General features: G+C 33.3%; 1 pseudogene; it reads right to left on the reverse strand.

Annotated features, from left to right (window-relative positions):
• Positions 1-27,856: 27,856 nt before the first annotated feature.
• On the reverse strand, positions 27,857-52,092 carry LOC149560932 (sugar transporter ERD6-like 6; annotated as a pseudogene).
• Positions 52,093-72,089: the final 19,997 nt, after the last annotated feature.

Here is a 72,089-nt window from a genome sequence, read left to right on the forward strand (position 1 = left end):
ATTGATTAATTGGGTATTGTCTTTGATATTACACAAAATGTCATATCATTGCCAATCATTGAATGCTAAGCTCTCTCGGGCATTAAAGATAATTTCCTGTGTATGTTGAGCATTTCAAAGTTTTCCTAGTTTAGGAGAAAATTGTTGGAAATATAAGAGGAGTAACTGAGAGGGGAGGGGTGAATCAATTACCACTAAAATAAATCCTAGATCACTTAGATGTCAACTATAAAATTCAAAATGATAAAGTTAAATACTATTGATACTCGATAAACACACATAAATTGTTGTAACTCGGTAAATGCAGATTGTGAATTATTTTAGCAAATCTTAAGATATTATCAATAATTACTTGCAAGCATGAAAGAAATAACATGAACACATGAGACACTAGGATTTAACATGGAAACCCAATTTGGAAAAAACCACCAATGTAACTAGTTACTATTTTTCACTCTTCTGAAGTGAGCCTTGATAGGAGCCAACCCTATTAAAGGTTACAAAACACACTATTAGGTGTGACCCTATTAAAGAATTTAATAACCCTATTAGGAGTGGCCTTGGGAAAGGTCTTAAAACAATTCAATGGAATTGTCACCTTGTTAGAGAATTTACAAATGGTTGTTAAACCAACTCTGTTAAGAGAGTTTAGTTCACTGCTATAATGGTTAGAGAGTAACAATGAAATGACCTAATTTGTGATGCAACTAAATTGCTAATTATAAATCTCTTCTTTGATTCATACTTGATCCTTCCTAATCAAATAATACTTTTTTTCTCCATAAGGATATTTGCTTCTTCTTCAAGTTCACTTTCTCTTCTCATCTCTTTCAACTTATTCAACTTGCATCTAACACTTGAAATCACAACTTGGCCTTTTACTTATACCTTCTAGATTGTCAAGTCAGCTCAAATGCAAATTAGAATAACCAATATTCATTACCTCAGTTGGATAAAATCAATAGGTAAAATAATTAAGCTTTACATGCCAAAAAAAGAAAATCCTTTGGAAATTGACTCAGCTCAGTAAAAATTGATTCTGAAGTGATTTCTTGTGTTAACCAATAGAAGCTTGGTTAACACTACAAACTTACAAAATTCCTTTGGTAACTGAGTGAACTTAGTTAATGCTAACTCTATTCAACTTTTCCTTTGTTAACTGAGTAAACTTGGTTAACACTCTTTTTTGCTTAACTTCCTTTGTCGCTTGAGTGAGCTCAGTAGAAACTACCTTCTACACTGAGTAAACTCAGGAATGCTTGGTACACTAGGAAAATTGTCTTCATTGACCAAGTAAGCTTGACATGCACTGACTATCGACTAATATAACATTTGTTTAGCATCAAAGACAACACACAATTAATCAGTTGTATCCAAAAATCTCCCTCTTCGGCATTGATGGCAACACAACATGTCATAGCACAATGAAATTTTGAGAACAAGACTCCCTCTATTAGAGATTTTCTGAACATCTTTGATTTTATGCATAAAACTTCACTTTTAGTTTTCTCCCTCCATGAAGAAACTTCTTAACTTCTCCCTCTGCAAAATTTCATAAAGATGTGATAGTAAACTTCTCCCTCTTTGACAACACATGCCAAAGATAATTCTGATTAGTGCTAACATACCTTGAGTATAGATTCATCTACAATATGTCCTTGTTAATATTGCATCAATAGTCTGATCTTCAATTTGGTTCTTGTTAATGCATCACTAACTTTGTTTAGTGAGCTTTAGGTAGGGGAATGACCCCTAGATTACCTCTTAGATACAAAAATGCATCCTTAGGTAATGGCTTGGTGAATATATCTACAATTTTTTCTTTTGTATGCACATATTCCAATCTAATTTCTTTTTTCTGTATTAATTCTCTTACAAAAAGATATTTTATAGAAATGTGCTTTGTTTTGGAACGCATCACTAGATTCTTTGATATATTGATTGCACTCGTGTTATCACAATACATCACTATTGGCTCTTTTATTTCAACCTTCATTCCTTCCAAAAACTATTTAAACCAAACAATGTTAGAATAATTCACTGTTGCTACTAAATATTTTGTTTCTGTTGTGGATTGAAATATGCAATTTTTCTTCTTTCTTGTCCAAGGTACCAACCTTTTACCAAGAAAGAATGCTCCACCATTGGTGCTCTTCCTATGATCGAGATTTATTGCCCAATCAACATCAGTAAAAAATTTTAAGTCAAGGTTGCCTCCAATTTTGTACCATAAGCCATAGTCTTTAGTACCTTTTAGATATCTCAAGATTCCTTTTATTATCATCATGTGGTTTTCTCTAAGTTTAGCCAAGAATCTTGCCACTATCCCAATTGCTAAGGCAATATCAGGCCTTGTATGTACCACATACTATAATTTTCCAATCATCAATCTATGTAAGGTATGACCTACTTCTTTAGAGTCATCATCTTTTGTAAGCTTATTTCCAATACACATAGGGGTTCCAATTGGTTCTGAATTTTCAATTCCAAATTTCTTGAGTATATCTTTGATGTACTTAGATTGAGTGATATATATACCATTCCTATTCTATTGTATTTGCAATCCAACAAAGAATTTTATTTCACCAAACATTGACATTTCAAATTCTTTATTCTTTTTCTTTAAAAATGCTTTGCATAAGTTATCATTTCCTGTAAATAAAGTATCATCCACAAATATTTCTACCAATACAATCTTCATATCTAGTCGTTCCTTAATATATAGGTTGTTGTTATCATTTGTTCTTTGAAAACCAATCTGTATCAAATAGTTATGTAGTCTTTCATACTAGGCTCTAAGAGCTTGTTTGAGACCACATAGGGCGTTTTGTAATTCACAGACCATGTCCCTTTTTTTTGGATCAACAAAACCTTTTGATTGTTCAATGTGGAATTCTTCATCAAGAATTCCATTTAGGAATGCCGATTTAACATCCATCTGATATACTTTGAATCCTATGTGAGATGCATAAGCAAGTCCTAACACCTTCTAATCTTGCAATAGGGGAAAAAATTTCACTGTAATCAATACCTTCTTCTTAAGAATAGCCGTTACATACCAATCTTTCTTTTTTTCTTGACACTTTTTCATCTTCATTTAGCTCATTTCTGAATAACCATTTTGTACCAATAACATTTTTGTCTTTGGGCCTAGGTAAAAGAGTCCATGTTTTATTCTTTTCTATCTGTTCTATTTCTTCATTCATAGCCTCAATCCAACTTTCATTTTCTAGTGCATCTTTAACACTTCTAGGTTCAAATTTAGCAAGTAAACATGTACCTTTTAGTTTTCTTCTTGTCATTGTTCCATTAGATTTGTCTCCAATAATCTAATCAAGTGCATGATGTCTTCTAACATATTTAGCCAATACATGTTCTTTGACTTTTGAATGAACTGCACTATCTTCGTTTTGAATTTCAACTTCTAGCTCGAGTTTTTTAGACTCGGTATGCACTAACTTAATAGCCTCTAAATGTGACTCAAGTCCTTGTGACTCAGTTTAGTAGCTGATGGAGATTTGGAGAGCTCAGGAGATAAAGTCTCCTTTTTTTCAAGTGTGTTTGGAAATGTATCAGGTTCATAGTAGACAAATCTTTTGTAATCTTCTAATTCCTTTTTGCTTTCTTCTTTAGTCTTTTCTACAAATTCATCAATTCTCACATGTGCACTTTCTATGATTTTATGAGTAGACAAATTTAGACATTTGTATGCTTTAATTCTATAGGAATATCTTAGAAATATACCTTCATCACCTTTTACAATAAATTTTCCTTTTCTAGATTCTTTCAAGATATAACATTTTCTGCCAAATACTTTCAAGTAACTTACATTGGGTTTGTAGCCATACCATAGTTCATAGGGAGTTTTGTTTGAGTCCTTCTTCAACTAAACTTGGTTCAAAGTATGAACTATAGTGCTTATAGCTTCCTTCTAGTATTTGATAGCAACATTCTTTTAATCATTAGTGTCCTTGCACAGTCCATGATGGATCTGTTTCTTCTTTCAACTATTCCATTCTACTCAGGAGTACTAGGGGTTGATACTTGCCTTTTGATTCCTCTTTCAATGCAAAAATTATTGAACTCATTTCAGATGAACTCACCACCTCTATCTGATCTTGAGCATTTCAATATTTTTCTAGTTTCCTTTTCTACTCTAGCTAGATACCATTTGAATTTCTCAAAAGCTTTTGATTTTTCTTGAAGATACATGACAGTCATCATTCCAGAATAATCATCAAGAAAAAGAATGAAAACTTTTCTCCACTATAAGTTTCTATTCTAAGGGGTCCACATAAATTAGTATGTACAATTTCCAAGACATCTTTTGACTGATAGTTTTTGCTCTTAAAACTAGTCTTTCCCATTTTACCAATTTGGCAATTTTTGCATAATCCAACATTAGGTTTCTTCAAACTAGGAAGACCTCTTACTCTTCTGAGTTTTCTAATCTTGACCATATTATCAAATTTTACATGACATAGTCTTCTATACCATAACCAACTTCTTCTACTTAAGCAATAAAACATGAACAATCACCAAGATCAAGATAAAATAGATTACCTTTTGTTTGCCTACCTGATCCAATCAGATTTCCTTGGTTATCTAGTAGTCTTGCTTTTCCATTGATGAATTCCACCTTGAATTCAATATTTTTTAGCTATGCCTTACTTAGTAAATTATGTTTTAGTCCTTCAACCCAATAGGCATTATCATATACAAGTTTATTGATTTATGAGATTTGACATTTCCCTTTTAAGCAACAAGGTTCATTGTTTCCAAACCTTACACTAACTCCATCATAGTGTTCAAAATGTTCAAACTTAGTTTTGTCTCTAGTCATATGGTGAGAACATCCACTATCTATGATCTGTGTCATTTTTGCTAACATAAGAGACAAGTGTCATCTTATATCCTTCATGATCAGTTTCACCTTTTATAGCAATATATACTATTTCATCTTCATTGTTATTAGAATTTTTAGCCATAAAACAAGTTTTCTTACCTTTGTCTTTGTAGGATTTGTGACCTTTGAATTCCTTCTTGCCTTTGTACTTGTGACTTTTCTTCTCTTCCTTGCCTTCTTTGTTTGGACACCCAGCAACAATATGAGCAATTTCTTCACAAGGAAAATGGATTAGAGAGATTTTACCTTTGTACTTTCCTCTACTTCTAGATTATTTCTTTACTAGTAGAGCTTCAACAATTTAAAGATCACTATCTGAACTTTCTTCAGTTTCTTCCTTACTTTCTAATTGATTATCTTTTATTTTCTTTCTTTTTCTTTGATTGAGAGTTTAACTTCAAATGCAAACTCAATATTTTTGGAAGTAGGAACATATTTTTCAAAGTTGTCTAGTTCAAAAGCTATCAATCTTCCTACTAGGGCATCCAAGCCTATCTTGTTATTTGGATCACATCTCTTTTTTTCATTAGCAGATACTCTAATTGCATAGATGGGAAGCAAAGTTTTGAGAACTAAAATAAATCCCATATTAACACTTAGTTAACACTAACTTTATTCAACATTTCCTTTTTTAACCAAACGAACTTTATTAACACTCTTTTTTTCTTAACTTCCTTCAGCACCTAAGTGAGATGGTAGAAACTACCTTCTATACAAAGTAAACTCAGGAACACTTGGTAGACTAGGAAAACTATATTCATTGACCAAGTAAGCTTGATATGCACTGACTATCAACTAATATGACATTTTTGTAACATCAAAGACAACACACAATTAATCAGTGTATGCCAAGCTCACTTAGGCATTGAAGACAATTTCCTATGTCTATTGAGCATTCCAAAGTTTTCCTAGTTCAGAAGACAATGTCTATTAAGTTCACTTAGGTGACAAAGGAAAGTTTGTAGAGGTTGAGTGTTAACTAAGCTCACTTGGTTAATGAAGGAAATGTTGGATGGAACCAATATTAGCCAAGCTCACTCATTTACCAAAGGAGTGTTGTGAATATGTTGTGTTAACCGAGTTCACTTAATTAACATAGGAAAATTGCTTTGAGTTAGTATCTACCAAGCAGGGTCATCTAACAAAGGATTGTCCTAATTTGACATATTGAGTTCATTTGACTTTTTTGTTGGTTAACTAACTAAGAAGATGAATATTAATTATTATAAGTTGTATTCAATCCAACTTGACAAATATGTAAGATATCAATATAAGGTTAAGTTGGGTATTGAATGTGTGGAACATAATTGAAGATTTGAAGATGCTTAGAAAAAGAAAAATAGAAAGATAATCATAATATCCTTATTGAGCTATAAAGATACATTTGATTAGGAAGGATCAAGTATACAAACTATACTTGAGATCTGTAATTAGCAATTTTGTTACATCAAAAATAAGGTCATCTCATTGTTACCTTCTAACCATTGTAGTAGTGATCTAAATCTCTTAATAGAGTTGGCTTAACAACTATTCATAAATCCTCTAACAAGGTGACATTTATATTAAAGTTTCTAAAGACCTCTAATTAGGCCACTCCTAAATGAGTGATTAAATCCTCTTAATAGGGCTCACTTCAGAAGAGTGAAAATCAATAACTAGTTGCAATTGGTGGTTTTTCCCAAATTGTGTTTCCACATTAAATTTTGGTGTCAACTGTATTCATGTTATTTCTTTTATGTGTATTAAACTAAGTTAAATTAAGATTAACCACAGATAATATCTTAATATTTTCATGTTAATAATTTACCAAGTTATTTCAGTGTTTATTGAGTTACAACATTTGTTAGTGTAAATGAAATGTACTTCCTTTCTCTATCTCTATCCTACCAATCAAATTTCTACTCCTTCAAATCTTGTAACTAGATCACAGAATTCACATCCAATAATCCCTTGGATTTCTTACTCGCATTTAATAAGCACTCTATTCCTTTTCCCACTTTGCACTTCTACTTGATACAACATGGATACTTCATACAATACAAACAAGGAATATAACTTTCCTTTATACCATTTCTTCATAATAATTCCTTGAGTCAGCCTTGAGGTGTTCCCAATTAATTTTAATATGATAATTAATTAATTACAATTACAATAGCACTATTAGCTCACAGTCTATACAAAAATTTACACATGTAATACTAGCTCTTGCACACTCACTGACATCATCATACGACTAGCCTCTATCATTGTGTGACTACACACTTCTTCATTTCATTTCATATGTAAGATAGCACTCAAAAATTAGATGTTGTTCTCCAATACTTTGTTTTTGTACTACTCTCAATAAATTAGGTACAACTATCATACACCATCGAATTATACTTTGCACACTTAACGATGTCATCAAGACATTGTTTAGAACATGTCCTTCACTGTACATCACCATAACATCAATCCATTGTCTATACTAGTAAGATCTTTGACTATTGTTCTCCCAGTCTTTGTAGAAACAATTCTATGTTGACATCAACGAAAAACATTGTCATGAATGAAACATGTCAATACTCTCCAATGCTTAGGATACTCCCCCAATGTAGTATCATCAACATTCATGCTAAAATTCTATCTTGTCTTTTTCTTCTTGGATGAGTAATTTTTGTACTCCTTAATGTGAAGATCCTTCACATAGTTGTGTGTGGGCATTACTTTTCATTAATGAACAACCTATTGGTATCTTCTTAGTTTATGCCTCTATTAATTCTAGAGAGCATTGTGAACTTTGGGATTGGATGGCCAAGGAATTTTTTGATGTTGATTGGGTTATAAGATGGGACTTTAGTATGGTGGAATTCTTGATTGATTATTACTAGATTATCCATGTTAAGTTGAGTAATGAGGAGTTTGACAATTGGTTACATTATCATAATTCTATTGGGGTTGTTGACCCTATCCATAATAAATCTTCTAGTCATATCTAAAACTACTATACATGGCCTAATTGTAGATCTAGTATTGAGATGAAGCTGAGTAGATTAGATATATTTTATATTTGAAACAACTTATATTTGAACCAAAACCTCAATGGGATCCTAGTTAAGGTGGATTATTCTACCATTCTCTCAAACCATTTTTCTATTATTTTTCTGTTTTAAATACTAATCAAAGAAGGAATCTCAGTTACCTTATAAGCTTAATGTTTAATGTTTCCCATCTTAAACACCCCTCTTGCATGGATTCTCTAGTGGGAATTTGCAATTCATTTCCTAAACTCAAAGATAAACTGGAACAAACCAAAAAAATTCTTAATTCCAATCCAATTAATCACAATTATCAATCCTCTATTGTGATGATTGAGAATCAACTTCACAAGCTTGACACTTATAGATACCAAAGGGATAAAATTTGGGCTAGATTACATTGGTGCAAAGATGTTAATAGGGGATCCAAATACATTTTTAACTATCTAATTTATAAGAATAAAATAGAATAATAGGGGTCATTTAGGATTATTCTAGATAGATGCACAAAAATCCAAATGAGATTAGGAGTATTTTTCATATGAGAAATTATTTACATAAGACTCTCATTGGCAGGATGTTCAATTAATATTAGAAGATATTATTAAACCATATATTCTTAAAAAAGAGAAAAATTGATAGTATTTGCTTCTTAGATTGTCATTCTATCCATTCCAGAGTTGGAACGTGTTGTGTTCTCTATGGACCCTCCCAAAATCCCTAGAATTTTGTTCTCTCAACTAATTTTTATCAACCCATGTAGACTTATATTAAAGAGGAGTTTTATCTATTATATCTAGAGGTCTTTCAGCAAGGTTTTTTAAGACCTAATATTAACAAAGGATTGGTTAAGCTTCTTACCAAATGTGAAAATGAAGATACTATTGCAAGATGTAGACTTATTAGCCTACTCAACACTTCCTATAAAATTATAGATAAATATTTTTCTACAAGGATAAGACCAATAGTAAAATAAATTCTCAGACCTACGAAAACATGCTTTCTTAGTGGAAGATTCATTCTATATAACTATATGTTGGCTTGGGAAGCTAGTGAGTAGGCCCAAAAAACTAGCCAAGATGCAGTACTTTCCAAACTTGATTTTGAAAAAGATAACAATAGAATGTTGCGGAGGTTTATTCTTATTATGATGTAGTGGCTGGGTTTCGGTCCTAAATTGTGTAAGAATGTTTACATATTGTTTCAAGATTGTAATATTAAATTGGTATTAAATACCTCTCTTATAGAATCTTTCCCTCTCCAATGGTCAATTAGATAGGGTTATCCTTTAGCCCCATTTATCGACATCTTTTTTGTAGATTCTTTGGTTTCTATGTTTCATACTTTCATTAAATAAACCCAATTGTTGGTATTTCCATTCCCAATAGTTTAGTTTTTAGGAATTCCCATTTCATTGATGATAATTTTTCTTTCTTGAAAACTATGAAGTAGAGATAAACAATAAGATGGAAGTGTTAAATTCACATTGCTCAATTTACAATTCAAAGATTGTGCATCATAAGGCAATTTTTTTTTTATAACGTTTGATCCTGCCCATTTTTGGATTCCAAACGAATGGAATTGTATTAAACATGATCAAATTACTCATTATTTCAGCATTCTCCTCAGTCTGGGAGGCCAATTTCTAATATGTGGAATTTTTTTCTTTCTAAGATATGAAATAAATTATGGAATTGGGAAAATATTTTTTGTCATTAGCTAGCAAAGTTCAGGTTGTCAACCGTATATTTCTAGATTGACATGTCTACGTCTCTTCTTGTTGGATGGCTTCCAAGAAGGGATATGAGGATTTAATTACAATCGCCTAATATTTTTTGAGGTCAAATCGGGGTAGAAAAATAGTTTTCAAGTATTAATCTAGGCTTCATTTTATTCACCCTAGCTTCATTTTATTCAATCCAAAGCCAAAGGTGGTTTGGGCATAATTGATGCCAAGACACAAGGCATTTGTCTTTCTAATAAATAGATGGTAAAGGTTGTTGTTGGAGATGAACCTTGGAAATATTTGGTTTGACATCACATTAGCAATGCTACTATAAAAAAAAAATGGTATTCTATTAGTTGGATTGATAAAATACTTCTTACTTAGTATTTTAATTAGTTTGAGGTCTTCTTTCCCTCTACAATCTATATGGAAATCTTGGCAAAGAATATCTAATTTTAAGATGGAAAGATAATTTAATGCAATATGGGTTTACCTTTTATTCCTCATTCATTTAGTGGAATAGACTAAGTCAATATAATGACCAACCAGTTATTACATTCCCTAGATAGGCTCAATATTTGTTAAAAAATGGAATCAAATTTTTTGGTAAAATTTGGTATTTTAAATCTTTGGATTGGATTTTGTAGGAGTAGTTGAAGACTATTTTTTCAGTTTTACACCAAGTCCAAGAGGTTTTTGATTTTTCTAATTTCTCTAGTGCTAGTAGATTTAGTTATCAAGTTGTGTACCCCTTTACAATGTAATTTCTACAAGCATTGGGCATGGCCTTCAAATATATCATTTCTGTCATTTTCTCCTTGCGAATATTATTTATGGATTCTTCCTAGCATGAATTTGAATCCAAGGCTTCGTAAAAAATAGAAATTTAGTGTATCAAAAAAGATGGAGGAGGTTGAGTGAGAAAATTTGGAGATCTTGTATTGATGCCAATGCACAAATATTTGCTTAGAAGATCCTTCATTTCAAACTTCCTATAGAGGATAGGTTGAAATGTTTGGTTATTCAACCTCACACTTGACCATTTTGTTGTGATATTGAGAACATAAAGCATATATTTTAGGAGTGTTCACTTGTAAAAATAAAATTATAACAACTATAAATCTGATAACATGGTTTACTAATTTCCCAATGTACTTTTTAAAGTTTTGAATTGAGTGCGAACAAGTATAATTTTTTTCAAAACAAAGAAAAATAAATAAAATTACATATTCTCATATAAAAAAATTTCCAAAACATAAAATTGAATTATTAAACTACATATATGGTGTCAGAGCAACTGAGTTCAACACTGGACCTGGGCACACCACAAAACTATTAGAAAACTAACACAAATATTATGGATGTTTTCCAAGATTCTCATCATTACCCATACCAAATGAGAGATGCTACATGACCCAAGCCAAGTAAGGAGAGAAAATGACCTTAGTAAATACTTTGACCATTCTCAAGTAGAGTCCTTTTCATATCACAAAACCATGATGAGTTCCCTCGAGAGGATTAAGCATCTGAGATGCAAGTAGAACCCTCAAGTGAGAGAAGAAGTCAATAATGAGCTACTTTCCAAATTTAAATTAGTTTAGGTACCAAAATTTCAATCATAAACAAGTAGATACCCAATCTAACACTTACCAAGGAAATGAAACATGATGGTTCAACTCAAGATTCCATGGTATCAATTACTCATGTTACCCCACGGCCTAGATTTTGTCTAATGCCATCAGATTATTCAAACCAAGAAGAGCCCATCATAGATAGCGAGGAAGGGGAATAATGCATGGGTAGTACTTAGTAGGGAACCCAAAGAAGAGAAATACTCCAATAAGGAGTATGTAAATAAAATTTTGTTGTGACCCTTTTGGGATGACATAAATGAAAATTTATAAATGAGATGAATAAAAGAGAAACCAATTTTTTTGTGCATGATTTTTTATCATATGCTTCCATCTATTGTTTAAATAGAAAAAATATTCATAAATGAAAAGAAAAAATTGATAATAACTTTTTTTACTACAAGTTGAAATCAAAGAAAATTAACACAGGTTTGCTAATTCGTCATCTCGAAAGCTAGATCAAATACTATCCATGATGATGGAAACTCAAGATAAATTGAACTCCATTGAGGAAAAATTCAAGACCATTGAAGGGTTGGGAAATAAGGGATCAAAATTTAGGTCTTGAATTATAGCAAGGTAAAGCACAAAATTTTGTCACCTTTTATTAAAAAAAAGGATCTCGTAATGCAACTGTTCAACTTTAATGACATAAAAAATGGTATTTCTGTTTAGAATTTGAAGATAATGTAAACTAATGAAATGTGTAGAATTGGATGAATTTTATGCCTATAATTTTTATAATTTTTTGAGTAAGAACTTATTCGTTGTTTTAAATTTTGAAATTCTTTTTTTATCTTTAAAAAATATAGGGTGTAGTTCTCATCAAAAAAGTATATTCAAATCATCTTTTTTTTGTATAGATTTGAAAATATCTTATAGATGACATGTATACCTAGTGAAAAAAAAATGAAATAATTATATTTGATGCATGTTTTTTTTTTTTATATAAGGACTCGAGGTTGACCTTATCATAATCCAGTAGTTTTTCTTCCTGTCAAAACTTCCCTATTGAATCTACACCTTTTTGAAAAAAATAAATTACATATTCCTAAGAGGACTCTCTCCTCTAGAGATAAATATAATCTACTATGTTTTGAGGGAGCATCTTCTAAAATATTAAAATATTAACTTATAATATTTTGAAATTATAACATATAATAACTAATCAAAATACTCCGAAGCTTATACAATGGTGCTATCGAGTCTAATATCTATAAAAGGGTATTTTTAGTTTTTGAAAAAGAAAAGAGTTTTGATAGAGAAATGAGATTCTAATAAAAATAGGTTTTGGTATACTAAAAGGTGACATAGATCTGTGCTTTTACCCAATAATTAATACTCACTACAACTCCCACAAGGAAGAATAAAGAATGAAACACACTCACCACATTGATCCCCATAGGGAAGAGCAATATGAGCATGAACTGCATAGTGCAAAAGGTAATCTAGGCTTAAATTTAATGAGATATTATATGAAGAAAGTCAAACCATTCTAATTAGATGGATCTCTATCAAGAGATGCAACAAATGCCTAGTTAATGGGCATGGAAAAATATTTTGAGATATGAGATTACACAAAGGTTTAGAAATTGATTTTGTGTTTGTACCAATTGACAGGAGAAGTTGTTGGTTGGTGGGAAAGTAAGAAGGTGGAAATGAGTCTAACTAGGACATGAATCAAATGGAAAAGGTTTTTCCATCCTTTCTAGAAAAGGTTTTTCTATCTTTTCTAAAAAAGGTGGCTACCATAGCTATTTTATGAACATAAGTTGTCTGAGTTTCAAGAGCTTAGATAAGGAGATAAATTGATACATGAATACACTGAGAAGTTTAGCAAGTTGTTGAAGTATATTCCCTAGCTATGGTAAAATGAAGCATATAGAGTAAGAAAGTACATTATGGGTCTAATCAACCAAATTGGGGGGCCGTTAGGTGCACTATGTGTAACTACAATAATGGAAGCATTCAAAAAAGTAGTCCAATAGGAACTAAAATAAAAGAGAGAAAACTCCATTTGAGATAACAATCAAGGAAAAGATAAATGGGGTCAAAATAATTAATTCAATAAAATAAAAAATAGGGAAGGAATTAAATGAACCTCAAACTGACAAAATGGTGAAGGGTAACAATTATGAAAACTTGATTAACAAGAAGGAATAGGTTGAGAATCAGGAGACCATCAAGCCAACATCCAAGGCAAGGGAGAAGAAAGGGCCTCCTAAAAAAATATTTACATGTGGAGGTGAGAATCTCTCTAACTAATGTCCCACCAAGACCCAAAATGTACCATAGTCAAAAAATACACTACCTAGCTAGCAAAATGCTTTCCAGAAGAGAATTCATGTAGTAGTGAATGATCAACAAGAGAACTTTTAGGTGGCATGTATGCTTTATACGAACTCAATATCCATTCTCATTAACATAGGGGCTATAGAAATTTTTATTAACACTATAATTCTTAGTTATTTTCTAGACAGGACTAGGTTCATGGAAAACCCATGGACCGTAGAATATACAAACTGATCCAAAACTTAGGTAGAGAAATGCCTTTAAAGCCATGTTAGAACTTCCAAGGTTCACTATAGAATTGAAATTTTACATTTCACTTGTAGGGTCATATGATATTATTATAGGAATAAAATGGTTGTGGAAACATAAAGCTTGTGTGGACTATTTTTCTAAAAGATTTGAATATCTAGATGACTTGGGTAACCTTGTAACTATCTAATGAGTTAAACAATATATGAAACTCTAACAAATCTTAGCATCTCTATTTAGGAAAAGTGAGAAGAAAGGATGTCAATTGTACATGGTTAAGATGGAGGAGATTACATAACCCATTAAAGGTATCAATTCAGATGATTACCCAAATTTTGATATGGGAAACTCAACATATTAGGAGCTAAAAAATTCATTTGAGGATAAATACCCTTATCCAAAGGATTTCAAGGATGCCTTTCTTGAGATTTTCCTAGACTTCCCCCAAAGAGAGTATTTAATTTCTTTATTGATCTAGTTCTTAGTGCTAAAGCAATTTGAAAAGCACCATACAAAATGATTATAGTGTAATCGATGGACTTAAGGCTCAAATACAAGAGTTGTTAGACAAAGGTTTGATTAGGCCCAACATTTTTCCATTGGAAGCACCAATGATATTTTTTAATAAAAAGGATGGAACCTTAAAAATTTGCATAGACTATAGAATGATAAATAAGGTAATATAAGAAATAAGTATCCCTTAATATGCATCGATGAGATTTTTGATCAAATGTGTGGAGCTACAGTCTTCTCTAAGATTGATTTTATGATCTGGACATCATCAATTGAGATTGAAAGATGAAAATATTTAGAAAAGAACCTTCAAAACTTGTTACAAATATTTTATAGTCCTCCCCTTTGGATTAACTAATACGTATTCGTCTGTTATGAATTTGATGAACAATATTTTTCATGAATATTTTTTGAATAAATCGGTCATGGTTTTTTCTCGACAACATACTTATCTAGTCAAAGGGAAAAGAAGAGCACTTGTAACACTCACACTTTTTCCTATAGCATATTTGAGAACATAAGTTGTATGGGAATTTATCAAAATGTGCCTTCTGCTAGAAAGAAATCCAATATCTAGGTCTTAGAATTTCTAGAGATGGAATAGCTATTGATCCTTCAAAAATTAAAGTGATAGCAGAATGGTAGACACCTAGAAATAAGTCCAAGAAGTTAGAATTTTTATTGGCTTAGTAGGTTATTATGGGAAATTTGTCCTCAATTTTTCACAAATCTCTTCTCCTATTCCCTCCCTATAGTGCAAGGTTGAGAGATCCAAATGGAGAAGTAGGTGCCAACAAGATTTTCAGTTACTCAAAGAAAAATTACCCATTGCACTAATCTTGAAAGTAACTAATCCTGAAAGAAAGTTCCTTATGGTAACAAATACATCTATAGAGGGACTCAAAATAGTGCTTATGCAAGATGGACATGTTTTAGCATGTGAGTCACAAAAAATCAAGAATTATAGGGTACATTATGCACCTCATGATTTAGAACTAGCCACTAGCGCATGCAATACAAAAGTGGAGGCATTCTTTGTTGGGAAAATATTCAAATTGAGATTTGGTCACCAATTTTTCAAGTATATATTTACTCAACCTAATTTGGACACACAAAAAATGAAGTGGATATAAATTATTTTTTACTATGATTTTGAAGTCAATTATATTAAAGGAAAATAAAATAAGGTAGTTAATGCCTTGAACTTAAGAAGGAATATCTCCATTATAATACCCATTCAAACAAACTTCAAACAACTGGTTCTATCTGGCTATGAAATGATAAATACTATAATTAGGTTAGGAAGGTACTAAAAGTAAACCCTAAGGACCAACAATATGATAGGTTCCATTTTGATCCAAATGGATTACTCACATTTCAAGGACGAATATATATTCTAGACTCCCAAGAACAAAGAAATTTAGTCTTCAAGGAGATATATTTACTACCATACTTGGACCATTCTAAAGTCACAAAAATATTAGTATATATAAGAGCCTTAAACTTTTGGAAGGGCATGAAGAGGTGTGCAACCAAGTTTCTACTTAGCTACCTTGAACGTTAGCAGTTTAAAGTTGAACACCACCAGTCAGTCGAATTACTCCAACCACATGTTATTCCAAAAAGAAAGTGGAATATTATTAGTATGGATTTCATTCAAGGACTACACAAGTCATGTAATAAGTACAACATAATATTGGTAGTCTTGGAAAAACTTACCAAGGTAACCCATTTTATCTTAGGTAACCCGACATATGGAGCTCACTAATTGTGTGTAAGTTTGTGCAAGAAATATTTTAACTCTATGTAGTTCCCAAGAAGATAATTTATGATAGAGATTCTTGTATGACTTGCAAGTATTTTTAGAGTCTGTTCTCACCATTGAGAATATAACTAAACAAGTTTGACTTATCATCCTTAGAGGGATAGACAAACAGAAAGAGTGAACCATATCTTGTAAAATTTATGTAGAATGTATTGTATGGATCAATAATACAATTGGGAATATTATCTTTCATTGGTCGAGTTTGCAAATAATAATACTTGCCAATCTTTGATCAAGATGGCCTCCTTCGAGGCATTATATGGAAAAAAGTGTAGAACTCCTATCAGCTAGGATAAGTTGGAAGATAGTATTGTAATATTTCCAAAGATGTTGTTAGAATGGAAGGGAAGGTCAAATTGATTAGAAAAGGGTTGGTAGAAGTCATCGACCTATCAAAAAGTTACACCAATGCCAAATGAACACCTCGCCACTTCATAGTTGGTCAAAAAGTACTATTAAGATCAAAATACCAAAAAAGTACAATAACCTTTAGAAAATATCCAAAACTTGTTGCTAGATGCATTAGAGCATTCAAAATCTTAGAAGTAATCAACACAATTGTATATAGGATTGCTCCACCACCAACATTTTATGCACAATGTGTTTCACAATTTTTACCTTAAAAGGTATATTTCTGACTTCTCACACATGATTGATTAGAACTCTTTATAGATCGGAGATCTTGTGGTTGTCATGATCAAGCATGTCAAGGTTCTTAAGGCACATAGCTTATGCATTCATAACAAAGAATTAAAGAAGTGTTAGGTCCACTGGGACTAATACTTAGAGGAAAGTTCCATGTGGGAAGACTGCAATGAGATCCATCATTAATTTCCCATATTTTTAATGTATGCTACTAGATAGCTTAGAAGGATCTTTTATGCACTATAAATATTATTGTATTTGTTTTTCTCATCATCGAGGATGATGAATCATAAGGGGGGAGGGGTGGGGGGGGGGGGTCAGGAGGGAGCGGGGTATGTCACACCCCCTTTTTTTGATTCTTCTATGCACATGTCCTTGCTATTAAATATTGTAAACAAATATTTCTATTTAAATAATGGTTTTGTAAATAAGCTCTAAATGAGAAGAGATATAATCAAAATAGTGGTTTTGTTTCCCTAAACAATATTGATTGTTATGATACCGTGGTATAACTTTTGTGCCCTGATTGGTTTATGTAGAATAGATTTGGTTTTACATAATATGTCCTAGAAGGATTCTGGTTTTAGAATGTAGTGTATTACAGATGTAAATTTATCAAATTCAACTTTATTTGATCATATGCCTTAAATTGTATTAATTTTTTTTAACAATTAGTTATGTTAATCGAATTAATTCTAATTATTAATGATGCTAATAGAAAAATAATTTTGATTATAGTTTGAGATTTTGATTGCTTAGATTTCTTATAAATGTCTAACCACCTTTATTCAGAATTGGATGTAGGAAGCACCACTAGGAAAGTTGGGGATGTTGGTTGGTTGAGTTCCAAGCAACCTAGAGTGGTAAGATCTAACAAATTTTTCCTAGGTGTCCACGGTGACTAAACTATAGGAGCACATCTCTATGTTTCCTCCTAACATAATGGAGAATTTATCATCTTAAGCATTCCTCTTGACCAATCTAGTTTCATGGAGATTGACAAATGCCTAACCTATCTTATTACCTCCACTCTTCCAAATGTGATGTTACAATCACCTTAATAAAGTTAATATTAAATAGAAGTTGAAATTTTTTTAAATGTTAGAAATTTAAATTTATAATAAATTCATCTTCAACCTTGCTAGGAATCCCTTTCACTAGTATATTGTTATCATGAAAATTAATCTTTATCATAGAAGCTTTCCCTACACCCATAGGTGACCTCAACAATGTTATTATTTAATTCCATGACTCTCACCTTGGACTCAAACTTCCCTGAGGGTCTTCTACACTTTCCCTAATTCATTCATACCCTATCAAACATCATATTCCTATGTTCCTAAATAAAGGGATTCTCACATTGTGCCATCGCAAACCTTGCAAAATTTTAAAGAAAGTAGTCCTTATTTTGATATGTGAGGAGCCTTATCGCAATGGGAAGTTGGTGAAGGAGGAGGGACCTCTACAATTGGACAGTATAGGTTGAAAAAAATGCCATGATGTACAAAGACAAGAGAATTAGGGTGGAGGGAGTGACACAAATTTGCATTTGATATACAACCTAGTGTGGATGTTGGCATCACTGATTCAACCTTGAGAGAAAATTGTAGTTGTTCTTCTTCTATTCTAAATTTACTTGTTAGTATGGTATTAAACATGAAGAAGGGGCTATCTTTTAAAAACTAGCTGAAAGTTTGAAAGATTTCTTAAACCATTGTATTTCAAAAATTCCGTATAATATTTATAGAAGCTATTGAGGTATGTTAGAATATTGCCTACAATTAAATTGGTATGATTCAAACACTAGGTGTGTAGACAAATTCTTTTGACTCCATCATTTCTTCTACCAATTATTGCCATTAAAAACTGGTTCTAAACCTACTGCTACTCATTCTTCGGTTTGTTCATTACTTAGATTGAATAAAGGTAGAATTTTTTATGAAGTTTATTTTCATTAGAAGTATTAAAAGAAAGAGAACTTGTTTCCATATTAATCCAAATTAAGATAGGATGACTTTAGCCATTAAGTACTTGTATTATCTGAGTAGTCTATTCCAAGATTTCCTCTGAATATTAAGAAGTGATAGGCCATTTTTATAATCACATACCTGTCATTAAAATATGTCAGCACATTCTATATTTGACAAGAAAAGAGCTCTAGTGAACAGGAATTGCGAGACCAATTTTCTCTAACCTAGTGGCATGAATGCTATGCATATGTGTAAACATCAAAATAACTTGAACTAAAACATAAACTACAACATATGTATCTCTAAACCAAATAAATTCATCAATAGCTTACAAGTTAATCGTTGAGCATCAACCTCATTAAAGATATTCATGAAATTATATCATCAAACTAATCTCAATTTTGATTAGAATGAGCAGCCTTGCATGAGGGAATTAGGTAACACCCAATGATGAACTATACAAAAGAAATTTGTTAGCTTAGTTAATCCTTAAATCACAAGAATTGTTTATTAAAACATCAACATTAATCACTTATAAAATAGTGTATCCTTTGATAAAAAAATTCTTACAAACTGAGGAAATTGGGAAGTTATGTTACATCAATGTCTTAATAAAAAGGAAAGTTTTTCTTGAACATCACATGTTGACTTAGTAAAAAGTAGAAGGGAGGGTAATAATTCACTATTACACATCTACAACCACAACAACATCTTGGTAGCAGTACAATTGGAGAAAGTTAATAACTCAACTTAGTATATTTGAGCAAGGTATGATAACTCACTACTACCTCTAGCATCATGAAACAATATCACATGAGCATAACCAAGATAATTACGAGGAAATTAGGAAAACATGATATACTCTTTAAGTAAATCTTCAAAACCATTTTCCAAACCTAGGGTCAATTGAGAAGGTGAGATGTTGACACTAGATAATGAAAATCTTTGGCTAATGTATGAGTTATGGTAGTCAAAATGGAAACACAAGATACAACCATGTCATGTGTCGAAACAAAGTAGAAGATAGCTATAGGGTATGGCTAGTAATGTTTTAGGTGACTCCACACTAGATTCCCAGAGGTCTTGACTTTACCATCCTCCATCCCTCACACCAAAGGGTCAAGTTTACTTTGGGTCATGAAGTAGAAAAGGGGAATCAAGTACAATCCATGGTTGGCTAGTCAAACACCCTAGTGATACCTTTTCCTCATTAACAAGAGATTTGAGAGAACATAATCACACAAGACCTCTCCTAAATGGCTCCTATTCACTTTCCTAACATTGTGAGTAATCTATCTAGTTGTTACAAGTTTAAAATTGAAGTGTATAGATAAAACTAATTTTGGAAAAGTTATATTTATTTGGACTGTGAGTATTCTATCTAATTATTACAATTTTAAACCTAAAATGTATAGATAAAACTAATTTGTTACAAGTCTAAACCTGAAAGGTATAGAAAAAACTAATTTTGGAAATGTTGCATTTATGGTTTCTTAAAGTAGCTCATGATAATTCATTTCCCTTTATGTCTTGTAAATTGTGTAGATTAGAATATGTAATTTCATTTATTTTCCTTTGTTTAAAACAAAAATGTTATAACCATTCACTCTCAACTCAAAACTTAAACAAGTAGATTAGGAAATTAGTAAACTTTGTTATCAAATTTAGAGTTTTTACAAAAAAGGAAGGTTGTCCTCAGTCACTTTCCTATGATTTTTAGAATGGTTCTAGCTATAAATCTTCTATTATGGGGCTTGGTATTCATGATAATGTGGTTGCTAAAACTTTAACACATTCTATTTTTCTTAATATTTAGAAATGCATGCTAAATTTTTACTAGGACATCTTGTTTCAGGTTGCCTCACTATGTTTTCAGATACAAAGGTTCACTATGCAGCAACCTAGGATAAGAAATTTGTTAAGCATAATTGAACTCCAACTTCTTAGACATCATAGGAAAGACTTCTTTTGTTTTTCCTATTTGCAATACTATTTCAAATTTAATTTGTAAACTATGTTATGTCATGTATTGTAGTGCTTTATGTTGGTGTGTAGGTTGCTATCAGTGTGGAAATATCCATAGGTGTTTGAAAGAATAATTCACCAAAAGAAAAGCTATCTCTATTGGTTTTGCAGTGATAACTCTATCGAAGCTATAGGCATCTAACTTGCAGTGGAGCAATGTCCAGGATATTTTGCAATAAATATTTGTGACAATGTTTATGATAATAGAAGCTAGTTATCTTGGTAGTTGTACAACATATGTATAAGAATATACCAAATTTTTTGTTTTTTAATGAATCTTTAATATTTCTTTGGCATACTCATTGCACCTCAAGGTGTGATTGCTAGTTTTATTTCTTTTGTAATTGAAGATATTATAGAAATGGGTCAGTAAACTCATCAATATTTGATGTATAGTATTGACTTTAAAATTGTGTTATAATTTAAAAACTCAAATATAACATTAGATCATCATAAAAAATACTCTAATATTATTTTTATTCAAACACATTTCAATTATTTTCCAAACAATTATAATGGTTAAACTCTACCATATGGTGGACATTTCTATTTTTAAATTCAAAAATGCTTTCATAAATTAGTAAAATTAAATAATTTTCTTCCCAATACTTTGAAGTTTAATCACTAGATAAATTATACTCCTCATGTATAGTTCTATAATTTATGGTAGGAACTGATAAGCTATTTATGGGTATTAGCCAAAAAATTCTCAAAGCTTAAATTTGTGAATAAAATTATATTAGTTTAAACTTGGTTAGCTTTTGTGAACTATGATTTGCATTGTAGAGTTTAAGAAAAATTATAAATAGAGGTTTACAGGTTCATTCTTGCAAGATTTTTTTTAAGCCGACAAGTTTATAGAGAGCTTTTCTTCCGAAAATGAAAATTATTGTCAAAAAAGTTGTAAGACTCTTCCGTAAAAATATATTTTTGGTGATTCCTCATTTCTAAAATTATAGGAATAAATCTTGCGAAAAAATTGACATAATGATTGTTAGAGTAATAAGATATTGCCTTATTAATTAAATCATTTTGATTTAATTATTAAGTCACTTAATATCTCTAATTTACTTAAGCTAAACTTTATGCATATAATAATTAATTATTTTATTAATTATTATCATGCAACCTAGGTTTTACCTATTAGGGTTTTGATCTCCTTTTATAAAGATTGATCTATTTGTAATTTTATTCATTCACTTTTAATAATAGCAATCTCTATTTTGCTTATCAAATATGTCTCATCTATGGATCTAGGATTTCCAACTTCCATAGCTTTTTGCTTCTCTTTTCTATGATAGGTGTTTGCATGTAGGTGATTCTTGGGAGCTATGTGGTTGATCTTTCATCAACTTCAACATGGTATTAGAGCTCTAGATCTTCCTGCCCTTGTTCTATTTATGAGAAGCTTATCTTGGCTTTCAGATTTGTGCTTTTTGTTTAGAGGGTTTCATTTTTCAAAGTTTTTTTTGTATTGAATCTATGGGTCACCAATTGTCTATTTTCATATAAAATTTGTCCAATTTGGACACAATTGGAATATGAAGCTACAAAATATTGCTCCTAGATTGGGCATGTTTTCTACGGTGATGATAATCTAATTTTTTTGGGCATGTTTGCTGAGGCAGAGAGTTTCTGATTTTTGATATGCAAATCAAAATTTTTTGTTAAAAAATAAAGATTTTTGGCATGTTTCTCAAGGCATCAATTTTAAAAAATTTGGTTCACAAATTGAGATTTTTCAAAAATTCAGATTTTTGCACATTGTTGGAGGTGGTGATTTTGTGCTTTTGGTACAACCATTGAGATTTTTTTGTATGAAAATTGAGATTTTTGGGCATGCAAATCGAGACAATTTTCGTACTAACTGACACACTTTTTGAGAGAATTTTGTTACTATTTGGCACACTTTTGAGACATTTTGGCATAGATCTTGAGATGGTAAAATTTTTTTCTTTTTTTTTTCAATGCTTTTTTGACATACATGTGGTTTTTTGGGCATAACTTGCTCATCTGTACTCTATTTTTTGATCTGAAAGAAGCACTAGAAAGCTAATTCTGAACCCATCATGATGGTGTAGTGTATTTGGATTTTTTATGTTGTTTGGTAAATTTTTTTACTTTCAAAGTTAGAAGTTCTTTTTTGCACTCTTAGAGACATATTTTGAGATATTCTATTTTTCAAATTTTGTTCTAGGCACATCCCATTCAGTTTTTTTGCTTTTCTCCATTCTAATAGATATCTTGGTTGTTTCAGGTTCAGAGATTGATTTTGTTGTTTCAAATGAATTTTTTTGGGTTGTACTATCTATTGTATCATCCTTATGTCTCTTTTGATTTTTGTTGACATCCTTTTATAGTATTTTTACAAATGCACTGAGATAAAGTGCCACTCTATTGCATTTCAAGATCTTGGACATCTTTGTGTTTTGTTGTACTCACACTGTACATCATAAAGTGTTGTTGGGGGTTTTATGTTGAACGTATTCACCATCTTCCTTTGTCAAGTGTGTGTTCTTTACATGACATTAGCCTCATGATGTGTTGATGACACATGCCAATATAGGTGTTTGTACTTCTTTTACACTCTCAATGTTCCTAGTTCTTCTTTCTACATGAGATATTGTATTTAGTTTCAATGTTCATATCTTACCTCTCAAAATTAGAGGGGGGTTATGCTGGCTCTATTTCTTTCTTGGTTTGATGGAGTGAGTTGTGTATTTAGTATTTGTTCCTATGTACCGGGTGATTTCAATGGCTAGATACCTATGCATTTCGGTGAGATGGATCATTTACCATATAGACATTCTTGCATTCCTATTTTTGGGGGCCATGAAGATACCTTCCATCTTTGACTGATCAGCTCTTCAAGCTTAGTCTTCTTTACCTATTCATGTTCTATATAGTGGGGGTTCTTCAGATCAACAGTTTGACAATGTTTGTAGCTTCATGCTTCAGTGGTGTTCTTCGTGATCATCCTTTTGTTCCTATCTTATGGAACATTCTTTCCATCTCTTTTTGGAGTAGGGTTTTTCTCATGTGGTTTTCTCTATTTCTCCTCTTTACAGAGATTCGGTTGTGCTTGGGTACCTCATCAAGCCTTGTTGGTGGGACCCAATTTACTTTCAACAATAATTTTTAGGTTTTTATCTACTCCCTAAGTTTATCTTAAAGAGAGGTGTTAGAATAATAAGATATTGCCTTATTAATTAAATTATTTTGATTTAATTATTAAGTCACTTATTATCTCTAGTTTATTCAAACTAAACTTTAGGCATACAATAATTAATTATTTTATTAATTATTATCATGCATCCTAGGTTTTACCTATTAGGGTTTTGATCTCCTTTTGGGTGATCCCACAATAATGGGTTCCACTTTTTGACCAATTTTGACACTGAAATCAATATTTTTGCAACAAACGTCACGTTCAAGTGACTATATCTCCAAAACTATAAATAATTTCAAGATGACATAAACTAGTGATTTTGAATACTTTGTTCCTACTTTGTAACTCTATTTTTTAATGTAAAAAAAAAAAAAATTATTTATGTCAATTTTTTTTATCTCCTCTGAAAAGTGGTACACAATAAAATTCAATATTTTAAAGAGTGACAGTCCATTTGACACACAACTTTTTTTCTAGAAATGATAATGAAGTAATTCTTTTGGCGTTGGATTTCTAACATCAATATCTAGTGTCTACGTTTGGTTTGATTTATTTTTGTTGAATATTGTATAGTTTATGAAGTTTTGAAGTGACATGAACCGTAATTCAGACATACGTTCCGTTTGACACAAATAATTTGAAGTCAATTTATCATAAACCATTTTTTTTTTTTTTGAATAGAAAGGTATCTCAATAAGCCAGTGCCTCCATATTTTTCAAAAAAAAATTGACCTAATTTACTAATTTTTCCAAGGTGTCAAAGTCAGTTGATATTCAATCGGCAATGAGCCTATAATGAGTTAAACTCATATTTGAAAGTCTTAATGATTAAATTATGTATTAAAATTATAGTCATTAGAAAGCTTGCTCCGAGCAGCACATTTTGACATTTTTTATTTTATAGTAGGAGATCATTCTCCTGCAATTATGGCAGTCAAAAGAGCAAAAAAATAAAGAAAAGAAAAAAAGGTTGAATTTTTTGTCATTTTGCATGTTCGCGCGAACATGGCGTTCACGCGAACATGTTTACCATACGTTCGCACGAACATGATTTAAAAAAAAGTATGGTAAACTCAATTTCTCATTTTGCAATTTTTTTCATTTTTGTTCATCCCACTAAAGTGGAACCCATTGTTGTGGGTTCACCCTTTTATAAGGATTGATTTCTTTCTAATTTTATTCATTCACTTTTGATAATAGAAATCTCTGTTTTTGCTCATCAAAAATGTCTCATCTATAGATCTAGGATTTCTAGCCTCCATAGCTTTTTGCTTCTCTCTTCTGTGATAGGTATTTGCATGCAGGTGATTCTTGGGAGCTGTGGGGTTGATCTTTCATCAACTTCAACAATGATATCTATCCATATCCAAATCCCAAAGTTGAGAAAACCAAAGTAAATTTTTTTCCCAATTGAACTAAATGAGAAAATCTATATACAATCCTATGAAATTCAAACATTTTGAGTTCATTTTGCATTGAGCTTTTTAAATATTCACTTCTCTTGCATTTAGATTAGTTTTCTTAAGAATGACTAAATCAATGTTGCTTGTTTGATGACAAAGGGAGAGAAGTGAGAGAGTGCATGCATTTGTATTTTACAATAGGGTAGATTGTATGGTATTAATTGGAAATCCCAAACTTCTTCCTAAGTTTTGCAAAGTTAGTATTTTCATTCTTGTTTCCTCCAACACAGAATAATTTCAAATTATTTTAAACATTTTTATTTTAGTTTTTTCAATTTTTTTTGTTAACATTTTTCATTGTTATGATAAATTTATTGATTTTTTTGTTTCTTTTATGAAATTTTAATTATCTTAATTATTTTTGGTTTTTTAAAATTTTGCAATATTTCTTAAAGATTTATGAATAAAATATTTTTTCAACAATAAAGGTCTTTGAATAAAGACAGTTCAATACATTTTTTTTTTACAATAAGATTGAGGTAGGATCTTGTTGAGTTTAGCACAATAATTTTCCTTCAAAATTTCTCAGTCCCTTTTGTGTTTGTATGGATATGTATTCTGAATTTTTTTTGGGTTGAAACCCTTGTTTTGAGAAGAGTTATTTTACATTATTGGATTATCTATGAGAAAAATAAAATCAAACAAAAATTCTTATTGAAAATTGGATTGTATAGAAAATATTGAATTGGGAAGGGGGTTTAGAAAACCAAATTCATTTGTTATTTTTTGACTATTTAATCTGGGTTTCTATATCAAATCTATATTGGGAAATTATCTTATATATATATATATATATATATATATATATATATATATATATATATATATATATCTATATATATATATCTATATATATATATATATATATATATATATATATATATATATATTGCTTATACGGGGAGGGGTCTTTGAAGTTGGTTTATATATATTTAAAATATATATATATATATATATATATATATATATATATATATATATAATTGTTTATACGGGGAGGGGTCTTTGAAGCTGGTTTATATATATTTAAAAAAAGGGAGGTGGGTCCCTACCCCCACCTCCCCCTCCCTCCTTTCTACTGGCAGACTACAACCGCTACAGCAAATCGCAGCTGCCTAAGGCAGATTGCAACTGCCCAAGTAGTTCACAGCTACATGTTGCAGCCTATGTGAAGGAAGTGGTAAATTTTTCTTATAGTTTTTTTTTTTAAAATTAATATTTTAATATATTAAAGTTTATATACATATTTTTAATATATTAAATATTTATTACTATAAATGTTATTATTCCTAATAATTAATGTTATTTTATTAATAGATTTAATAGTTATTTTATTAATAAATTAATATAAATTATTTTATTAATAAGTAATACTTTAATATTTATTGTTCAAATTTTAATAATAGTTATTTGAGGAATGTATTAATTACATTATTATTTAAAATATATTTATAAAGTAATTTAATAATTTGTAATTCAACTTGGAAAATGGAATATTTTTAATGAAGTTGGGATTTTTCTTAACAATTTAGTTTTATATGGAAATAATTTCTAATACTAGGGGAATTTTATTTCTTTTGAAAATTTGAAAACCCTAGTAATTATGAAACTTTAGAAATGGAAAAACTAGAACCTTGTTTGTAAATCAAACCTTTTTTATTTTAAAACCAAATAAAACTATGAAAACACTTGTTTAAATCCTTGATGAGATGTATGTTGTATTTCATGTTGGGGTCCAAGTTTGACTTAGTATCATCTGCTAAATAAAGATCATTCTAAGCTAATCAATCCACCCCATCCCCTTCTTTGGAAACTTTTCAAATCGTATAATGATGGTTTGAAACCACCAACCACCAATAAGGTGATTTCTTCGATCTAACCTTATCAAAGGAACATCGCACAACAAGATGGCTAGTCTTGTGACATTTCCTGCATTTGAAAGGAATACCCTCATGATAATCAAGATTCCATGTCCAAGAACCATTTGGAGAAGCCAAAGTAATATGTTCAAGGAGACCCTTAGAAATATCAACCTCCACAAGAATGCGAGCATACATTGTTTTAAACACATTAGAAGAATCTATATCAACCATCTAGAAATCCCCAATGGCCACCCTCATGGACTCCAAGATTGAATCTAGCCAAAGGTGAAGTGGAAGATTCAACAATCTTACCCATAAAGATATCTTATTAAAGGATTTATAAGCCAAATTAAATCCTTGATACTAAGGTTTGGCCATCAAGGGAAACCTCTCCTCCTAAGAGAAACAATTGCTAGACAAAGGTTTTCCTATCTGCAACATTAGCAAATTTTATAATAAAAAACCCCCTTGCCACAAGGTAGATCTGAACTATATCAGTTATGATTGGTTCTCACTGTTTGGAAATCCAAGCATGTAAATCCAAACGAGAGGGCCAAAAACCCCTAAAATGAAAAAATAGCACCAGTAGAAGAGTAATTCTCCACATTCTTGGAAATCTCATCAAGAGTTTCTAAATCAAGATTAACCACAATGGGGCTACTTACAGAGAAAGGCATAGCTGATGGATAGGGTCCTCCTCTCCCAATAGAAGTAGGACCACTGAGACCTGCCTCAAAAGAAACCACATGTGCATAAGAAATCACAGACCTCCTTGTAGCAACCTAGGACCCAAAGAGGGCCATTTGAGATAGCCCAGAAGACCCACCAGGAGACACAATAACACGTGCAAAGAATTTCTCACGAGCAACACCCCCAAACGCAATAGGACGATGGGTGGGAACATTAGTGTTTTGAAATGTAGCACGACTGGAAGCAGCGTGAGCGTGAGTATAAAAAATTATGTTTCTTTTCTAAGATTTTAATTATCTTAATTTTTTTTGGTTTGTTTAAATTTTGCAATATTTCCTAAAGATTTCAGAATAAAAGATTTTCTCAACAATAAAGGTCTTTAAAGAAGGACAGTTCAATACAATTTTTTTTTTTTAACAATAAGAGTTTCTATTAAATTTGAGAAAAGGGAAATTCAAGAATAAAGTTGAAAAGGTTGCATTGATTAATATACACTATTATAAAAGCTTTGAAAATTGATGATAGTTATATTTTATATCTTGTGATTACTTATTCTTACATTATAATTTTTTTCACTTTCTAAATATGAATATTACACTAAATTCATATAAATTATGCACATTGAATTACTTTATTTTATGAAATATCAAAATTATGATTTTAATTTTTTTATACATGCAAATAGATGACTCTTTAATCTAATTTGATGTAAATGACATGCATCATCTTATCTCAAAATGTAATGTATAATAAGGAAATTGAAATTTTATTTATTAAAAGTGAAAATAATATTCAACTAAGAATAATATACATACAAGTAACAGAAAAAAGTAAGCTAGCTCAAACTGCACATGAATCTTTGTAGAGAAAATGTCTTTTGAACAAAATCATAGATAATTAATATGTCATTTAGCAACTCACATTCACTATAATTGTCTAAGATGTAGTCTTTAGTTTATGTCCTTTGTGACATGTAATCGAAGATCACTCACAAAGTGAAGCTTTATTTCATATTTGGAGGATATTTTATTGTAGTTATAATTTCTGTTTCATTTTTCTAAACTAGTAACATGTTATCATTTCTAAAATAATGGGAGTAAATCATTCAACATGATGATATCTATCTGAATCCCAAAGCTCAAAGTATAGCTCAACCTTTTCCCATTTAGAGTTTTATTCTATAGATAAACCTCCCTTACATTTAGAAATTCCAAACTAGACAATCCCCCTATTTGAGAATCAATGTATAACATCGGATGCAAACTTATTTCTAATCTAATGTATTTATAGTTTAAAATGCATATTTCTATAGATAAACCCACAAAACATTTGAATACAACATTAAAAAAATCTTGTTAAAAGATAGATTATTTTAAATTCTAATTTCATAGCATTGATTTAGTTGATAAGTAGGAGACATTTTTCCACATGTCAAATTCTGATATTTCTATTAAGATTTAACTATGCAGTTTTTGAGTCAAACTCATTGACTCATGTTTCATGAGTAGTGATTCACAAAAATCCATCTCTCATGATGATAAACGGAACACTTAGCACTCATTGGATCTAGATGATGCTCAGAGAGGTGAAGCACTGAGACTTCCTGGGAGGTCACCCATCCTAGTACTACTCTAGCTTGAACACCCTTAAGTACAAAATTTCCTCCATGGTCAAACCCACTCTTCTTGCAACCCCATTTGCAAAACCTTCACCAAGTGTTGTGCATTATGAATCATTCATTAGAAAGCCCCTTACGCTCATCAATTGATAAGTATGAGATATTTTTCCACAGTAAGTCAAATTCTAACATTTCTTTCAAGATTTAACTATGTAGTTTTTGAGTCAAACTCATTGACTCATGTTTCATGAGCATTCATTCAAATGAATCCATCTCTCATGATTTTAAATGGAACACTTAGCACTCATTGGATCTAAGTGATGCTCATAGAGGTGAAGCAACAAGACTTCTCAGGAGGTCACCCATCCCAATACTACTCTAGCTTGAGTGCACTTAACTACGGAGTTTCCTCCCTGGTTAAATCTACTCTGCTTGCAACCTCATTTGTGAAACCTTCACCAAGTATTGTGCCTTATGATCCATTCATTAGGAAGTCCCTTAAGCTCATCAATTGATAAATAGGAGACATTTTTCCACAAGAAGTCAAATTATGATATTTCTATCAAGATTTAAATGTGTAGCTTTTGAGTCAAACACATTGACTCATGTTTCATGAGTAGTGACTCACATGAACCCATCTCTCATGATGATAAATGGAACACTTAGTTCTCATTGGATCTAGGTGAAGCATCGAGACTTCCGAGGAGCCCACCCCATCCTAGTACTACTCTAGCATGAGTGTGCTTAACTATGAAGTTTCCTTAATGGTTAAACCCACTCTACTTGCAACCCATTTGCAAGACCTTCACCAAGTGTTGTGCCTTATGGACCATTCATTAGAAAGCCCCTTAAGCTCATCAATTGATAAATAGGAGACATTTTTTCACAGCAAGTCAAAATATGATATTTCTATTAGGATTTAACTATGTAGTTTTTTAGTCAAACTCATTGACTCGTGTCTCATGAGTAGTGATTCACATGAATCCATCTCTCATGATGATAAATGGAACACATAGAACTCATTAGATTTAGGTGATGCTCATAGAGGTGAGCATCAAGACTTCCTGGGAGCTCACCCATCTCAGTACTGGTCTAGCTTGAGTGCACTTAACAACATATTTTCCTCCATGGTTAAACCCACTCGACTTGCAACCCTGTTTGCAAAACCTTCACCAAGTGTTGTGCCTTATGAACCATTCATTAGAAAGTCCCTTAAGCTCATCAATTGATAAGTAGGAGACATTTTTCGACAAGTCAAATTATGATATTTCTATTAGGATTTAACTATGCAGCTTTTGAGTTAAACTCATTGACTCTAATTCACACGAATCCATCTCTCATGACGATAAATGGAACACTTAGCACTCATTGGATCTAGGTGACGCTCATAGAGGTGAAGTACCAGCCCATCCCAGTTACTTATTAAAATAATAATAAGTTACATATTAAAATAAAAATAATAAACATTATGTCATGTATTTCTAAGATTGAGTAATTATTTTAAAATAATAGTTATCTTGTTCAAAAACATTAATGAAAGGAGAATAGATAGCACATGTTTAACTTTTGAAGGTCATTTTAAAGAAAAATATATGTATACATATTTTATTACTAAATACTATAAATATGTGATTCAATAAATAAATAAATTATAACTACAATAAAATTTAGATACAATTGTTTGTTGTTATGAAATGTAAATAAAAGAGACATAAATTAGTAATATTTGTAAAAATAGAAAACTTATTGAATATGTTTCTAAATCAATATTCATATTTTCTAAAATATTCTAAGGTTCATTTCTATGTTTGCTAATCTCCAACTTTTTTACTTTATATTATTAAACTTTGAAAAAGATCTATCTTTACATTATTAATGTTCATTTTAGATCTTTTAAAACTTAGATCTTTTTAAAAATCTATATAATAATTTATAGATGGAAATCAAATCTCCTATCAACTCATTGTACATTGTACAAATATTTTGTATACACCATAACTCTAGGTAGACATGGCCTCCCTGCCCTAGCATGGTGACTGGAACAGGTGTAAAATACTTGTCTTCAATAAAAATTGAAGGGTATGAGATTTCAGGGCCTTAATCTATTCTTATTCATTAGTTAAGTGTCCAAGCATTAACTTGCTGATATAAAGATTATAAATTATAAGTGGAACAATATGACCTTATGCAAGTATCATCTTAAAGATTATTCCTTGCATGAAAACCTTGCTTATTACTTCCTCATCAATTTTGACTATTTTCCACAGAAAATGGGAACTTTCTTATATTACAATTGACTTGAGGGGGGAAATATTATCATAACTCAATATGATTGAGTAGTAGTGCATGCCAGATTTCTCTACTTTTGTAATCTACAATCTTAATTATAAAATGCATAGGCGATACTAGTGAGCAAAAATTAACTTCTAAATTAATACTTTATCTTCTACCCTCAAGAGATCTTGTCTACATGAAGTAACTCTTGGCTTGTAAATGATCGTGAATGCAGAGGTATATAATACTATCTAGACCTTATCTGAATGAAGCTTCAATTTCCTCTAATGTTATTTAGGAAGAAGAAGCTTTAAACATTGTTTGTTATTTGTTTTCTATAATGAAATGACATTATAGTACTATACCTATAGGGCTCCACTCTAAAAGCATATTGATTGTCATGGTCACAATCCAAGATGATGACCAATTTATCAAAGTTGCTACACTGCCACCGAGCCCCTTGACATTCACTGGGAGAATCTGAAATATCAAGAACCAAAAAAAAAATTTAATACATTAGTTCACTTGTGCTAAGAAGATTTTAAAGAAGATATTTGGCAAATATAATCATTGTATTGTATTTTAATGATTCGATTGATCCATTGCACAAGATTTTGCTCAAGGGTTAAATGATAATCCTTAGGACACATGCTTAAGGCATAGTACCTCAGATATAATAATCCATGAAATGGGTCCAATACCAATGGAGTGTGAGAGACCTACATTGAAACATTTTGAAATCAATCATTAAGGTGCAAATAATGCCTGAGGTGGAAACTTAAAAGCATCAAAGAAGAAAATGTGAAACAAAATTTTGATTTTCAAGATGAAATGCCTTCCAAGTTCAACTCCAAACATACTAGTAGGCTAGTAATGCCAAAGCATTGAAGAATGTTTGGTCTCCGAAGAATTTGGTTCTGCAAATTAACCATCCAAATTAGCTTTGTAAAATTGTAAAATAAAATTATGAATTGAGTTATAATTATTGATGTATGCTGATATTCAAATAATCTAGTCCAATGAAATTGTATTTCTATTAGGTAACCATATAAGATAGCAAGAGTACATTCCAAATGAATGACTCAAGAGTTTAAAAAAATGTACATATCTGTAAGATAGTCAAATGAAACTATATTTTATTAATAAGTAGGAGATAATTTCCATAGCAAGTCAAATTGTGATATTGCTATCAAGATTTAACCGTGTTTCATGAGTAGTGAGTCAACATGAATCCATCTCTCATGAGAATAAATGGAACACTTAGCACTCATTGGATCTAGGTGATGCTCACAGGGGTGAAGCACCGGGACTTCCTGAGAGGTCACACATCCCAATACTACTCCAGCTTGAGCACGCTTAACTACAGAGTTTCCTCCATGGTTAAACCCAAAGCTTGCAACCCCATTTGCAAAACCTTCAACAAGTGTTGTGCCTTATGAACCATTCATTAGAAAGCCCCTTAAGCTCATCAATTGATAAGTAGGAGATAATTTCCACAGCAAGTCAAATTGTGATATTGCTATCAGGATTTAACTATATGATTTTTGAGTCAAACACATTGACTCGTGTTTCATGAGTAAAGATTTAACATGAATCCATCTCTCATGAGAATAAATAGAACACTTAGCACTCATTGGATCTAGGTGATGCTCACAAGGGTGAAGCACTGGGACTTCTTGGGAGGTCACCCATCCCAATACTACTCCAGCCTGAGTGCGCTTAACTTTAGAGTTTCCTCCATGGTTAAACCCAAAGCTTGCAACCCCATTTGCAAAACCTTCACCAAGTGTTGTGCCTTATGAACCATTCATTAGAAAGCCCCTTAAGCTCATCAATTGATAAGTAGGAAATAATTTCCATAGCAAGTCAAATTGTGATATTGCTATTAGGATTTAACTATATGATTTTTGAGTCAAACTCATTGACTCGTGTTTCATGTCAAACTCATTGACTCGTGTTTCATGAGTAGTGATCAACATGAACCCATCTCTCATGAGAATAATTGGAACACTTAGCACTCATTGGATCTAGGTGATGCTCATAGGGGTGAAGCACCGGGACTTTCTGGGAGGTCACCAATCCGAATACTACTCCAGCCTGAGCATGCTTAACTATGGAGTTTTCTCCATGGTTAAACCCAAAGCTTGCAACCCCATTTGCAAAACCTCAACCATTTAGTCAAGACTCAACCATTTAGAATGACAGGAGTATATTCCAAATGAACGAATCAGAAAATCTCAAAATATAAATATAAATGAAAGATTACCTTCAAATAAAAGACAAGACCAACAAGAAGAAGGCATATAGCCATTCCTCCAGAGGAGACCTGTCCATTTCAAAACAAATCTAGATTAATTCCTTTCGATGATTTTTTACCAGTTTTTAGTGATCACAACGCAACTTGGCCAACCTATGGTAGCGAAGTCTTATAATAGGCCTCAAACTTACCATTAGAAGGATCCTTCTTCCAGCTTTGTCCAGTAGCCATGCAGTAAATGCAGTCGTGATAATCTATTCAATGGTATCAGAAGATTATTTATATTAATAAAGTTTATTATCACTAAATTAACTTGGATCGAGCATGACAATTAGTTCTTTTCAGTCCGGACTAAGAAAAAACCTGAACACACGCAAGCCCAACGGATGCAGCATTGCTCCACGAAATTCCTTCCATGATACCATAAAAATTGGAATTAGTTAACTATATTTAAAGAATTCAGCCACATAGGCTAAAATTTTCTATCTACTTTATTAGTCTCTTGCATAATGCATTAGTTAGATTAGAAGAACCATGGAAGAACCCTTAGTCTGTAAAAACTGGAACGACTGATATTTTCCCTGGAATCTCTCTCTCTATATATATAATGCTCACAAGCAGACTTGAAAATAGAGCTGCTGTAAAACATAATGCCATTGATTCCTCCCAACTGCTGCAATAAACGCATCCCAATGCCAATCTGACAAAAGGAAAGTTAGTGTGAATTTAAGATCATAAATGCTCACCATTAAAGCAAAAATGATATAATATATATTCTTTCTGATGTCCTTTCCAGATGTGAGGACGAGAAGGCTTACAGTTAGAGGGAGTGCATATCTTCGTTTATATAGTTCAGCCAATCTGACACTGGTTTGTTGATTGCTAGTCTCTACAACACTCTAAATCGTGAAAAAGTTTTAGGTTGATTAAAATAGTAATTCCCTTGATTGAACAAAGGCAAATTTCAGACAGCGTTATTCATTGAAACCCAGGTATACATATGCCAAAAATGAAAAAATAAATTGTCACCTTAATTTCAGCTGCTTCGGAAGATATATCAGCATCAGAGCCACGAAGGGTTTGCAATGATTCTTCATACAATGGACTTTTAATCTTTGCCTGCACAGTAACAGGCATATTTGAAATGATGAATCTTCAGCAATTGTTGTTTTATGTTACGAAATGCTGAAAATCTTTTTATTACCAGAAATGAATAAATAATGTTAAAACTCACAAGCCGTCTAGGAGATTCTGGAATGAAAAAAGTCCAAGAATCAATAGAGCACAGGGCATTATACCTGTAGAATCCACAGATCAAAACAAGATCAAGATCTCTAACAATACATAATTTGAATTTCAAAGTGAGCACATAAATAAAGTTTAAATCCTTGAAATGCAGCTATATTACTCTTGGTCCAATACCTGCAATTGCTAAAGACCTCCAGTGAAGGAAAAGCCCAAAAAGATATGCTAGCAGTATGCCGATTGTAATAGAGAGCTATTCCACAGAAAGCCACAAAAAGGTCACTGCAGAAATTTCCAACCTCTTTTAAGATATGAGACAGTAATCACTACTAAAACATTTACCTGTGTTACTGTGCCAAGACTTCCCCGCAAGTGTTTTGGGGCTATTTCAGCAATATATATTGGTACCTAAAAGGTCAGACGGTAGTAGCACAAAACACCAAGGCTTAATTACGAGTTCAGTTTTTAACATTGATAACATACCAAGAAAGCATGCTATAGGGGTTTCCCTCTTGACAAGCTTGACTGAAAATAGTCTGTCTTACTGTGAATGAAATAACTCCCACTCCAAACCCTGTCAACAATCTTCCCAAATAGAGTAATAAAGCATTCTGCAACCAAAAACAGATGTGTCAAGGATGAGTGAATTGCTTATTTAAAAATCAGCACCAAAGGATAGCAATTACTTCTGAGAATCCTTAGTTTATTCACAGAACTTCTGATAATCTTTGATGGGCAAAGAAATTGCCTGTACCAAAGTGATAGCAACCCATCCAATAATATTGGGTAGTGCAGCCACCATTAATGCCTGTTTTCAAAATTTTGAAGAAATGATCAGAATTTGTGGGGAGAGAGAGAAATTTGGAAGCGGAGGGATGCCCTTGAGTATAGAAGAACGCATCTAGTCTAGTGGCATTCCAAGCTTCCCCCTTTCCGTCCAATGGTATCAGCTATTTTTCCACTGACTGTTGCTCCTATCATTGCACGAACATTTGAAAGCGATCCAAATATCGAAAACTGTAGAAAAGAAATCACCTCTTGCATATATCTGTTCATCCCAATTGCGATGTTGTTTTGCATGTAAAACTAAGATCAGAAATCGAACTGATACTTCTTCCATAGGCCCTGAAGAACTTACATCAGAAAGACTTAAGCCAAGACTGCTCATAATCTCACTTTGTGTTGGTGACGAATAGCCAAGCTACAATAACACCAACATCTTGATGAGGTAACAAGTAAAAATTTGCTATTAAACTCTTCTCTGATTTCAAATTGTTAATTATTGTTAGTTGGACAGCTGTTATTTGTGACCCGGAAATAGTAGTAGTATTTATGGGTAGCTTGGACAACTGTTCGTTCTTATCTATGAATAGCAGTAGTATTTATGGGTGGTTTGAACAGCTGTTTGTCCACTCGCCAAGAATTAGTAAATGGTTATTATTTACCAATTTTAGTGATTCCCTTTTGGACACTTTGCAACCAATTCTATTATTGGCTGTCGAATTGTCTTAATCTCAGCCGCTGGTTTGATTTTATATCGGTCGTTGGTTTACCAACAAGAGTAGTATAAAAAGGGGTTATTGGGTCAATTGGATACAACAAGTTTTGGGAGAAACATTTGCAGTCTTAGCAAATAGTGTTGCAGTGTTAGCAAGGGCGTAGTGTTAGCGCGGGAATAGCAGTGGAGAATATCAGCGGGATAAATTAGGAGGTTGTCGGAGTTCTGCCAGTGAGAGGCAATGAATTTTGTATCTCTTGATTTGCTGAAGTTTAGTATAATTCCTCATTTGTAGAACTGGTTTTCCCTTAAGGGTTTTTCTAGGGACAATTTGTCCAAAAATATTGCGTTCATTGTGTTGTTCATTTCTTTCCATATTTTATAAGTGAAGTTGCAGTTGTCTTATTTTTTGATATTAGCTGGAAATTTGTTTTCAACAGTTTAATAATCGTTTACGATAGGAGATTAATAATCAGTGACTGCAATAGTTGATTTTTCACATGGTATCAGAGCATTTTTAAGGGTAAAAGAGTTTTTCCCTAGGAAAGAAATTTTGATCTCTTTAGATTTATTATTGCTTTAAACCCTTGAGATGGCTTCAGCTGGTTTGAGAGATCAGGATAGATTGGATGGTGCCTCAAATTTTGGTGTCTAGAAGGCCAAAATTTCTTTATTGTTGGAAGAGAATGGTATCAAGGATTATGCTACCAGTGTTGTACCTGTACCAATGGATGCAACACAGCTTGCAGCATATAGGAAGGACGATGCCAAAGTGAGGAGGATTATCCTTCATGGTGTCAAGGATCATATTGTTCCACATATCTCGAAGCTAGATCCAGCGAAGAAGATGTGGGATGCCATTCTGAATTTGTACCAGAATGCTACCACCAACAAGAAGTTGATTCTCAGAGAGAAGCTAAAGAATACTCGAATGAATCAGGGAGAAGACGTTACAAGTTACCTCACCAGGCTCAGACTTGTCAAGGACGAGTTAGCAGCTGTCGGAGATAGCCCTAGTGATGACGAGCTAGTGAGAATAGCCCTAAATGGGTTTACTAAACAATGGAGTGTCTTTGTTCAAGTTGTCAGTGGACAAGATACTTTACCAAGTTGGGATCGACTATGGACCGATTTCACTCAGGAGGAGTTTAGACTAAGTCTTGTCAATGGGGCCAACAAGAGTCAGAAAAATGAGGTGGAACAAGAGAACGTTTCCCTAGCAGGTAAAGGGAAAGCAAAGAAGGGATCTAGCAAAGGATCAAATTCACAAAGTGAAAAGAAGAAGAAGGACCTTTCTAAGGTCAAGTGCTTTGGGTGTCACGAGTTTGGCCACTATGTCAGTGATTGCCTAGAGAGGAAGAAGGGTAAGAAGCAAGTGGCAGCTTCAGCAAGTGCAGAAGAACTCTCTAGTAGAATGGAAGATGAGTTTGCACTCATAGCTTGTATGGTTAGCTCAACCTCATAGTGTGTTTGGTATATAGATAGTGGGGCGTCATTTCATATGACAGGAGTTAGAGAGTACTTCTCCAGTTACAAGGAGGAGGACACCAACATCCAGATTTCTATAGGAAACTTGTCCAAACTCAACCCTGTTGGGAAAGGGACTATTTAGTTTCAGAGTGAGAATGGAAAGATAATTCCACTTCATGATGTGTTATATGTTCCAGGCTTAGGTATGAATTTGATTTCTGTATCTGTTCTTCAGGATAGGGGGTATAATGTACTCTTTAGAGGAACAAATGTGTTGATTAAGCACAAGGATTGGAAATCATCCATAACTATTGGAGTTAGGAGTGGTCGCCTTTATAGATTGCAGTTTGATACTCCTAAGGCACTTATGAGCAACAGTAATCCTAAAGATCTTGGAGAGCTATGGCATAGGAGGATGGGCCATATTCATCATGGAGCACTTAGATTTCTTCGTGAGACCGTGACAGGTGTTGTAGAGGTGAGCACAGAGCATGACGATGTATGTAAGGGATGTGTGTTGGAGAAGTTTTCGAAAGCATCTTTTCCAAGGAGTGACACCAGATCTAAGGGTGTTCTTGATCTAGTACATTCAGATGTTTGTGGACCAATGTCGACGAAATCTCTCAGAGGATATGAGTACTATGTTACTTTTATTGATGATTTCTCTAGAAAGACATGGATATACTTCTTGAAGACTAAGGATGAGGTTTTCAGTCGATTCCAAGAGTTCAAGGCTCTTGTGGAGAACTCAACAGGAAAGAAGATAAAAGTTCTTCGGTCAGACAATGGAGGTGAGTACAAAGGGAATGTCTTCCAGGAGTTCTGCACCAGAGAAGGAATCAAGAGAGAATGGACTGTTCCTTACAATCCACAGCAGAATGGAGTTGTTGAGAGGAAGAACCATTCTATATCGAAGGCAGCAAGAGCTATGCTACATGACCAGGACATGTCTCGTTACTTATGGGCAGAGGCATGTAATACAACAGTCTACATTCAGAATAGAGTTCCACACAAGGTGCTAGGGAAGATGACACTAAGGAGGCTTTCACAGGGAAGAAGCCAGATGTTAGTCACTTCAGGATATTTGGGAGTTTGGCATATTGCCATATTCTTGGAGATACACGTACAAAGTTAGATCAGACTTTAGAGAGGGGGTACTTTGTTGGGTACAGTGAGACCTCAAAGGCATACAGGATTTTCATTCTGAGGACTAAAAGAATTATTGTCAGACAGGATGTCAAGTTCATGGAGGACAAGGCATTTAGGAGATCCAGAGATTTGCCAGCAGATGATCAGAGTGAGCAGCCAACAGAAGCTCCAAGACCAAGTCAAGAGCAACAAAGCTCAAGTACAGTTACCAGTACAAGTGTAGACTCAGTTAGTGAAGATTCACAGAGTATGGAGAAATAGGTGCAACAGGAAAAGCATCTAGAAGACTTAGAGGTTGACATTTCATCATTTACAGTTGACAGCAGGAACCATGTGGTTCCAGATACACAAAGGGATACTCAGGAGTTTGTGGGAGCTCCTAGGAAGAGTACTAGATAGCGAAGACAACCAGCCAAGTTCAATGACTATGTGGCATTAGTTAGTCAGTTGGTAGATAGTGAGCCTTCTAGCTATCAAGAAGCTGCAGAACATCAGGTATGGTGAGATGCTATGGTTGAGAAATATTCTTCAATAATGCAGAATGATGTGTGGGAGGTAGTACCTAGACCAATAGATAGGGTTGTAGTTAGATCATGCTGGATCAATAAGATAAAGCACGGTGTAGATGGTAACATCGAGAAATACAAGGCGAGGTTCGTGGCAAAGGGGTTCCCTCAGAAGGAGAGAATAGACTATGAGGAGACATTTGCTCCAGTTGCCAGGTATACTTCTATACAAGTTGTAATCTCACTTGCAACACAGATGGGATGGCAGATCCATCAAATGGATGTCAAGACAGCATTCCTCAATGGTGAGTTGAAGGAGGAGGTATACATAGAACAACCAGAAGGCTTTGTAGCACACATCAAAAAGACCCACGTGTGCAGATTGAAGAAAGCATTGTATGGACTCAAGCAGGCTCCTAGAGCATGGTATGAGCGCATTGATACATACTTGCAGAAAATGGGCTTTGTGAAGAGTGAAGCAGATGCTAACCTCTACTACTTGATGGTTAGGGGTGAGATTCTCATTCTTGTTCTTTATGTGGACGATCTATTTCTTTCAGGTTCACTAGGGCTCATAGTGGATTGCAAAAGGAACCTTGCAGAAGAGTTCGAGATGAAGGATTTAGGACTTATGCACTACTTTCTAGGCATGGAAGTGTGGCAGACAAATGGGGAGATTTTCTTTGGTCAAGGGAAATATTGCATTGAAATCTTGAAAAAATTTGGGATGGAGGATTGCAAAGCCATGTCTACACCCATGATCATGAATTGGAGGACGGTAGATACAACTAAGGAGAAGGATGTAGATCCCACTTTATATAGACAGTTGATTGGTTCAGTTATGTATTTGGTCAACACTAGACCAGATATAGCATTTGTAGTAAACTCTCTTAGTTAGTTCATGGTTGAACCAAAGAGAATGCATTGGATAGCGGCTAAGCATGTGCTATGTTACTTGCGTGGTACAGTCGAGTATGGGATCAGATATGTTCAAGGTGAAAGTATCAGGTTGATAGGCTATACTGATGCAGATTGGGTAGGAAGTACAACAGACAAAAGGAGCACTTTAGGGTGTTGTTTCCGCTTGGGATCAGGAGTTGTATCTTGGTTCAGCAGGAAGCAGAAGTCTGTGGCTCTAAGTTCAGCAGAAGTAGAATACATAGCAGCTAGTATGGTGACATGTGAAGCTATATGGCTTCGGAAGTTGTTAGTAGCCTTGTTTGGTCAGAAGGTTGAGACTACTATGATACATTGTGACAATCAGAGTTGCATCAAGTTGTTTGAGAATCCAGTGTTTCATGATAGGTCTAAACATATAGATATCAGATATCACTTCATCAGGGATTGTGTACAATGAGGTATTGTTCAACTACAATAAATACCTACAGATGAGCAGGTAGCAGACATTCTGACGAAGGCTTTGGGAAAGGCCAAATTTGTCTTCTTTAGAGATAAGATGGGTGTCATGCAGAACAGCTTCCTCGCTAAGAGGGAGTGTTAATTATTGTTAGTTGGACAGCTGTTATTTCTGACCTAGAAATAGCAGTAGTATTTATGGGTAATTTGGACAGCTGTTCGTCCTTATCTATGAATAGCAGTAGTATTTATGGGTGGTTTGGACAACTGTTTGTCCACTTGCCAAGAATTAGTAAATGGTTATTATTTACTAATTTTAGTGATTCCCTTTTGGACACTTTGCAACCAATTCTATTATTGGCCGTCGAGTTGTCTTAATCTCAACCGTTGGTTTGATTTAATCTCGGTCGTTGGTTTACCAACAAGAGTAGTATAAAAAGGGGCCATTGGGTCATTTGGATACAACAAGTTTTAGGAGAAACATTTGCAGTGTTAGCAAACAGTGTTGCAGTGTTAGCAAGGGCACAGTGTTAGCGCGGGAATAGCAGTGGGGAATATCAGCGGGATAAATTAGGAGGTTGTCGAAGTTCTGCCAGTGAGAGGCAAGGAAATTTGTATCTCTTGATTTGCTGAAGTTTAATATAATTCCTCATCTGTAGAACTGGTTTTCCCTTAAGGGTTTTTCCAGGGACAATTTGTCCAAAAATATTGTGTTCATTGTGTTGTTCATTTCTTTCCATATTTTATAAGTGAAGTTGCAGTTGTTTTATTTGTCGATATTAACTGGAAATTTGTTTTCAGCAGTTTAATAATCATTTACGAAAGGAGATTAATAATCAGTGACTGCAATAGTTGATTTTTCACACAAATGAAGCTCTACATGCATCATCTAAACTTTTGCCAGTACGAAGAAATTGTAGAGATTAAAATTTAAGCAATAAGTTAACTATCACCAAATCCAACTAGCAGGTAATACTGAGATTGAGTGGATTGGAAAAAATGTCAAGACTGGTTGTAAGATGATTTAAAACTGCGTGTAATTCTGATAAACTCCGCATCTCATACTATTTAGTAATTTACTCAGCAGATTATTTGTAAAAGAAAACATCTGTGAGTTGCTGTTTTTCAAGCTCTAACTCATCCAACAATCTGAATTTTCCCCTCTTATGGATTCATGAAGTAATCCATATTAAGGGTTTCCTGTCCATGGAGAAACACAAATAACAACATGATGGGAAAGTGAGATCCATAATTTGATAGTCAAGCTCCACAAAATTTCTGTCATTCCAAAATGTTACAAGGAAAGGTCTGAGAGAGTGGATTCTACACAATATCCAGAAGAAGAAGAGTTCACAAGCTCTCAAAACATGGATTCTCCAAACCAAACAAAGACAGTTCTACAACCAATAACTTCATTTCATAGAACTCAGTCAACCCTTCAGAAATAAAAGAAACAGAGGACATATTGACTGTTGGCAAAGCAATGTCAAGAACACATATATAGTGAGAGAGGAGAATGGGGAGGGGGTCAATCAGTACATGCTAAATTCAATCTCAATAGTTAAAGTAATATCAAAACCATTACCACATCTTCCACCTCTCAATATCTATATTTCTTTTTATCGAATACAAATTGGCAAGTTGGCCAAGGATAAAATTCTTAATTCAAATGTGTAATAGTCATCTCACCCTAACACCGAAGCATTACATAGAGAGTAAGAAAACACTTTATATCTTCTATATTGAACTCAACTGGTCCCAAACTACCCTCAAATGCTTCTTCCAGCTGGCACATGTTACCTCATTAGGTGGATCCAACAAAACCTTTTGCACAGTCAGTGAACTAGCAATGTGAACACTATGTCATCTCTAACTTTCTGAATGCTAGAGCATTTTCTCTGAAACTATGGAATACTTTTATTCGTGTATAGCCTTACTTACCTCCCAAACGAATGCCAAAATACTTTATTGCAGTAGAATGTTGTATCACAATCATCAACAGTACAATTGGATGCATATATTATATAGTCTCAGATCAAAAAACCTTTGAAACTCCACACAAACACTTTCAGGCCACAACAAATGCATTAGACATGTAGGAACCACTAATACCAGTACATAATGATAACCTTAAATACTCTGACATGAATCAAATCCCCTTGACATCAACAATATTCTTAACATCAATGAAAACACTATATTCAACAAGAAGAACTCATTGTATGCCAAATTTTACAATGAAACAGTGGTTATTGACAAGAATTTGTCCACATGTCGTGGTGATTGTGAGGGGGGTTATGGATAGATCTGAGAGAGCAAGGATGTTCGATTAAATAACAACATTTGTTTGCAGAAACTCCACATTAGCTGCTGGATGCAAAGGATGTTTAGGCTAAAAATTGTCTTCTACCAAAATGTCAGTTCATTTTTTCAGGAAGCAGGCTGCAGTCCCACAAAGAGGGCCTCCTAAAAAAAGCTAGGCAGTTGGTCTTATGAATTTTTTAGTGCAGTTGAGTTTAGAAGTTTAGATTTCAAAATTTACGGTCCTGATGGTATCATGAATTTTATAAAAAATTTACATAACTGACAAGTGACAGAAAACTTTCCTAACTAGTGGGAAATTTTTAGCCCTGTAAATGCATATGCTTAAAATTATGAACTAGAAAGTAGAGATTTTCATCTACCAATCAAAATTCTAATTAATCTGGTAGCATTTTTTCCTCCCTAAAACTCCTCCATAGGACCACAGCTTTAGACCCACTTTAGTATTCCTTCATTGAAGCCATCATGATTGCTTGTCCAATCTTTTATTGCTCCTGCACACAAGCCTCTAGAAACAAAAATCAAGTTAAGGGAACTCAAAGTTCTCATAGATGCTTCCTACTTTATATGTCAAATGTTTATGCCATGGATTCTTCTTTAAATCGTTCTCTTTTTCCTCAAACAAAGAGTTGGTATTCTTCTCTCTTTTTATCAATTATAGGATTTTCAAGGCATATCTCTAGCTGCTTCTTGTTGGTTGTATTCTCTAAAACCAATAAAACTTCATCACATATGGCTCATCTCTATTGGATATTGTTTCCATCGAAAGATCATCTTGGACCTCCTCTTGTGGTAGGTTGTGTTTCTTTTCACTATAATCTTCAAACTCTCGCATTGTAATCTTCAATGTTTTCGTCTTCATCAACATAGCATGACTCAACATCTTCATCCCACTTATAATTTAATCCTCTGAAAAAATCCTCACAAATCACTTTTTATGATCTTCCATTCACTGATAATCTTGTTAATTCATTAAGTGATTTTTTGACAATTTTATTCATTGGCAAATCCTAGGGTCTTTGGCTTCTCTTTTTGATAAAGCTCTTTCTCACAAGGTTAGTATTTATTTGTGATGTCCCTAATATTATTAAATAATAATTTTTGTTATGTGGCTGAAAATCAATGTATTTATCTCTGAGGCCCACTCTTTATTTTATTTTGTATAGCCTATTGGCCTATTGATAGTTTGTAATGCTTCAGCAAGCTTCCTTGAAACCCTTTATAAGGCCAGTATGTAGGTGGTTGTACGCATGGGACTTGAATTAGTTTTCTTTGTATTGTGAATTCTATTGGAGTTATGTTTGTCTTGCCATTTTGGAAGTGTAAGATCTTCCCTACTTGGCTCTCGTTGTTTTGGTGGGATTCAACCCTCACCCTATTCCATTCTTTGTACTACTTTGCTTGGATCTGGAAAATCTGGCAGCCATCTTTGTTTGCAAATATAGTGTTTTGGAAATAAATTGTTACTTCTCTATTCTAACATACATTTCTGAGTTCTATAAATATTCTATGCATATCTGGGTGACTCATATCCATTTCAATATTTATAATCTCAAGCATTTTCATCATTGACAATTCCATCCTCTTAGCCCATACAACCTGCCAACTGAACAACCACAAGCTTCACTATACATCACTTGTTTCCTTATCTCCATATAGAACTTTAGTCTCCCTCCATCATGCCCATTTACAACTTGTTGTACACTGTACACTTCTCTGATACCCTTCATACTCCATTGGCACATATCCACTTACACCATACAACTTACCCTAAAAAATCCTCCCCACTCTACTATACAACTCAACACTCCCTCCACCTTCACTCACACCTCTCTCTCTCCTCCATATGCCTCCCTATCCTAGCAACAAGTTGTATGGCCTTTCTCCACATCGTATCCCTAAAATCAAGTACAACAATTTTCCACTGTACGCCAAGTGGAAACCATGGTACATTACAATGGAATAAGAGTTGGTGATGTTGCCAACCTGTTAGTAACACTGGATGTTGCCAAGATCTTGATTAGTAGGAAGGATGGGTGAATCAAACACTGAGATGATGCAACTTCTAAGGGAGCTAACAAGAGGAAACAATTGAGTGAAACTTTGTTGAATAGACAAAAACTCCTCAAGGAGAAGTTGGTGAAGGGGAAAAAATGAATTGGTGAGACCCTTCAACTTTAGATAGAAGGAAGGACAAATGGAGGACACAAAGAGCCCTCCCACGCTTGACTACTAATGCCAATATTTCCTCAATGGTTAGAAAAAAATGAGTAATGAGAACCTACCTTCCTTGATGCAACATTAGTTCTGACAAGGTTTGATGCGAGATTTGGAGTAGAATTATCCTTCAAGGATTATGTGGATTTGTGGATGAGATATTCGAGGAGACTGGGCAATTACAATGACGACATTAGACAAAAGATTGGCAAGATAAACTTATCATGCTTTGATGGATCTAGACATACATCAACACGAGCATGGATTTAGAATGTTGATACATACATCCATCTCAACCCCATGCCTCAAGAAGAGGCAATCAAGTTTGCAATGCTTCACCTAGAAGGAATCGCTCATGAATTGTGGCAGCATGGGATGGTCACCATCAGTTGTGATCAAGTCACTTCATATGCCGACTTCACAGAGAGACTTACTGACTTCTTTGATGGAAAGGATCTGAAGCACAGCTAAAGAAATTTAGATTAGTGGAGAGCTACATTACAAAATTTCAAACGTTATCAATACTAGTGACAAACATTTCAAAGAGAAGACTTGTTGTCTTATTCATGGATAGATTAATCGAGCCCTTGAAGAGTTGGGTGAAAGGTTTTAACTCCAATACACTTGTGACAGCAATCAAGAAGGCATGGAACATGGCAACATCCACTTCTTCCAAAAGTTATTCACACACCAAGCTGCCCCTTGCTCTGAAACAAAAAGACAACAAGCCCCCTCCATAGAAGCAGTCAATGGATGAAGCTTCGAGACAAGATTTGAGGAAGCTCAGTTTTAATTGTAAGGAGTCATGAAAACTAGGGCACCAATGCTTAGGAAAGGGGAAGGTCCACTAAATTGAAGTGGTTTCTAACAACAAAGAGGATGAGGAATGTAAAAAAACAAAGGATATGGTCAACAAGCTCCCAAGGAGGTTAACACAACCCATGTAGAGAGGATTGTTGCACTGGTATGTCGCGGAGGCACCATTGCTCTTGTTGACACTTTGAGATGTACTATTTTTCAGGTACAAGGCACTCTCCATGGACAATAGGTCATAGTCATGCTTGAAAATGGAGCTACACTTAATTTCATTAATTCATCACTCATGAAACGAAGAGGTCTGGCTATGGAGGTGTATGCAGGATTCCAAATCAAGGTAGCAGGAGGAAACCTCCTATCGTGTACCCATCTAGTCCCATAACTTAGCATTACCATGGTAAACCATACGATGACAAATGACTTCTTTGAAGTAGATTTGGATGACATGGAAGTCATACTGGGCATCCAATGATGGAAACTCTCGATGAGTATACAAAGTTTCAAACAGATGGAGTTTTCATTTGAAGTGGATGGAAAGAAGGTGGTCCTCAGGGGAATGTCAAATAGAGGGCTGAAGGTAATCTCAGCACAATTGATGGAAATCATTTTTCAACATGATGACATTGTCTAGGCAACAAATTGTTTGATCTCAACAGAATCGATGAAGGGCCAATAGACCGACTAAAAGGATGATGAGCTATGTTAGATAAGCACAATATGGTCTTCAATGACATCCCTCCTGGCATATCTCCACATAGGGATTTTGAGCACACCATTGAGTTGGGAGGAAGGAGCCAAACTCATCATCACTAGACCCTACTGCCATCCTAGGCGTAAGGATGAGATAGAAAAGATGATCCAAGAAATCTTAGAGAAATGATGAATTAGTCCTAGTTCCAACCCCTCTGCATTGTCAGTAGTATTAGTTAAGAAGGATGGAACCCTTCGAATATACATGGACTACCGCGCATTGAACAAGAAAACAATAAAAAACAAGAACCCCATTTCTAGGATTGACAAATTGTTGGATGAGTTACATATTGTAGTCTACTTTTCTAAAATAGATCTTCGTTCCGATTACCATCAGATTCACATGAGGGAGAATGATGTGGAGAAGACTGCCTTCTATTGTCACTACAGTCATTATGAGTTCCTAGTCATGCCATTGGGTTTGACTAATGCTCCAACCACTTTCTGGTCATACATGAACCACATCTCCAACAAATAACTACAAAAGTTCCTACTAGTGTTTTTTGATGACATACTTATTTAGAGTAAGACATGGGAGGAACATTTGAGGTATTTAGATGAAGTGCTCGAGATCATGGAGTCACAATCACTATTGGCTAATAGATCCAAATGTGAATCTGAAATGATAGAGATATTGTATGTAAGGCACATCATTAGTGATCGAGGAGTTCGGGTACACCAAAAAAAGATTCAAGCCATCTTGGATTGGCCGCCACCCAAGACTCTTTCCAATTTGGATGGATTTCTTGGATTGTGTAGATATTATAGAAGGTTAATGAAGGGGTTCTCTCAACTTAGTTCACTACTAACAAACCTAACAAAAAAAGGATCTTTCTATTGGGATGAGAAAGCATAACATATCTTTGGCAAGTTAAAGGAAGTCATGAGTTCATGTTTGGTGTTGGCACTAGCTGATTTCAATTAATCCTTCATCTTGGAATGTAATGCATCAAGAGAAGGCATCGAGGTAGTGTTAATGTAGGATCGTCACCTCGTTGCATTTGAGAGTTGGAAGCTATCAGGAGCAAAGTGACTATACTTCATCTATGGATGCTCGCCATCATGCACACACTTAAAAAGTTTCAACAATATCTTGCTGGAGCAATATTTGTCATACAAATAAATCACAATAGCTTGAGATGTTTCTTGGAGTAGAGAGATTTGAATGAACTACAACAAAAGTGGGTGAGAAAAATCTAAGCATTTGACTTTGGCATTGTGTATGTGAATGGGAAAAATAATGTAGTGGTTGATGCTCTATCAAGAAGGCCTATTGTATGTTCTTTGTCCGAGATTTCAACAGATTCGAAGGAACACCTATTGGTTTAATACTCGAAGAACACATTTTGATGGTCAAGTGGAAGATGATAGGTATAAGGTGGTAGACATCATCATCTACTACAATGGTATGATCTATTTGGTTCCCAAGTCCACAATGAAGGAGAGAATTTTGAAGGAGATGCATGACTCACCTTTGGCCGGACACCCAGAATACCTAAAGACCTATAGGAAGATCCAAACGCTTTGTATGGAAGGGCCTCAAGAATGATATCTTGCAATATGTACAGGAATGTTCTACCTGCCAACAAAACAAATCCAAGCACACTTTACTAGCAAGGCTTCTTCAACAACTATCAATCCATGAATAGAAGTGAGAAAGTATCTCGATGGATTTCATCACTGGGCTACCCAAAGTGCAAGGCAAGGATTGCATTTTTGTCATGGTTGATTGTTTTTATGCCCATTTCTTTGCCATCTCCACTTAATACTAGGCATCTCAATTTGTAGAGTTATTTTTTCATGAGGTTTTCCCCTTATATGGTCTCCAAGGGAATATAGTGACAAAGATAGCCATTTTCTTGGTACTTTTTGGATGGAGTTATTTAGGTTGGTAGGGACAGAGTTGTCACAAAGTACGAGCTACCATCCACAGTTAGATGGATAGACGGATATTGTGAACAAATGGTTGGAGGGATATTTAAGGAATTATGTTTCAGCTCAGTAGAAGGCATGGGTTTGTTGGTTACATTTGGGTGATCATTGTTACAATACTACCTATCAAATGTCGATAGGCATGGCACCCTTCAAAGAATTGCATGGTTATGAACCTTCATCGTTCATGGATTTGGCATTGGGCAACAACCATGCATCGATGGCTAAAGGCTGGCTCCAACAGAGTTTAGATATCATGACATCTCTCGACAAAAAATTACAAAGGGCTCAAAATCAATAGAAGATGTATGTTGACCGACACTGGGTAGAGAGAAGTTTTGAGGCTAGTGATTTGGTATACCTTCGACTTCAACCATATAGACAATACTACTTGATGTCATCTGGTAAGGAGGAGTTATAATCATGCTTCTGCGGACTGTACAGAGTGGTTCGGAGGGTAGGAGAAGCAGCCTACAAATTGAAGCTTCCAGAAGGGAGTTGAATCCATAATGTTTTTGATGTGTCATCTTTGAAGAAGGCAACTAGACAATGTGTCATAGTGTTGAAGGAATTGTCGCCCATTGATGAAGAGGGGAAATTGATTTTAGAGCTAGCTGAGATTATAGAGGTTCGAGAAAAGAGGCTCAGGTCTCGCACCATTAAGGAGTTTTTGGTACAATGGAAGGATCTTCTGGTTGAGGACCCCACTTGGGAAGGCGAGCAAATTCTAGAGCATCCAAGTCTACAATTGCTTAAGGGCGAGCAATTTTTGGGCCAAGAGGGCTGTGACGTCCCCAATATTATCAAATAATCATTTTTGTTATGTGGCCAACAATCAATGTATTTATCTCTCTGGCCCACTCTTTATTTTGTTTTGTATAGCTTGTCGGTACTTTTGTAAACCTTCGGGAAGCTTCCTCGAAGACCTTTATAAGGCCGGTTTGTAGGTTGTTCTAGGCATGCAATTCCAATTAGTTTTCTTTGTATCGTGAATTCCATTGGAGCCCTACCTGTCTCGCCATTTTAGAAGTGTAGATCTTCCCTACTTGGCTCTCATGGTTTCGGTGGTATTCAACCCTCACCCTATTTCGTCTTTTGTACTACTTTGCTTGGATCTAGCAAATTTGGCGCCATCTTTGTTCGCGAATATAATGTTTTGGCAATAAATTGTTACTTCTCTATTTTGACATGCATTTCTGAATTTTGCGAATATTCTGTGCATATTTGGATGATTCATATACATTTCAATGTTTACAATTCCAAGCATTTTTGTCATCGACAATTCCACCCTCTCAACCCATACGGCCTACCAACAGAACGACCACAAGCTTCACCGTACATCACTCTTCACCTTATCTCTGTATGGAACTTTGGTCCCTCTCCATCTCCTCCCTCGCATGTTGCACACCCCTCCCATACCCTCTGCACTCCATCGGGACATCTCCCGTTACACCGTATGACTTACCCTAATAGATCGTCCCCCTCCACCGTATAGCTCAACTCTCCCTCCACCTTTGCTCACATCTCTCTCCTCCATATGCCTCCCTCTCCCAGCAACAGGCCGTACGACCTTTCTCTACACCGTATGCCTAAAATCAAGTACGGCTATTTTCCACCTACGCCAAGCGGAAACCACAGTACATTACATTATTCTTCTCACCATTGTTCTTTGCTTGCTCATAAACCTTCAAGGCCTAAGCCACAACATTTTTTTTGGCCTTTCCTATTACTGCATCCAGCATAACTCCTCCAACTCAAAAACTCCATTTTCTGCAGCTCCTTTTGCTGGTCGTTTGTTTGCTCTGGCCTCTACCATTCTTGTGGCACTTGATATATCAAATTAACAGTGTCTACGCAGCCCATATCCCCATGTATGTGGCTTCAATTTACAGTGTAGAAATTTTAAGACAGCTTATCATCTATTTTAAGAAAAGAACGTAAGGCACAGAAATGAAACAAATTTATTAGCTTTTCTCAGCATCATTCTTTGATAGAATCAAATACCAAGCACTAAATATGACCTTCAATCGTTAGTACAGTGAAATTTTAGTTGCGTGGGCAAAAACAACAGAAATCTAGCTTCATATAACAATAGTAACATTCAATCCCGCCTAACAGTTTGACAGTGACTCTCCATATTCTTGATTTTAACAGTTCCCTTGCTTTAGAAAGAAAAACGGTTACTAATATAAACAAAGATGACAAATCGTACAGGTTAGCCAGTAAAATTCATGGACATGGTTAAAGGACATATTATTGTCTTTTCGGTATTTACTAGGATAAAGAATGCGGAGGCAAATGGCGGTAAAAACTTACACAGAACCCAAACTGGATAGACCCCAATGCCACAATTGCAGTGCAGAAATAAGCAAATGCAGCACTGCCCTGGATATCAGAGATCTTCTTACGATCTTTACAACTCTTATAATTGCTGTTCCGTTTTTCATGATTCAACAAGGGTTGCTTAACATCTCCATGACGAAGTTCATCTCCGCCCTTTTCCAAGTCGATTTCGTATCCCATCTCTGACATAATCTACTACACCAGATGCTTTCATATACAAAATTCAACAAAACCCCAACTCAGTCCTATCGTCACTACTTGATACTCAAACCCAAGCTTTCTCCTCAGCTTGAATAACCCGAGGATTCCAGGTACTGTAACAGACTGATGCCCACACGAGCAATCAAAGAATTGAAGCGCTCACAGGGAAGATATAATTGTAACAATGGCGGTGCTCAGGTATTATATAAACGTGCACAAAATGTATCACATCATTGACGTTAACAGTTTTCAACCATTCTCCGTGATAAAGAATCTTTTGACAAGTATCTGTCCCTTTCTTCAAGAGGACTACGGTCTGATGCAACGAAATGGAAACAGGCTGGCCATGATTGTGCGAGGGAACGAAATCACGTACCTCCATTGGATTTCGCTCGTTTTTGGCCGCGTGGACAATATTGAACTGCAGTACTGTGATAAAGATGGCCGATACATTTCTCTATCAACTGTTAAAACAGTAGCTTCAACTGGTAAATATTTAGCCATATTTCTGACTTTCGCTTTATCAGTAGTAACGAGATTTTTTGTTCATACTTCATGGAGAGGTGATCGTCTTAGTCATAACCTGTGCTTTCACCAACCTGCTCTTCGGCGCTGGGTTAAGTCGACGGATACCTTCCACTAGCGAGGAAAAACTTTATGACATGAAAACTGTTACTTATGTGGTCCTTCAAATTTAATAGCGCAGAACATCAAGCATTTATTGACAACTTAATTTAATAGTATTCTTTTGTGCTTTATACACATTTCAAACCTTTTTATTAACTCTGTTGAAATCTCTTTATAAATCATATCTTATGATTCTTATTATGAAGTCTTGGTAACTGTTATATATGACTTAAACATTGAATTCATTATGTTAAAAACCATTTACAATTTCTTAGAATAAATACATACATTTGAATCATGAAGCATGCGTTTACAGTGTTGTTCAATTAAATAGGGAAATTGTGAATTGAAATGACCAATTTTTTCTTTTTCTATATACTAAAGAGAGAGAAGATTGTAACATGCATTGTTTTCACTGTTCTGTCTTGTTTCAAATCATCCATCTGTAAATTGTATAATTATTTCTCCATCACCATTCATGAAAGCAGAATTCAGATTTGAAAGCTAAATGGACGGTTCCCACAACAAAAGAAAAAAAATCAAAATTTGTGTGAGGGATAATTACGATTGATGAAGACAGAATAATGGGCAAATAGTACATGGGACACAAACATCTGTAGATCGTATGCGATGACGCTTTTCATTTAGTAAGAGTGCGCAATCAATCAATTGTTCTGTCTTGTTTCAAATCATCCATCTGTAAATTGTATTATTTCTCCACCACCATTCATGAAAGCAGAATTCAGATTTGAAAGCTAAATGGAAGGTTCCCACAACAAATTTTTTTTTGAAAATTTGTCTGAAGGATAATTATGAATGATGATGATAGAACAATTGGCAAATAATCAATGTAATATATGGGACACAAACATCTGCAGATCGTATGCGATGACGCTTTTCACTGAGTAAGATTTGCGAAGAAAATTTCGAACATGTGTAGAAAGAATTATGAATGAACAATCAATCAATTTATGTGTCATGATAGTGACGGTTTATTATTATTGAATTTCTGCTGAAATAATTATGCGGCCTTCAGAATTTGTTCATGTTAATCTCTCTCTTTATAAGCTTAGTTGCATTAAATGAGTTGCAATGGTAGTCTTAATAGGTATTAAATTAATTAACCTTGATAGCTATTATTATTATGTTAATTTTTGTATCTTTTGTTTTCATGTATGTATTGTTAGTTTTGCTAGTTTGTTAATAATTATTTTCCGAGTAAATTTGTTAGAGTAAAGGTTATTATTTATCAATTAATTAAGTTCTTTTTCAAGCAACTACAAATAAATTGGTTAGGGTTTCTTAAGTTATTTTTAAAAATCTTACCCTTGATTGAGAATTGATTTTTGTCATTGGTTTTCTCATGAAAGTAGTGTAAAAGAGGGTTAGGGGAATTTGGTGAAAACAATTTGTAGAAGCATTTACAAAGTTAGCAAATAAATTTGCAATATTAGTAAAGGCACAATGATAGTGTTAGGATAGTAGCAGTGGAGGAATATCAGTTGGAGAAATTGGGAGATTGTTGTAGTTCTGCCAGTAAGAGGCAAAGAATTTTGTATATTTTAATTTGTTAAAGTTTAATATAATTACTTTTGTAGCATTGGTTTTTCCTTAGGTGTTTTTCAGGGATAATTTGTACAAAAATATTTTGTAATTGTGTTACATATTTCTTTAAGTATTTTTTATTGATTAAGTTGTCACTACGCTTTTTTTTCAATATTAGCTGTAAATTAAATTTTGACAATTAAATAATCTTTATAAGATAGGAGATTAATAGTCAGTGACTGCAATAGAGTTTTCACATGGTATCCAAGCGGTGTTGAGGCTAGAAAGGTTTTACCTAGGAAGTAAAATTAAGGGTTTCTAAAACCTAGTTTCACCTCTTTAGAATTATTATTGCGTTTATCCCTTGAGACAACTTTAGCTAGTTTGAGAGATCATGATAGATTAGATGGTGCTTTGAAGGCCAAAATTTCTTTATTGTAGGAAGAGAATGATATTAAGGATTATGTCATCATTGTTACAGTAGGTGCACTTACATATCCAACACAAGTTGTAACATACAAGAAGGATGATGCCAAGGCAAGGAGGATAATCCCTGATGGTGTTAAGGACTATATTGTTTCACATATCTTAGAGTTAAACACAACGAAGAAAATGTGGGATGCTATTTTGAATATGTACTAGAATGCTACCACCAATAGAAAACTGATTCCTAGAAAAAAGTTGAAGACTTCCCAAATGAGCAAGGGTGAAGATGTCACAAGTTACCTCACTAGGCTTAGATCTTTCAAGGAAAAGTTATCAATTGTTATCTAGATATCCCCAACTATGATGAGCTAGTATGCATAACCCTGAATGGGTTTAATAAGGAGTGAGATGTCTTTTTTCAAGTTCTTAGTGGATGAAAAACCTTACCAAGATGGGATTCATTATGGAGTAATCTCACTCGGAAGGAGTTAAGACTAAGTCTTGTCAATAAGGCTAGAAAGGTTAAGAAAAGTGAGGTGGAACAATAAAATATTACCCTAGTAGGAAAAGAGAAAGTAAAAGAAAAGTTGTCTAACAAATGATTATATTTACAAAGTGTGAAGAAGAAGAAGAAGGACCTCTCTAAGATCAAGTGCTTTATTTGTCATGAGTTTTTTCACTATGTGAGTGATTGCACACAAAGGAAGAAGAATGAAAAAAAAATGTAGGTAGAAGCTTCAAAAAGTGCATTAGAGTTTTGTCATAGAATGGAAGACTAGTTTGTACTCATACCTTGTATGATTAGCTCAACCTCACAGTTTTCTTGATATATAGATAGTGGAGCATTATTTTATATGACATGAGTTAGAGAGTACTTCTCCATTTATAAAGAGGAGGATTCAAGCATCCCAATTTATATAGGGAACTTGTCCAAACTCAACTCAATTGGAAAAGTTAAATTTAATTTCATAGGGAGAATGAAAAATATAATTTCACTTCATGATGTGTTGCATGTACCAAACTTAGATATGGATTTGATTTTTGTATATGTCCTTCATGATAAAGGGTATAATGTACACTTTAGAGGGGCACATGTGCTAATCAAGCATAAGAATTGGAAATCACCCATAAAGTTATTAGAGTTAGGAGTAGTCTCCTTTATAGTTTGAATTCTAATTCTCCTAAGGAACTCATGGGAAGAAACAATTCTAGAGATCTTGGAGAGATATGATATAGGAGAATGGGCAATATTCATTAGAGAATACTAAATTGCTTTGTGGGACAATGATAGGTGTTCTAGAGGTGAAAACAAAGCATGCTGATGTATGTAAGGGAAAGTGTTGAAGAAGTTTGCAAAAGCATATTTTCTAAGGAGTGATAACAGATTTGAAGGTGTTCTTGATCTAGTACATTCAGATGTATGTGGAGCAATTCTGATGAAGTCTCTTAGAGCATATGTGATGCAAGGCTAGGAGGCCAAAACACACTCCCAAGCTACTCAATCTAGAGTTACACATGGAAGTCAACAATATTAGAGAAACCACAAGAAATTATATTGAATTTAATGCAGATATGATGAGACAATCTTCTTTTAACATGTCGAGTATAAGGCCTACAATTAAAATCTTTGTCTTACAAAGCCAAATTATGGTATCTTAAATTTATCTAACTTTATTGTGTCTGTCATAATCCTAGATCTCAAATATATAACCATGGTAGAATTAATAATCTTTCCTTGGTTGTATTTATTTATTAAATGCGATAAACTAAGGCACCCCTCCTGTATTTTATACTTTTGTACGCATGTGAGGACATGTCACTTACTTGTTCTCTTGTCCATGTGTGAGGACAACTCATTTTATGTAATTTCTTTTATAAAAAAACTAGTTTATCCCGCTTAAGAGGATCTTGACACTTTGGACACACTTATTATGAGTGACATGATATCTATAGAAATGAGAATTACAAATGCAACTCCATTCTCATCTCTCTCTCTCTCTCTCTCTCTCTCTCTCTCTCTCTCTCTCATTTTCCAACATTCATAATACTACACAAGGGGTTTTTCTTTGCTTTTCCCTTTTTCAAAATCCCTATCTGTTCTTATTTATTCTTTGGTGGTTGCTCATTGGAATTTTCTTATTCCAATATCTCTTGGTGGAAAGTTTTATGGTAACTATTTTTCATTTCAAACTCACTTGGACTATTTCATTGCTCTCCATTTTTATCACTTTCTTACATGGTATTAGAGCACTCTAATCCTTGCTTTGAGCTTGGAAGGCTTGCCACCAAAGGATTGCTATTTCTTGCATTTTTCTCTCTCTTATTTTGGAAGGATTGACACCAAAAAAAGAGACATTTAACTCTATCTTTGTTGCAGGATTCAACATTCCAATACGTTTTGCATATTTCACTATATTATTTTAGTTTTATACCATTTAATTGGTCTCATATGAACTAGTTTCTTTTTTTTTTCTGTTTTACAATTCATGTAATGGGTTTCTATATAGTTCCTGTAGCATGTTTCTATAGAGTTCTTGTAGAAGGTGAAGTTCCTATAGAAAGTTTCTATATAGTTCCTATAGAAAATTTCTATATAGTTCTTGGTGTTGTACTCATATTGATAATAATTTCTTGTTACATAACACTAATGTTGAATTCTTCCTTGCAGGTTTTATTTGAGTAGTTCTTTTGATCTAATCTATTTATTGTTGACTCCTATATATAAATCTCTTTTATTGCAGGATTTTCTTCTTCTTTATTATCTATTCTTTCTGTTGCATTTTTTTTGGTTCTTTGCTAATTCCTATTACTTTTTTCTATTCTCTGTTTATTCATATCACCCACCTATTTTTAGCTTCTTACTATCACCTCTGTATTCTTTTAGTTTCTTGTCACCTTTTTTATTTCTCTTTTGTAGGTTCCTATCACTCCTCATTGCTATTATTATTTTTGATATTTTTCTTTTATTCAAGTTTTTTTTTAATCTACTAAGCAAAAATATATATTTTTTAATTTTATTATTCATAACTTTGAAAGATTAAATTCTTTTAAAAATATAGTAAAAAATAGTTTTTTATTTTTTATTTTTTCATTTAATCTGGGAGTTTAATTTTGTACATTAATTTTATTTCGATCATGTCAACTTTGATTCCTTAAGTTAAGATAAATAACTCGAACTATCTACTAAAAATTGGCTAATGAGGATATGTAATTGTTGTTATTTATGGTAACACATGATGTACATGCTTATATGAAACCTTGGAAATAAAGATACTTAGCTTTTGGCATCAAAAAATTGTCTAAGTATGAATTTGGTAGAAAACAATGTATTATTTTGTTTGCAACTTGTTGCTGACATCATATTATGACTAGCAAGGTTAGATTGAGATAGTATACATGATGATGATGTGTATAACTTTGAAAGTCAGTATAGACTATATAGAACAAAGGTATTCATGTTTAAGTGAAACAAGACAATAGAATTAAAGGAAAGGAATAATTACTTGTCCAATTAGGGCCGACATCCTAGATGTTTATTCTAAGTTGGAAAAGTTTATTATGGTCTTAGCCAAACTAGCAGCAATTTGTGTAATGGTATGACATTTATGCAAAGGACGTCTTACGATAAGAAGTGTAATTGTATAAAGTGTAATTGTATAAAGTGTAATTTCTAAGTTGTGCGAGTATTGTGATATACAAACTTACTATGAAAGTGAGATATGCAAAGTTTTTTGAAGCTATTTTGTAATTTGAGATTGAGCTAAAGATCAGAGATTAGAAAAGAATGAAGTTATAGAACCTATCATCTATAAACCTGATTACTTGTTTGGGCAGTGAAGTCTTCTTGTAATTGGAAGTCCATGTTTGGCATGTTGAGAATGGATTGAAGAAGCTAATCAAAGAGAGAGATTAATGTACAAGTATAACCAATATGCTTCAATCATTGTTTTGTCACTGATGTCAAACTTACTATTTGCTAGTAAGACAACTTCTTATGTGATTTAATGTTGAGATAATGGGTGTTGCACACATTGCATAATATTGTTATATTTTATTTTATTATGTAATGTTGTACCTAGATGGACGTGCAACATGTAAAGATTCCCATAGAATATTCTTGATGAGTTGTATTGTAACATTGTGAAAATATTTTATGTAATTATTTAATATTGGGGAAAAGAATTAAATGCCCAATATTAAATGTGGGGTCAGTGGGTTAGGTAGTACATGGTTTATGTAATACCACTTGGTGGTTTTGTGGGACTTGCTACTATAGAAGCAGCCACAAGGGTAGTTGTTGTAGAGAGATAGAGAGAAAAAGAGTGACAAGGAGAAGACAAAAGGCAAGAGTCAAGTGGGACAAGGCTTGACAGGTTAGCCAAGGGAGCATTTGTGAAGGTTGGAAGCATGGCATGGGATGTGTGGATTCATGCTTGTTCACATAGTTTGCTCGATTGTGGCTATGGCCATGAAGGCTTCCATGGTTGTATGGCAATGATAATTTGCTGAATAATACATGATGATGGATGCTTTTGGAGGCTGGGTTTTTCCCTCAATGAGGGTTTCCCAGGGTATATCTTGTGTCACAATTCTGTGGGTATGTTGTCTATTCTCTTGCATGTGGATTTTAATTCTGTATTTATTTCAGATCTATTATGGGTTATGTGGAAACGGTTATATTCTTTATTGCCAAGTTTCCTTACAAGTGGTATATTGTTGGGTGATGCGACGCGCTCCCCTGCCCACAGGTGGTTAATTATGTGGTGTTCCATGTTCACTAACAGTCATGGCTTTTGGTGCAATGACAAATGGGCCCTACAATTGGTATCAGAGCCTGGTTTTGGCTTGGTCATGGGTTCAAATCTCCCTGGTGCCTTCTCGACCCGTGTAAGCACCTGGTATGCGCGTCGAGGGGGAGATTGTTGGGTGATGCGACGCGCTCCCCTGCCCACAGGTGGTTAATTATGTGGTGTTCCATGTTCACTAACAGTCATGGCTTTTGGTGCAACGGCAAATGGGCCCTACATTTAAGTACTATCACTGAGTCGCTTGATGAAAATGATTTGATCAAAATATGTAACAATAATACCTAGAAGAAAGGTTAAGTTATGATTATGTAATGAAGTACAAGAATTAGTTAGTATAGTGATGACATGATGTATTGATGATCTACTTAAGGTTACATTAAGAAAGTTTAAAAGAACAAGTTACACAAAGTTTGTTTGCCAAGCTTGATCGAGTGGATAGTAGATGTCAAGCAAAGTCAGTGCAAGCCAAGTAGAAAATTAGTTGGATCCAAGTAAACGTTCATTCTAGTGTATTCCAAGAAAAATAGTGGATGTCTTAGTTGATACCAATCACAAGTAAACTTTAGCTTGTGCTAACAATATTTATAGTAGATGTTGAGCAACATAGTATGTGTCGAGCATCAGAAGATAGATAATGCCAAGCTACTGTATTATTTAAAAGGTCATGAATTCGATGGATTTAAGTTGACAAGTTTGTTTTCTTAGAATTGGTGAACCAGGTAGAAGATAAGAATGATGAGCTAGTAGCACAAATTTCAAGGTAAACCATTTTTAGGTGAACTCAAAGAGTATTCAAGAAAAAATTTTTAGAAGAGAGATGGAATGTGGGATAGGTTCATTGTTTCCTACCTAATTTTTCCTAACCCTAAATTGGACGATGGAGAATGAGCAAAAAAGATCTTAGTTTCCTATTTATAAGAATGCTTGGTCAAAAGAAAAGTGAAGAAGTGTGAAAACTTAAGGAAGAAAAGGAGTCAAGGGTTCTACTTCATCACGTGACCTAAGAAGGAACTGCATTGGCATGTTAAGCAAGAAGGCTTAAGGATATAAATACTTGAAGGGTGAACAAGCTATCAGAGCTAAAAAGTATAAATGCCAAGCAAAATTGAGTATTAAAATGGTGATCTATAATCTGCAAATGAGTTGTAAGTTTTTATCAAATCAAGCCTTATTATTACTCTCTGACAATTGTATTAGTTTATGTTAAATCCTTTGGATTAAGGTTGACCTAAAAGTCATTTGTAAATCCTTTAACTAGGTGACATTCCAAGTGAATGGTCTAAAGTCTTCTAACAAGGCTCACTCCTAATAGGGTGATTGAAATCCTTTAACAGGGTCAAATTTAATAGTGTTTATTGTAACCTTTAATAGGGTTAGCCTTTCATAGGGCATCATTTTAGGAGAGTGAAAAAGGAGTAACATGGTACTGGTGTTTTTTCTCAGATTGGGTTTCCATGTAAATCATTGTGTCAAGTGTGTTGATGAATCTGTTATGTTTCATGTTTACATTGCTGCAAGTTGATTTGACAATAACCTACAAGTTTTAAGTGATTGCATAATCCTATGGATGCATGCATGAAGATAAATGTTTTATGGGTTTACCATGCTATAATTTTTTTTGTTATACATCTAGACCTTGGATAATTGATTCACCCCCCTCAAGTTATTCTAAAGTATTCCAAAAATTGGCATAAGAGCCATCTACATAAAAGGACTACTTTGAAGGTACTAGAAGCACAAAGACCAAGATGTCAAAAAGAGAAGTACCAAAGCTTAACAGAGATAACTTTCTTGCATTGAAACTTTTGATGAAGCTACACCTTGGAGGACTTGGATACCATGCACAATCTACCATTACCATTGAGCATGTTGATCCTATTGGTACCCCAACTACTAAGGATATGAGAAAGAAGAAAGAACATAACTAGACAATAGTGGAGATTTCCTTTACCCTATGTTATGCTGAATTTGATGATATCGAAGGTCTTGACAATGCAAAGAAAATGTGTGATGTCCTAGCTACCATCTATGGTGGAGACACCAATGTTCTCAGGGCCAAAGCTAAACTTTTAGAGGTAAGTTTGATGAAATGAGAATGGAAGAAAGTGAAAATATTTCTCAATATGTTACAAAGATAAAAGAAGTAGTTAATGCAATAAGGGGAGCTAATAGAAAATTAGATGATGATATTGTGTTAAGCAAAGTTTTAAGAACACTACTGCCTATTTATGCTATTAGATTCTCTACAATTTAAGAACTAAGATGCATACTAGGAAATGAACTTTCGCTTGAGGGACAAGTAGGTAGACTTACTGCTTTTGAGCTATCTAACTTTGATAATTACAAACCTAAGAGTAATGAATCTACTTTTAGAGCTAAAGTATCATTGAAGGAACCTAATGAGAAGAAGAAGAAGAAGAAGAAGAAAAAATATGTACCAAATGACAATGATACATATGAGGAGGATGTTGAACAACTTGAATCACTACAAGCAAGAAGATTTCACAAAGGTAAAGGTAATTTCAAAGGTGAATTACCTATCATTTGTTTCAATTGCAATGAAATTGGTCATATTGCTGCTTGATGTCTAGACAAGAAAAATTACAGAGGTGGTGACAAGTATAAGAGTAGAAGAGATTAAGAGATGAAGACAAGGACTACAAAGAAAAAGGCAAAAAGTTATGCTACATTGCTGAAGAGGAAGCATCTAATGAACATGATGATGAAGCGATATATGTTGCAATGAAGGATGAATCTAATGAAGATGAGGCTATTGCACTTGTGACTTGTGTGATAGGTAGATCATTGACAATGAGTGTTCACATCACATGACTAGAGACAAAAGTAAGTTTATTACCTTGAATTATTATGATGAAAATAGTGTAAGATTTGGTAATAATGCACCATGTTTGATAAAAGGAAAAGGTTCTATCAAACTCACAAATAAGATTTTATGTGACAATGATTACTATCTTGAAGGACTTAACTATAATATCTTGAGTGTGTCATAATTGAATAATTTGGGATGTAAGCTTGAATTTGAAAACAAGATTGCTAAGATATATGACACAAATGGAAGACTAATTGGAAAAGGTGATTAGACTAGAAGTAATCTATTCTATCTTGATATAGATGATGCTACTTGTCTAGTTGTAAAATCTGATGATGTATGGTAGTGGCACAAAAGAATATGTCATGTAAATATTGATAACCTGGTCAATATTAGTAACATGAGAAAGCTTAGAGGATTGGCTAAGTTGAAGAAGCTTGATAATATAATGTGCAAACAATGTCAATTAGGCAAGATGCCAAAGTCAAGATTTAAGAGTAAAACTTATACCTCTAAAGAAATACTAGAGATTGTTCATACTAATTTGTGTGGACCAACTGAAGTAGAAAGCTACAAAGGAAATAAGTATATTATGTTGTTTTTTGATGATTATTCTAGAATAATGACAACTATGTTTTTAAAAAGGAAATTTGATGTTTTTCAAATGTTTAAGTGGTACCTGGCAAGAGTTGAGAAGGAAACATGTAAAAATTTGAAGTGTTTAAGATCTGATAGAGAAGGAGAATTCACACCAAATGAATTTGAAATGTTCTATAATGATGGAGGAATCAAAAGATAGACATCTATCCCTAGAACCCCTCCACAAAATGGAATTGCTGAAATAAGGAATAGATCTATAATGGACAATGCTAGAACACTCATGATGGAGAAAATTGTTGCTTTAAATACTAGAGAGAAGATGCAAGTACAATTGTCTATACCTTGAATTGTGTACAAGTCAAGAAAGGTACTCATTCAACACCTTTTGAATTATGGTATGGATACTCAACCAATGTAAAATACTTTAAAGTATTTGGAAGCAAACGTTACATTCTTAAGGATTTCAAAAATGGTAAACTTATGCAAAAAGTGAAGGTATATTCCTAGGTTATTCCACAAGAAGTAAAGCTTATAAGTGTTTGAATACTAACACTAACAAAGTTGTGGAAAGTCCAAATGTAAACTTTGATGAGTATCCAAAAGTATATGAGGCTAAACCTATGAAAGAACCAAATGAATTCAAATCATTTATACACTCTGATGAAGGTATGCTTGTTGAAGAAGGTGCTACAAATCAAGTTACAAACCAACAATAAGTTTCAATGACTGCTAAGTCACACCCATGAATGTCAAGTTGCATTCAAGAACTGAGCCACATTTAGATAATGAGTTAGAGAATGAAGTTGAAGCACATTCTTATTCTGAGATTGGTGGAAATGCTAAGTTACCTGACGGAGATGCACACATTGATTCTAAAGTTGAAAGGCAAAGTGATGAAACTAGAGCTGAACCAAGATTGTCCAAATATGTCAAGAGACATCATCCTACCACACATATTATTGGAGATAAAGAAGTTAGACTGATAACAAGAAATAGATTAAGAAATGATACATGTTTGTTAAGAATTAAGGAACCGAAATCAATATAAGATGGTTTAGAAGATGAAGATTTGAGTAAGGCCATGGAAGAAGAGATAGAACAAATTGAGAAAAACAAGACATGGACTCTAGTTCCTAGAATAGAAGACAAAAATGTGATTGGCACCAAATGGGTGTTCAGAAAAAAGCTAGATGAAAATGGTGAAGTCACAAGGAACAAAGCAAGACTAGTTTGCAAGGGATATGCACAAGAAGAAGGAATTGACTATGGAGAGACATTTACCCCTATTGCTAGATTAGAAGGAGTAAGAACTTTACTTGCTTATTCTCCATACAAAGGTTTTAAAGTTTATCAAATGGATGTTAAATATACATTTCTAAATGGCATATTAGAGGAAGAAGTTTACATTGAATAGCCAAACGGTTTTGTTGATGTCAACAATAAGAGCATGGTATGAAAATTACACAAAGCTCTATATGGATTGAAACAAGCACCAAGAGCATGATATGAGTGACTTCATAAGTATCTTGTGAAGATTGGATTTGAAAGGACTGATGATAAAAAAAAATTGTACATAAAGACAAAGAAATACAAAGGTATTTTGTTATCTAAAATTTTTGTTGATGATATCATATTTGGAGGTCAAGATGCCTTATGTAAAGCTTTTGAAAATTAGATGAAGAAAGAATTTGAAATGTCTATGTTTGGAGAGATAAAATTATTTGTAGGTTTGCAAGTATATTAGATGAAATATGGTATATACATCACTCAGTCAAAATATTTCAAAGAAATACTAAAAAAATTTGTATTGGAAGATTCAAAACTAGTGAGTACACCTATGGTGATAGGACTTAAGTTATCAAAGAATGATGATTTAGCTAAAGTAAATCCAACACTCTATAGGTATATGATTGAAAAATTATAATATGTAGTACTTAGAAGACCTGACATTGCATTATCTATAGTGATAGTTGCAAGATTCTCTACAAATCCCAGGGAGAATCATTTAATGACTATGAAGAGAATAATGAGATATCTGAAAGGAATAAAGAAGTATGGTCTATACTATAAGAATAATAAAAATTTTGAATTAAAAGCCTACACTAATGCTGATTGGGCTGGAAACATTGATGATAGAAAAAGCATTATTGGAGGCAAGAGACTGGTTACATCGACTAGGAAGAAACAAAATTGCACCTCACAATCTACTGTGCTGCTATAAATTGCATAAACATTGTATGGATCAAACAAATACTCAAACTAATGAAGGAAGAGATCAAAAAATCAATGATGCTTTATTGTGATAATACAAATTCTATCAATATATCAAAGAATCTAGTGATGCACAAAGAGTAAGCACATTGCAATCAAGTATCATTATTTGAGAGAGTTAGTTCAAGATAAAGAGGTGAAGATGGAACATGTCAATACAAAAGAATAAATTACTAATATCTTCACAAAATCATTACCTAAGGATGCTCATGAGTATCTAAGAGGTAAACTAGGGGTGATACCCCTATCATAAGCTATCTAAGTAACAAAGACGAGTGCCTTGCATCAAACAAGTTGATGTTCACATGTTACAAATTGATGTAGAGGATCTAACTTTAGGAGCTACCTAAAGTAATCAAAGAGTTGAAACTTCAAATCAATCACAAGCAAGGTGATAGAGGGAGAAACTAAAGAAACTAAAAAGATTATATTTGCATCATTAAGATGATAAGTCTTTGACATTGTTGTCAAAGAGGGAGATAATATTGCTAATCAAAGAGATAATTGTTGATATTGTTGATCAGAGGAGAACATAAGTATGATGAGGGAGATAGAGAAATACAAGAAAGAGGGAGATATAGTAAAAGGGAGATATAAGATGAAACGTAGAGGGAGTTATAAAGAGTTTTGTAACCTATTCAAAAGATGGAAGTTGCTAGTAGAGGGATAGATTTGAATACAAGGAATTATTTTCTTTTTGGTATTGTTACTCTCTTACTATTTTAACCTAGTTAGATTGGTTGAACAAGGTGTTTACCATTTGGTTGATTTGGTTTTATACCATTTGGTTGATTTGATTGATTAGTTTCATTTTCCATCAATGCCAAAGAGGGAGATTGTTGAGAATGGATTGAAGAAACTAATCAAAGAGGGAGGTTGTAAAGGAAGATTGTTGAGAACATACAAGTATGTCCAATATGCTTCAATCATTTTTTTCTCACTAATGTCAAACCTACAATTTGCTAATAAGACAACTTCTTATATGATTTATGTACAATCACTTAGTTGATTAATGAAGAGGATTTGATCATTGTAGATAGTAGTTTTCCACAATCTATTAGAATTCTTAGCTGTGTTTTTTGGGTAGATTGTGTAACAATTTTTGCATCAACATTTTAGATCACACTCTGTAATCCATCATCAGGATGAGAGAGCTAAAGGATTTGATCAAACGATGTAACAGTAGCACCTAGAGGAAAGGTTGAGTTATGATTATGTAATGAAGTACAAGAATCAATTAAGATAGTGATGACATGATGTATTAATAATCTACTTAAGGTTACAAAGGTTAGTTATACCAATAAAGTTTAGAAGAACAAGTTGAACAAAGTTTTTATACCAAGCTTGACCAAGTGGATAGTAGATGCTACGCAAAGTCAATGTAAGCCGAGTAGAAAATTAGTTGGAACAAAATAAAAGTTCATTCTATTGTATGGCGAGCAAAATGGTGAATGTCGAGTAAAGTTTAGTTGATGTTGAGCACCATTAAACTTTAGTTCATGCTGAGCATATTCACAGTGGATGTTGAGCAACATAGTATGTGTCGAGCATCAAAAGCTAGATAATGTCGAGCTACTACATTATTTAAAAGATCATGAATTCAATGGATCTAAGTTGACAAGTTTGTTTTCTTGGAATTTGTGAACCAAGTAGATGATAAGGATGATGAGATGGTGGCACAAACTTCAAGGTAAGTTTTTTTAGGTGACTACAAAGAAGATTCAAGAAAAGGTTCCTAGAAGAGAGATGAAATGTGGGATAGATTCATTGTATCCTACCTAATCTATCCTAACCCTAAATTGGATGATGGATAATGAGTGGGAAAAGATCTTAATTTCCAATTTATAGGAATGGCTGGTTAGAGGAAGAGTTAAGAAGTGTGAAAACTTAATGAAGAGGAAAGTAGAAGAAGCCAAGAAAAAATTGCTTGAAGATGAGACGAAAAGAAAAATAGTGGGTGAAAAAAAAATTGATTGAAGAAGAAATGAAAAGGAAAATAGAGGAAGATAAGAATAATAGATTAGAAGAAGAAGAAAAGAGAGAAAATGAAAGGAATAAAAGAGAAGAAAGAGAGGAAAAAGAGAGAAGAGTCAAAGAGGCTTCCAAGAAGCAAAGGGAAGATGATACTAAACCTTCTAGTTCATCTACTCCACTTTCACTTTCCATCCTAACAACTAGTGATGATGATCAAAATGATTTGATATCATCATTATCAAAATTCATTTAGAAGAATAGAATAGTAAAGAGCTTGTAGAAAACTTTGATGGAGGTTACTAATAGATTACATAGCACTTTGGTAGTACAACACATTGACATAGATCTAGAATAGAAGGCATAGGCAATGCTCAAGTCATTTAATGAATAATTCAATAATTTGTTGAGTGTTGCATAAACAAAGGCACAAATCTCACATGATGCTAACTTGTTTAGCACCATTTTTCAAAATATTAAGAATGATTTGACAAGTCTTGATACATGTATCAAGGAACTTCAGAACTGTCAATATGATGGTAAGATATGTATATAAGTGTACTATATCTCACAAACTAACTAAGGATATTGATAATCAGATTGGAGGAAAGATAAGTGAGTTAGAGGCTCTATCTAACCAATTACAACATCCATCTTATAAAGTTGATGATTTTGAAGGACAAGTGGCCAACATTCACAATGATATCAGGAAACTCAAACTTTAGAAGAATTTTTTTTTGAATCGAATATCAAATTTTAGAGAGTCTATTGCTCTGAAAATATCTATGGTAGAGAAATAATTGGAGGAATGTATTAAGGCTAAGGACACTTATTCTAACTTTTTATACTCTGACCTTAATACAGTTGAGACTGCATCACATGCCCTACATGCAATTCCCACCTTTGTTGAAGCAGCCAAAGATACATGGAATAAAGGTATGGATAGTATGAATGAAAATTTTGATGATTGCATGAAGATACTATCAGTTTAATACATATGTTTATAAAATTTTTGACAATAGATGGATAGTTTTTGGATAGTTTTTGATAGTTTAACCCTTGGAATTGATGTCAAAGGGGGAGAAAATGCATGAGAAAATTGTAAATCAGGTAAAGAAAAGATAATATTGTAAAGTATGAAATCATATTGTAAGGGGGACCATATGTAAAATGAACAAGTTGTAATAGATGTAATATTATTGTATTATTTTTGTTAAGTTTTTGTCACTAAACCAAATTTTCCCTATTTTGTTGCCATCAATGCCAAAGGGGGAGATTGTTGATAATTTTCTAATGAGGATATGTAATTGTTGTCATTTATAAAAAGCATGATGTACTGTTAAATGAAACCTTGAAAATAAAAATACTTAACTTTTGGCATCAAAAAATTCTCTAAGTATGAATTTGGTATACAACAATGTACTGTTTTGTTTTTAAGTTGTTGTTGACATCATATTATGACTAGCAAAGTTAGATGAAGATAGTATACATGTTGATGATGATGTTTATAACTTTGGAAGTTAGTATGAACTATTCAAAATAGAGATATTCATGTTTAAGCAAAATAGGATAGTGGAATTCAAGGAAAGGAATTATTTTGTTTACAAAATAATTACTTGTCCAATTAGGGCTGACATCTTAGATGTTTACTCTAAGTTGAAAAAGTGTATTGTGGTCTCAGCTGACCTAGTAGCAATTTGTGTAAAGGCATGGTATCTATGCAAAGGACCTCTTGCGATAAGAAGTGTAATTATGTAAACTATAATTTTTAAGTTGTGCAAGTATTGTGATATGCAAACTTACTATAAAAGAAAAAGATGTGAAGTTTTGTGAAGCTATTTTTTGATTTGAGATCAAGCTAAATATTAGAGATTAGAAAAGAAATAATTTATAGTACCTATATTCTAGAAGTCTGATTACTTGTTTGGGTTTGTGAGCTCTTCTTATAACTGGAGGTGCATGTTTGGGCAGTGGGCTAATCTTGCATCTACTGTACTACAACTCTTAACAGGGTTGGAATCTCCTAATAGGGACTCTCTATACTAAATTTTCTCATTGACTCCTAACAGGGTCGATCCTCTAACAAGGAACTTATATATTAGTATATCATTTAGTGGGTATCATCCCCACCAAGGTTTTCCCTTGGCCAGGATTTCCCTAGTTAGCAAAATATGGTGTTATGAGTTATCTTGGTGCATGGTTACTATTACTAGTTACCGTTACTTTATTACTTTGTTATGTATGATTTAAAGTAAGAAATAATATCTAACTGGCGACTAAACTTTGTAGATTATTGATTCACCCCCCCTCTTACTAATCCCTATTTGTAACACTATCATGCTCATAAAACTCATCTTTCATTTTTTATTTTTTTAAGCATATTTTAGATGTTGCTATTAACACCTCTTTAATTCTTGATGCTTCAGCTATGCAAGATGAAATAGATGCATGTAATATTAAAAATGAAGAAGATCTTGGTCTTATTGGTATATCACTTAATCCTGATCTGTATGTATTGATTTCTCACCGCACTACTGTCCATGAAGCATGGGATATTTTGAAACAAACATATGATAGACCATCTGAATCACACAAGATTCAATTGCAAGACAATTTGGAAGACTTAAGGTATATTGATTTCAAATCTATGGATAAATTTATATTTATGTTTGATTATATTAAAAAGTCAATTAATTGGATTAGGTGTTACCCTGACTAGTATTAGATTAATTAACATTATTTTAAAGAAATATTTTCCTACACAATTTCAACAATTTATTACTAATGTTCATTCTCAACTTACTATTCTTACTTTTCCTACTCAATTAACATATAGTATTCTTCAGTTTTTGTTACGTCAAGAGGAAGGTAAGTTGTTACAATTTGGTACCCTTAGATCCAACAAACATGTTTTTGTGTCTAAGAATCAAAATCAAAATTTTAAATCATGTAATCACAATAATTCTCCTAACTACCATAATAATCAAAATCGTAATAATAAAAAAATTTCAATAATAATCTTAACAATCATAAATTTAGTAATAATCATAATAATTATTATCATACTAATAATAGATTTAATTTTAGAACTTCTTTTAACAATAATGATAATAAAAATCTAAATCATAAAAATAACTATCCTAATCAATATAATAGTCCTAATAAAATACCCCATTGTACTTATTTTGGGAAAGATGATCATTCAACTAACAATTGTTTTAAAAGGAAAAATGATAAGCCACGTATCAATAACAATAATCAACATAATAAAACATCTCATGGTAATAAATCTCATCATGCTTTTGCTATTAGTTACAATGTTTCTAAATGATTAGAAGGGATTGTTGATAGTGGTCATTCTCAACATGTTACATCTCATAGATAAGTATTTGATTATTTGCAACCTGATCCTTCAAATATTCCAATTCAATTAGCTGATAATCATAATTGTAAATTTGAAGGATTTGGTGAAGTTAGTGTTACAAATTGAAAGTTACACGATGTTCTTTATGTTACTAATTTGAAATCCAATCTTCTTTCAATTGCTAAATTATATCAAGATTATAAGGTTGAATTTCATAAGGAAACATGCTTTGTTATTGATGCTCTTACTAATCAAGTTATTGCTAATGCTAAGTTGGATCATTACCTCTTCAAGGTACTCTTTCCAAGCTAATATTAATTTTAACGTGTGGCATGAAAGGCTTGGTCATTTGAATTTTGATTATAGATCATTGATTCTAAAATCTCATATGCCATTTATATTCTTCATAGAAATCCTACTAAGGCTTTGAGAGATATAAATCTTGAAGAAGCTTGGTCAAGTAGAAAGCCCAATTTACAACATTTAAGGATATTTATATCTATTGTTTATGTACACACACCCAAACAAAAAGGCATAAATTAGATGCTAAATCTTCTCCATTTTTATTTTTTGTGTATGATGAAAGTACTAAAGGTTATATAGAGTTTATAAGCCTCTTACTAACCAAGTAAAAAATTGTAAGAGATATTTGTATTGTAGGAAATAAAGTACAAGATTGGTCCAAGGCTCAAGATGATGAATTTTGAGGAAGTAAAATTGTGGTAGTGGAGGCCCAACCTCCTTCTCTAAACCCTACTCCTCAAGTATCTTCTTTCACTCCTATTTTTTCTAATGCTAGTAATGATGATAATTTTGATACTAATGATGTATTTATAGATCATGACTCTTCTTATAGTGATGACTCTATTACTATTGAAATAAAACTTAAAAGGGCTCAAGGTTTACTTAATGAAAGTGATGACTATCTTACTAGATTTGGTGGACTTAAACCTAGGAGAACTAATTATCACAATTATGCCTTTATGTCTTCTCTTATGAATCATAATGATCCTTAAACTTTTGAACAAGCTAAGACTCATCATCGTTGGCAAAAAACTATCCAAGAGGAATATGAAACTTTAATTTCTAATCAAACATGGGATCTAGTCCCTTTACCTCATGGTAAAGATTTAATTTCATGCAAGTGGTTATATAAAACTAAAATCAATGCCAAAAATGAAATTATTAAGTTTAAAGCTAGGCTAGTAGCTAGAGTATTTCCTCAAATTGAAGGTTTAGATTCCATTGAAACATTCACACTAGATGCTAAGATTCCTAAGTATAAAAGATTGTGTTTTTTTTAGCTTAAAAAATGAATTGGCCTATTCATCAAATGGATGTTAAAAGTGCATTTTTAAATTGTAATCTATATGAAGAAATTTATTGTTGGAAATATAAGAGAAGTAACTGAGATGGGAGGGGTGAATTAGTTACCAAAAAAATAAATCTTAGATCCTTTAGATGTCAATATTAACCATAAACTCTGATGAAACTTCTATAATTTTGTTAACACATAGGCACTTGGTTAATACTAACAATATGTTGTAGCTTGCTAACCTCTAAAATAACAAATGTTACTTGGTAAATATTAAGCATGAAGAACTTAAGATATTATATGTGATTAACCTTAATTAACTTAGTTGCATACGCATAAAATAAATAGCATGAACACAAGTGACACCAAGATTTAACGTGGAAACCCAATTTGGG

Source organism: Cupressus sempervirens, chromosome 4 (assembly GCF_028749045.1).
Source record: "Cupressus sempervirens isolate cs-2001-9-10 chromosome 4, ASM2874904v1, whole genome shotgun sequence".
NCBI lineage: Eukaryota > Viridiplantae > Streptophyta > Pinopsida > Cupressales > Cupressaceae > Cupressus > Cupressus sempervirens.